General features: G+C 38.0%; 1 protein-coding gene across 1 annotated transcript; it reads left to right on the forward strand.

Annotated features, from left to right (window-relative positions):
* Positions 1-9,745: 9,745 nt before the first annotated feature.
* LOC143386535 (fibronectin-like) lies at positions 9,746-46,020 on the forward strand. Its single transcript, XM_076841570.1, is given in 29 exon segments — positions 9,746-9,752; positions 14,811-14,905; positions 16,384-16,552; positions 16,965-17,051; positions 19,200-19,391; positions 20,706-20,939; positions 20,942-20,977; positions 22,119-22,301; positions 24,312-24,401; positions 25,590-25,859; positions 26,634-26,750; positions 27,418-27,582; positions 28,225-28,380; positions 29,052-29,165; positions 29,981-30,250; positions 31,425-31,618; positions 32,411-32,498; positions 33,386-33,562; positions 34,445-34,534; positions 34,753-34,932; positions 35,099-35,197; positions 36,175-36,629; positions 37,726-37,864; positions 40,096-40,104; positions 40,319-40,474; positions 42,358-42,483; positions 42,983-43,089; positions 45,484-45,597; positions 45,949-46,020. Coding segments are annotated over 29 exon segments (4,191 nt in total).
* The last annotated feature ends 12,478 nt before the right edge of the window (positions 46,021-58,498 follow it).

The raw sequence follows: 58,498 nt of genomic DNA on the forward strand, positions 1-58,498 counted from the left end.
GAGTGGTAGAGTGTGCTAAATGCCCAACTTGTGAAGGAGCAGCACTTTGGGTTGTCAGAAGGTTGTAGCACTGGTGAAAGCAGTGAGGCCAGCTAGCATGCCACAGCTCCCTGAGGAAAAGGAGACAAGTAGAACTGACTGCACAAGGGTAGGGGAGGGGGAGGGCATCGTGATGTGGGGGGGCCTGGGCTGGGCCAGGTGATCTGTTTTGTCAAAGCATGAAGTTGGTCAAATTTGATCTTTTAATTTTTTCATAGAGGTTAATTTTATGAATAACTCTATACTTTCCTTTAGGAGAGTGTGTCTTGTGATGTTGATGCCTCAGAGCTGAAACCATGAGTGAATTTCGGATTCATCATGATGTCAATGAGCTGCTCAGCTTGTTGCATGTCCACAGTGGAGATGGAGCTGAGATCTATCTGCTGCAGAAGAACCAGACCCCGTATGTCACAACCACCGTCTCTGCCCACAATGCCAAGGTGAGCACTAGTCCTTGCTGCAGGGCCATGCACGTCAGGGTAGGTACTTGTTTCTGGCAGTTACAGCAGCTCCCATGAGGGAAGCCACAGTACTTGTTGAGTGCTTCCCATGGGCCAAGGACATGCTCCACTCTGCTGTTCTCCTGGCTCCTGGTAGCAGCTGCTGTCACTTCACATTGTGTAGATGAGTCACTGGAAGCCCAAGTGAGCTGGCTTTAACCCTGACGTAGGTGCTACCCTGCTGTTTCCCAGGGAGGGGCTCACAGAAGCTCGGACATTCCTACAGGTAAAAAGCTACCGCTGTTAAACACATTGAAATTTTTCAAGGTGTTTCCTCAGTCACATTACACATGATTTAAAAAGATTTTCAGTGAAAGATGGTTTTAAATTTGAAATCTGTTTCTAAAACACACTGTGAAGTTTCACTTATTTGGATAAAAGTCAGGACAGTTAGACAAGCTAATAGGGTAGGGTGGAGAGAGACACGCAAACTTCTGTAGTCATCGTCAGCATACACAAGTCACTGGGTTAAATGTGTCCTAGAGCCATACATGGTAATAAATCCTATGGGGACTAGAGTTCAGGGTGTGAAATGAAAGTGTGAGCTACCAGGAAAAGGTAAGTGCTTATTATTTGCTCTTGTCTAAGAAGCAAAAAGTGAGAGAAACTGCTGAAAACATTTATTCTAAATCATGAATGGCTAGTGAGACAAAGAGTTATCCCCCAGAATTACACCAACAGACATTAAAAAGTCTTCAGACTCTAGTCTATATAGCTCAAATCAAATGTTGTGTTTTGTTTTTTCTGTGCCATGTGGGAATTTAGACTCAACACTGAAATTATTCCTTTTTTCCCCCTCAGTCTGGATTTTAATGTCTTACTTCTTATTTTTATTTTTAAAATACTGTGTGGGAAAAAGTCAAATATCTGTGTGGGCCATTTTGCAGAGACTGCTATAATGGCTGAACTGAACTAAGGTTTAGTGAGCTATTTTGTTAAGTATATTATTCTGGTGGCATTTGGGGAAACGGGGGTGGGTGATCCTTGGTGCTCTCCAGCACCTCTGAAATCATACATTACGTGGCTGTGGCTCACTTTGCCAAAATACCAGGGCCAGCAGGGGGTCACCATTTTTAATGACCCACAAGAAACAATTTAGAGAACAGTCAATTTCTTTTATTGAACATCTGTGAAAGCCACAACTTTTTCACAAATTACATTCTCTCCAACAGTACTGGACTTTAGAACTGGGTATTTTCTATTGCTTGAGCTAGCCAGGGAAAATCTTCCCAAGTTTAAGATGATCCTCTCTGTCTGAGAAGACCATTACAGGAAAATCACCAAACCACAACCCCACAAACTGATGTCAAGCAACGGATGTGACTGTTAAGTATGAGTTACAGATTCTGGAAGGTCTTGTTAGGTGAAGAACTGCCTGGCTGTTAAAGAAATAAAATATGCCCTATCAATAAAGGAATGAGCCATATTTTCCCCAGAAATAGCTGCTTCTTCCCACTTTTCTCACATTTGCTCTTAAGAATTCAGCACAAGTTATAAAACTCAGGAAAGTTATTCCCAGAATTCAGCTTAGTAAGACAGTAAAAAAGCTACAGAAAGTTACAAGTAATTTCAAAAACAGCAAGCTCTGCGGATGTTTACAGCCACAGGAGTATTTGAGGTTTAAATGAAGTTGTATAACTCCTTGTTTACGTTGGTTTATTTAAATATAAGCTGGCCTGAGTGGTTCTCATTATCATTTCTTTCTCAATCAATCATCTCTTCAACAAATGTTTTTTGAAAGTATACTCTGCAATGTACTATTTTAACCTTTACATAATAAATATTAATTTTGGTATTAGCATTTTAATTCAAATATAATTATATTTTAAGTAAATATATATATATATATATATATATATATATATATATAGACATATTCAAGAGAGCAAAAAATAGCATTTCCAATAAGTATATCAAAGTTCCCCCCCAAAAAAAGTTCCTGTACTGATCCCCTCACTCCACTTAATTATTGTTATCTTCACTAAAAATCCTTTCATTTCATAGGCACTCTACTCTATCCAGCAAAAAAAGAAAAGTACATAAAATGTCTCATGCTAATGAAAAAGACAACTATATAATTCTACATTTCAGTAAAAAAAGGCTGTCTGCTGAGAGGAAGCAGGCACAGGACTTTCCATTCTAACTCAGTGAAGGCCTTTCTTAAGAAATACAAAGACAATTTCATGAGAGTAGATTTTAGGCTCTCTCAGAACCAGATGACATAAAAGAGTGAAATTTTAAGGTGAACTTTCTTTCAAATTAAAAGCAAATTTCATTTGCCTGTGATTAACAATCATTTAGGAAAAAGCCTTCATTGGCCAGACACCAAATTTAAACGGAAATAAGTTTTTGGTGAAGTAGGGATTCTTATGGGGAAACATTTATAGAGAGATTTTGTTGGGAAATAAATTCCAGAGTTATGCACAAACTAAGGGTTGTCTTGACTTTTTTTTGACTGCTTTTGAATGTCTATATTTTTAAATTAGTAAAAGAGGAAGATTTGTGGAAAGCTTTTGGGAAATTGAAAACTAGTACATGGTTGCAATATATGCTGAAAAAAGTGCTTATGTTAGATGTTTTCATAATTCAAAATGTCAAGTTGAAAATAACAAATAATATTCGGCTAGCAATAAGGAGTCTCATAATTCTTTGTAATGTAAATGGAATGTACTTAGTGGAAATCAGTTTCTGAATAGAGGCCTTTATTGTGATGTGTATATATAGAAGATTTAAGACCATTTACTCTAAAATGTTGAGCAAAAGTAGAAACATGACCAAAAATTATTAGAATTTTCACCCTCTGTGGAACTTCAAGAGTTTTTTAAGTAAAAGGAAAAAAACAAAAAAAAAGAAAGAAAGAAAAGAAAGTTCATTTCTGTGTGCTATAGAAGTACTTAACGCTTTGCTGTCAACAACACTTGGGAGAAAAAATTTCCTCAACTTCTTGCTCTATTGGTTGGTTTCCACTCAGTCCCTAGATATTTTTCATTCTGCTTATATGGCTATCATTTGATGCCCAATGTAATAAACTATAGGTAGAGATGCTGATTTATTTTGTCTTAACTATTTGGTAAATTTATTTTGTCTGATAGAATTCAATTTTTCTAATTGCAGGGTCATTATGCTACTCAAAGTGCTAGCCTAGGAGGAAATAAGGAACTTGGCAAATGTATGCAAAAAAATTTTTTTTTCATTTTTTTGAGCTACTATAGATCAAACCCAGGGCTTTGGGCATGCTAGGCACGTGTTTTGCTGATGCAGTCACATCACCAGCCCTCATAGAGAAGATCTTTCTTCAAAAATTATATCAGCTAAATGAAATAGCATGCTTTTGAATTACATTCTGGCACAAGCTCCTTGTCTTGTAGCAGATGAATAATAAACAATTTATGGCCCAGCAGCCAATCCATAGAGCACATTTTTAGTAGCATTGCTTTAAATGATGTACTAAGTTTTTAAAGTTAACCTTTAAAAATGGAAGAACAGAGACTGCAAAAATACAGTAAAGAACCTATGATGTGGCTGGGGATACAGCTCAGTTGGTACAGTGCTTGCCTTACATGCACAAGGCCTTAGGTTCAATCCCCAGCACCATTAAAAAAAAAAAGAACTAAATTTTGGCTTACATGTAGTGAAGACTCCAGTGGCTTTGGGGCTCTCTTGGTCGCCTTTGATACCTACGAGGGTGACAGTGTACTCAGACGCAGGCTGCAGGTTCCTCACGGGGTACTTGGAGACAGAGGGCCCCATGTTGTACTGCTTGGGCCGGCCCCCTCGGGTCAGGCCCAGTGTCAGTCGGTACCCTGAGATCCGGGCCCGAGGTGGGGTCCAAGTTACCAGGACAGTTGTGTCACTTTCATTGACAAATTGGAGGTTAGTGGGAGCATCTGGTTCTAGAAAAAAAGATGAAACATGTCAAGAAATATTTAGATCAGTAATTATCTCATTGGAATCTTAATGCTTGACTAAACAGTGTTGCATTTCTTCTACTCAAGGTAGAAACTAAAGGAAAAGTCAAAACTCTGGAGAAAATGAGCCTTTAAGAGACAGAGCACTTTGTACAACTGTGCCTAAACACTGTGTCAGCCATGAGAAATCCTTGATCTTTTCCCCTTGAGGGTTATCCTTTGGACAGTCTCATTTTCAGCAAGATCTCCCATCACACTCAGAAATTACAACTACATTAAAGTGATGGCATTTTCTTAAAAAAGCAAAACAAATACTTGTGAACCCCACAATTTGCTCAGAGCCAGAAAGGTTATGGGAAGAGAGATAAACTCAACAGAAAGGACAGCAAGACAGAAGTTCCCTATGGATCAAAGGAAGAGTCTATCCATTTATTAAATGAATAGTCCTTTGCTGGAGAAATAAATGTTATTTTCGCATGGTTCTGAGTAGACAATAATTATAGTTATTAGAATAGGCTCAGAACCTCAGATTCTCAGTAGGACATGGGTGACTTTGTACTATCTGAAAGAATAGTACATCCATTGGAATGGAAACATCCATTGTGGGTTTTCTTCTTAAGTATGACAACTAGTAGTTTCCCCTCAGAATTCTAGAACACATTTCAGATACAAGAAATCTTTAGGAGGTGGCTGGGTATAATTGAAAACAGGGAGTCCAGAATCAAAAAGTCAGGTTTTAGAACCAGTTCTATCTCTTCTTAGCTCTATGACCTTAAAACTTGCAGAACTTCAAAAATGTTTAAGTTTCTTTCTGAATCCAGTAGAGATAATAATATTTTCCTTTATAAGATTAAAATGAAGATTAAATATGAGTAGAGTGGTTCGCTAGAACTGAGCAGACAACTCAGTGTTCAAAATAGTAGACACTTATTCATTTCCACATTTTTTTTGCAGTGTTGGAAATTGAACATATTAGGTAAGTGTTCCACCACTGAGCTACATCCCTAGCCCAGCAACTACAATTCTAAAATTCTACTATAAAAGTGTTAGTAGTTTACAATTTAACTTAGATCTAGATATATTTATTAAATAAAAAATGCACTCAAATTACTTAACCATGTTTCCATTAGCAAAGGAAATTAGGTTCTCTTAGTGCCATTCCCCTGAGTATTGGAAATGGATTACCATTTACCATCCACAGAGCTTATCTGAATTTTCATTCCAAGTTTAGTGAGCTTTACATTCAATACACAGTCTCCCTGTTGGGCATTTTTCTACTGCTAAGCTGTAAACCCAGGAGGTTAATAGAAGAGCAAGGTTGCACTTCCACATAGGTCAGATGTGAGGGTGGAGAAGCTGGGGTGGGGCAGACACAGGTAGGAAGAGTACATACTGGTTGTCTGTTGTGCAGTCAGAGGCTTGCTCTCCCTCCCCTGGTTCACAGCAAAGACCTTGAAGTAATAGGTGGCCCTGGGGGGGAAAACCCCATGACTTCTACAAAAGTGTTCCTGTTAATAGGCAGCCTCTGCCCATAATAGGCAGCCTCTGCCCATGCTCCCCAGGCAAGTTGACGGGGATCACATCCACATGATAGCCGGTCACTGCACTGTCAGGGGGTGTCCACATGATGGTGACCTTCACGTCTGTCACTTTCACAAACTGCAGGTCTTTAGGAGGGGGAACTTTATCTAACAGAGAAGAAACAGCAAGTCATTCACAATTCCAACTTCTTTTTTGTACTGGGAATTTAAGCCAGGGAAACGTTACCATTTAGCCACATCCCCAGCCCTTTTAATTTTTTTTTATTTTGAGACAGGGTCTCACTATGTGGCTTAGGGCCTGGATAAGTTGCTGAGGCTGGCCTTGAATTTGAAATCCTGCCTCAGTCTCTCAGGTTGCTGGGATTACAGACGTGCACCACCATGGCCAGCTGAAAACTGTCTTTAAGGCCATTTTCCTGGACATGTTAGGCACTTCATGGGGCTACCCTCCAGAGCACTGCTAAATTTTGTCTCTTAACCAGATAATTGGCTTTTTTGCATAGATTTTCACAGTTCAGTCATACTGCTTACATTATGAAATTTGAAGTTTTGTGTCTAAAATACATAGGTAAATGTATGAGTTTACAGCATAAGAGGTATCAATTTGGAGAGAGAAGTTAAACATAAAAAAATACAGTACCTGCCCAAACGATAAGATGGTCTTATCTTACTGAACTATTTTATAATAATGAAGAGCAACAGATAAAATGACCCTAGGCTTATGAGGAAAAAAATAAGAAAAATTGATGGTAAAATTGTTTTTTGACTAGTAGTTCCAATAGCTGTCTTTGATAAGCTCCCTAACTTGTATTGTGCACACTTCAGCGGAATATCCTTAGTTTCAGATGATTTGAATGTAGGAACTTCTGACAGAGAGAAAACAACCCTCTCTCAGGGACAATCAACCCTTAGTCTGTGTACTCCAGTTCTCCCCAGAAGGCTAATGGAATGAACTTGATCCCAGGAGGTCTACCTGTTATCTAGTTGCCCCAGGGGAGCATTACCTGACCGTGGGGTGCCCGTGGTTTCTTGCTGGATGAAGAGAGGAGTACTCTCCTGGTTTTCTTCCACCGCATAGATGGTGATGTTGTTCTGAACTCCAGGCTGCAAGTCACTGAGGGTGACAGAGTTGGCAGTCTCGGGGAGGTTGAGCTCAGTGCTACCGCCCTCTTCTGATGGTGCATAACTATTCTGTACCCTGCAGGGTCCGGAGAAAAGTATGAGGGCTGTTTTATAAAACAGAGGCTAAGAAAATCATAAATCCTCCCCTCTCTAGTCACCCTTACACCTTGCTTGATTAGTTAAGAATCAGCAAGATTCTTTTTGATTCTTTCAATGCTACCACTTCTAATGACTATTCAGCACAAAGATAAAATAAGAAGAGCCATACAAACCTTTTTAATAATAAATATCATCCTTGAAGACATGAGATACTTAATAACTGTCAATTAGAAAAGCCAGTAGGTGGAAATATTCATGCTAGGCTGATTTCTCTTCTTTGAGCTCTGGATTATGGAAGCAATTAATGAACCAGCCTGAACACAGAGCTCTCAAGCCCTGTCTGGTCTTTGAGGAACCTCTATTATGAGGCTGAATAGGCAACTTAGTTCTTCTTTAAGTCTTAGTGTAAGGTTTTCAGAAATGCCACACCTTTGCAGCCCTGGAAATGCTTGCTGTAATGGCCAATGAGCTGCCTTTGCAGGGGTGTGTGTGTGTGTGTGTGTGTGTGTGTGTGTGTGTGTGTGTGTGTATGTGTGTGTAAGGAGTTAGTAAAATGGAATGTTACACTTATCCACAGTATGAATCTGCTCTTGCCACACTTAGCCATAAAGATTAACAAAGAAGCCAAAGAACAAGGCTAAACCCACCTGTGATTGGTGCCTGGGGTCTGCTCCAGCGAACAACAATGGAGGTGTCATCAACTTGGCCCACAGTAGGGTCAGGAGGGGCATCAGGAGCTAACAAAGAAAGGAAGGAGGAAGTGAGGCAGCTGGGCAACTTTGCTATAGCCCTGCTTGTACAAAAGGATTCCTTGAACACCACGTAGCACACAGGTACCTGTTGTCTGTGAGGTAGACAGGATCAAATTTTGCTCCCCGTCTTTGGCTATCTGATAGACATTTACAATGTACTTTCGGCCAGGAAGCAGGTCAGGGATGCTCACAGAAGTGGCCGTGCTCGGGAGTTCTTTGGAATAAAAAAGGAAAGGTCACTGATCAAAGCAAACCAATGCCTCCACAGCTGATACAAGAAGAACTACATATCACAGGGGGGAAAAGACTAGAAGGAGATGTAGTAAAAGATCATCAGTGATTATTAATGTACCATGGGATATTTCTTCTTTCATTTTTCCAAAATCTTCTCCTAAAGATGCATAGTCTTAATAATCCACCCCCAAATTTTTGAAAATAGCTCTGTGATTATAAGTCCTAGTAGCAGCAATGGGCAAAAAGTGATGGGATTCGGAGTGGGAGGGATATTCTTTGTCTTGACCTGGATGCTGGTCCCATGAATGAGTTCAACAAACTTTGTTTTTTTTTTTTTTTTTATTGGTTTGTAATTTTATTGCGTACATTAGTGGCACAAATACTGCATTCACATTAGCTATTTATATAAACTATTCCTAGTTTTGAGATGAGTAATGTAATTTGCTTATGTTTTTACTTTGATGAGAAGCTCTATATCATAAGCATTTTAATAGATTTTAAATGATTATAATCCACTTAATTTTACTACATTTTTTTGTAATTTTCATTTTCAGGTTAGGTCATTGTATTTGTCTATGTGCTTTAATGATTTCATGTTTCCTAACTGACGTGCTTTAGTGAATGAACACATTTGGTTTCTAGTCAACAATTAATATAGCTTTAAGAAAACAACTTTAGTTCCAAATGTTGTGAATTCAGATAAGTAATTTTGAAAGGTCTACTTTTTTTTGTTCTAATTAGTTATACATGACAGTAGAATGCATTTTGATACATCATACATAAATGGAGTTCAGCTTCTCATTCTTTTAGTTGTACATGATATAGAATCACTCTCAACAAACTTTGTAAAAGATCTCTAACCAGGGGAATCTGGATAGCATAAGCAAAGGACCTGAGCACTCTTCAAAGCTACCATCTTCAGAGGTAGTCCTCATATACAATCACTGCCATGAGAAAATAGCTTCTGTTGGGCAAACCTATGTCCAGGCAAATACTTGGTGCTCAGTGAAGCTCACATCAGGGACCAGGACAAAGTGTCTTTGCTCACAGGAACCCAGCCAGTTCTGTAAATGGTTAGCTCCTCCCTGACTTTTATCAGAGGGGAGAGTGTTCAGACCACGTGTGATGCCCTGTCCCCAGGGGGTCTACCCATCACCCCTCCAAACCTGTCCTGAGACAATGTGTTTAGCTTACCCAGGTACCGTGGCTCATCTCCCTCCTCACTCAGCTCATACTCCACCCGGAATCCAGACACAGTATCGGAAGCTGAGACCCATGAGACCACAACGCTGCTGGCAGTGATTTCAGTCACAGATTCAGACGTGGCCACTACCGGTGACAAAGGTGTCATCTCTCCTGTCACAGTGTTGCCTAGAGTGCCACAGAAAGGGGGAGAGCAGTCCTTGAGTTTTCTAGAATGTTCACCCTTCTTGTCTGAAGAATACTGTAATTTAAAAAATGTAGGTGCCATTCACAGAAGGAATTGAACTGAGAATGAAGCAGGTCCTGCAGGGAGCCCGAGTCTGGGATACCCAGATGTAGACACGAGGATGCTAGGTACGTACTGGTCCCTTTGGGAGTGCTGCTGCTGGTGGTGGTGAAGTCAAAGCATGTCACTTCTCTGTGGCCATACTGCTGAATACTGATGACCTGCCCCTCATATATCACTCCTGGGGTCAGGCCTTTAATGACGTAGGAGTTTAAGTGACCAGGAATGGTAGCTTCTTTCCAACGGCCCACAGAAATTTTCTGAAAATTTAAATGAAATTTAAAAAAAGAAAAAATCACACAAGAGTTTGCAAGGATGCACATTCAGAGATGAGGGTGAGCAATCTTCAAAGACAAATGAGGAGATTTTCAGCTCCACTCTAGAGGACGATTGTGGAAAACTGAATTCAGAACAGGGGCTAGTAGTAAAGTTTGTTGATGTTAATAATTGTATTATAAGTATTATTTATTGGGAGTTTATAGCTCTGTGCTGTTTTGCTTGTTTTCTCCCACTGATCTTCACCTCCCTGCATCCTACTCAGTAGTGTTGGTATTACTGCTCTCATTTTAGAGGTGGAAAAACCAAGAATTATGTGACATGCTGGAGGTTATGAATTTGCAAGCACTGAACACCTTTGCTTTGGTCAGAGCAATTACTTAATATTGGTGAATACAATTATGATATCCTAAATTTTCATCTTGCCCACTTTTTTTCCACTTTTACAATAAGCAGAGATAGCTTCCTTTCTAAAATGGAAAATATGTTCTATCATCTTTTAAGTTGATGGGATACAATTTAAGTTTCTTGCCCTGCAGAAGTGTCCAAAGGCACCATACTCTTTTTGTGATTCAGATTCTGGGGACAGCACAAACAAGATTCAACTGGTCTGGTTTTGTGACTCATTCTTGGATACAAACTATCCCATCAAAAGTGGTCAGCCAACTTTGGGCAAGACTATAGAAGAATGTAATTTCAGTTTATTTAATCTTTTGCTCCTGGTTTACATTTTCACATCCTGTTCAACTTCATTAATATGTCATAGATCACAAAGCTCAATGCAATAGAATGTGTGGAAAAGAAACACCCTAACTGCAAACAAGACGAAATCCTTTTAAATATAAATATTCAAAGTAGTATGAGTATCAAAATACATTTTGTATCCCCAGTGATTTTTCTTTTTAATTGCCCAATCAACCAGTTCACAGATTTAATTCAAATGCTCAAGTGCCCATTTACATTTTGGGGATAAATGAAAGTGATCCTAGTATCCTTTGAATTTAAATTTTAACTTAAATACACTGTGAAAAATTTTGAAATTAGTCATTAAAATTAGCTCCAAATTGGTAGTAAACTTGTATTCAATGTGAGCTTTTAAAATTAGGTATCAGAAGAAAAGATTAGAAAATATACTCATAAGGAAACAATCGAAAAGTTTTCATTTTAATAGTCATTTTCTCCTGTATTTAAAGTACTGTTCCTCAAATCATGTTATGAACTTAAAAGTTGTACTGGGGTAGGTTTGAGAGGGTAAGAAAAACTAAAGCTTAATGGACATTATCTTCCTTCGTATGGTTTCTTCAGTTTCTAGATGTTTAGAAAATCACAGGGCTCATTCTTTAAATAAACCAACTATCATCCCTCATCTGCACCTTCCTCTCATCATCTCTTTCTCTTCTATCTAAATAACCTTAGGAGATAAAATTAATGCTTGAAACAATGAATCAGGCTGGAGATGTGGTTCAGTGGTAGAGCACTTGCCTGGCATGCAGGATGCCTGGGGTTTGATCCTCAGTACCACACACAAAACAAACCAAAAAACAAAAATATGGTTTAAAAAGTGGATCAAAAAAGAAAGGAATTAATTTACAGGACGGATCCCAATAAGTTCTTCCTTTAATAGAGTTGAAAGACATGCAAAAAAATTAGATTATCTTCCCACATTGGGCAAGATTAAGTTTATGCTATCATTTCTAATTCCTTGCAAAGATCATTTGCAACATAAATTTCTAAATTCTAAATACAAAAAAAAAAAACAGTCAATTTGATTGACCACATATTCTTACTAAGAAAACATACTGACAGTTAATCAGATCTGTTGACTCAAAAGCTAGAAACAAACAAAAGAAACATATCAGAATTTGGTGAGGTCGGGATACTCAATGTTCAGGGTTTCTGGATGGATTCTCACAGGTCTCCACCTGAGAATGTACTTGGTGATGTGAGATGGTTCTGGTGCATTCCAATGGATGGGGTGAGAGTTGGGCTGACTGGGGGTCTCAGTGATAATTACTTGGACAGGACCACATGTACCTAAAAATTTTAAAAGTTGAGATTTGGTTATATAGAGTATTCACTCCAATTTAAAATTTAATGTTCATGGATGTCATCATTAAAAATGGATTGCTTATCAGCTAATATTACTATAATAAAAATGATCTGGGCTTGGTTAAGCCTTTCACCTCCTGACACTGGAAATCAATCTAACAAATTCTTTCTTAGATGATTATTATTGTTCTTCAAATGAGAAACACAAATGTTTATAATTAACATTTTTTTAAAAATCTCTTTAATCTGTTTTCTTCTTTATTTTCAAAGGAAAATTGTGAAACAATTGTGAAATTGCTTTAACACAGACAATGTAATTCAGAATACAAACTTCATTTACTGATTATATTGTTTCCTTTAAAGAAAATTCTAATTTGTGAAAGTTTCATTACCAAAGACTCTGCTATCTGAGAAGAAAACAACATTCCAAAGGCCATATGACATGACGTAAAACAAACACATTTCTAAATGGTGCCGAATCTTAGGCAAATAGACAAAGGTAATAATTAAATACCCAGTTTTATTTCTCATCAGCCTAAGCATTCTGTCAGTTTGGAAAAAGAAATCTAGCTTTATTTCTATTCAAAAAGTATACTCTAAAATCACACCACTGGCCAAATTATTAAAAGATCAAAATTTTTTTTCAAAAGGAGTTAACAACTAAAATGACATTATGAAGTACATAATAAATTCAATGTTTCCACATCTTGGCATGTGTGACTGTTATGGACTTGGTTCTTTTGTTTAAGGAAAAGGAAAAATAAGGAAAGAAAATCAATTTATTAATACAATAGACTCCACTTAGGATAAAACAAAACAGTCCTGAAATATTTAGGTTTATAGAACAGAAAACTATCTTTCTCTTAAACTCTGTATTCTCTATAATGTCAGCCAATGTTCAATTTTCTAGAAATAAAAAAAAAAGTTCTTTCTAATAAATAACCTTTCCAAGAATTTTGTATGTTTAATAAAGCACTTCACCAGATTATTAACAGAAAGGTCTCAGGGAAAAGTATATTTATTTTCGAATATATAGAAACTTATTTATAAATATATTTAGTATCTTAGCCATTAAATTATCTTTGAAAACAAAGTATTCTCTAGCAGAATAATTATCTAACTTGTAAATCTAGGTATACTTAAAAGTCCTAGAATAATACACTGACTCTCATGCGGGTAAAAATTCAAAGTTGGTTGGAAATCCAAATATTCTTTGAATCTTAATTTCATTGAGGGTACATATTTCCAGGCCACATGGCTATCAAAGTTCATGTATAAAATTCATAGTTTTCCATTCTAAAGTGACATATATTTCACAGAACATGCAGGATGTTTGCTTTAATCAATTGGCAAAAGTTACATGACCCTCTTTGAAACATGTTTTCAGTAGTTATTTTTCCCAGTGAGAACAGAGTTTGGTTGGGACATAAAATGGAAGGAACTGTGAAGGCATAACCCAGGGCTACTAATGTGCTCCAAACCCTTGAACTTAATTCACCCAACTCAAACTTCTTGGCTTCCAAAGCCTCATCTTTCTAAGTTTATAACAAAAATTAGCAAGGCTGTTGGGAGTGCGTGCCTTAACTGTGTACACATGCTCTTTCTCCTCCTCGCTTTTTTGAAGACATTTAAAAAATTTGTCCTTTTTATTTTTTTTTTTTAATTTTTATTTTTGAGAGAGAGAGAGAATTTTTTAATATTTATTTTCTAGTTTTCAGCGGACACAACATCTTTGTTTGTATGTGGTGCTGAGGATCGAACCCGGGCCGCACGCATGCCAGGAGAGCACACTACCGCTTGAGCCACATCCCCAGCCCTGTCCTTTTTAGATATACATGATATAGAGTGTATTTTGACAAATTATATACATATGGAGTATAACTTATTCTAATTCAATTCTGGTTTTTGAGGTTGTTCAGGATATGGAGTTTCACTGGTGGTATTCATATATGAACATAGAAAAGTTATGTCCAATTCATTCTGCTGTCTTTCCTATTCCCATTCCCACTCCCTTCCCTTCATTCCTCTTTGTCTAATCCCTTGCTTTAAAGAATATTTTCACTAAGGGAAATAACTGGTGCTAGGATGCTAGGAGATGCAAAATAAACCTTTGTTATGATTTCTAATTCTAGTGGTAGGATACTAAACTTCTATAGAATTCTTATGAATGAACAATCACATATTAAAAGGATGAATTTTTACAATTAAGATACATTCATGATTTCAGAATTTTTTTAACTTTTATATAGCATCAATTACCACAACCAAGAATATTGGTCACCATTGTGGAAAATTCAGCAAAAAGCTATTTTTAGATCACATCTGTAATTTTACCATTGTTCTTAATGTTTAAGAAACCAAATGATCCTCTGTTTGCAGTGACCAGTTACATATTTTATAAGGGACTTTATTCTGTTATAAGAAAATTTATTGTCACCAAACTCAAATCCCAACATTAATGAAAAGCCACAAGTCACAGAATCTAAGGAGTGTTGTCTAGCCACCTGTTATACTCAAGTGTGATTCACAGACCAGAGTTGGCATCATTGGCCGGTTTGAAAAGCTAGCTCCTCAACCCCATGCTGGACCTCCAGAATCAGCACCTGGATTTTCACCAGGTTATTTGTGTGGCACATTGATCATTGAGAAGCACTGCTCTTCCCACCTGATGAAGTAACTCCTTCTCCATCTACTGGTTCATTAAACTCAAGTTCTAGATAAAGATACTTGTTTTTTTTTACATTTTCTACCATCATTTACGAGTTGAAGGTGTTGAACACATGTGTTGGTTCATTTCACAGTGCAGCCATCGAGCTCCATTCCACCTTTCAACACAGAGGTCACTGAGACCACCATTGTGATCACATGGATCCCTGTTCCAAGGATTGGGTTTAAGGTAAACTGCAAATGTTCCTAAATTCTTGCAATGCAGGCTTGATAGAGCCATCCTATTTTTGCATGCAGTAGATAGAAGTGGTTCAGGAGAGGAGACCTGGGTGTTGTCACCTGCCTCTGTTCACACCTGGAGGATCCCCTTGCTTACCTTGTTCAGTTGCTGCAAGGATGGACTGAGGGTGTGTGTGTGCTTTGCAAAGGAGAAAACATTAGCATGGACCTGTTAGTTGTTGCTCTTTTTATTTTCTCTATCCTTTCCCCCAGGGAACTACATTTAAGAAAAATGTAGGAGAACTCCATTTGATATGTTGTTCTAAATGGGTGCCAAGCAGTTCACAAAAGCCAATTTGGGGAGGACAATTAAACTTGGAGTCATTTAAAAATCACACTTTCATCCAATCAGTTTCCTTTTGACTTGTTCAAAGCCCCATCGGTAAATCTCTTTAATAGAGTTTAAGATTGAGGTCTCCCCTGTAGATATCTGGATTCATGTTCTTTAAAGTAATGCTATTAGGGAAATGATGAATACAAATGAATATGCTTGAAAGAATTACTTTTGTTGTTTATGTAGAGAATGGAGGAAGAAATAATTCATCAAGACTGGAAATTAAGACTAAACCCCCAGGATTGTTTTAAAAATAAGCCAGAGGTCATTTCCTTTTTGAGTATGTAATGGCCATATTGATGATTAGGCCACTTATTGAGACTCCTTTTTGAAGTGTGCCAATGTACCTTGTGGATTTCCTTTAATGGCATCAATCTAACCTTCAGATGCTGTGTAGCATATGAAGGATTTTTCTGAGGTCTAACACCATTTCATAACACCATAACTATGGGCACATTTATTTTAATTCTTCTTTTGGAACATATCCTGCAGCTGGAACTATGAACATAATGTCTTCAACAGGAGGGTTTGTGTGTGTGTGTGTGTATGTGCGTGTGTGTGTGTGTGTGTGTGTGTGTGTGTGTGTTTTAATAAGAGGTACTACAGAGGCTGGTGCCCTGAAATGGCAACTGAAAAGTGAACTAGATGTAAATAACTCATTTAATAGAGTGCCTAGGGAATTTCCTCTCACACAAAAGAAAATAGAAGTGAACTATATCATGTGGCCCAAAGCCCCCTGTTTATACCAGAAGGTCCTTTATCAAGCAAATCAGCATTTTTAATAGAAGGTTCCAGGCATTTCTCTGGAACCTTCCATCACAAACTACCTTAGTGCCATTTGGAAGATACCTTAGTGCTATTTGGACGATACCTCTTCCACCCTGGGTCCAATCTAGGGAATTTCCAGCTGAGGTTGGAAATAGAGCTACGGCACGTCCCCAGTGCCTCCCCAGTGAAAGTACATTGTGTGTTTCTGAGGAGCCATGATATATAAAGTCTAACCACAACCTCTCAACATGTATCTAGATTATAATTTAACTATTATTTAACCAGAAATGCTTGTCCTTTGTGTTTATGTGCTCTCCTCCCTCTAGCTGGGTGTGCGACCAAGCCAGGGAGGTGAGGCCCCACGAGAAGTGACTTCAGACTCAGGAAGCATTGTCCTGTCTGGCTTGACTCCAGGAGTGGAATATGATTACAGCGTCCAAGTCCTGAGAGATGGGAAAGAAATCGAACAGCCGATTGTCAACAGAGTGGTGACACGTAGGGAGAGTTCTTGTGTTTTTTTCTTTTCTTTTAGCTTTTCAAACTGTTCTACTTTTAAAAATCTGTCAATAGCACTATTTATAAGAATAGTATGGGGGGAAAATCTTATCCCGACCTACTATTTAGAAATTTGGAAGAGCGGATCCAACCCATGCCAGGTATTTTGGGGCATAAGATATGTTCTTTCCATGTCAAGAGTATTTGCAAGCTGGAAAGTTGGAAATAATTCCATTAGTAGTACAAAATAATCGTGCACCATGTTTTCATACTATGACTTCTATAATTTCACCAATTCTGGAAGGAAGGCAGGGAGGGATAAAGGGAAAAGAAAGAAGGGGAAGAAACATTCCTCTGGCCAAGTCCTTTGTGTGAGCTCTCATTTTTAATTTAACATTTTCTTTTTGCATAGCACTGTCTCCACTGACCAACTTGCACCTGGAGGCCAACCCTGATACTGGCGAGCTTACTGTGTCCTGGGAGAGGATCACCACCCCAGGTAGGACTGGGACCAGTTGGAGGGTTTCCAAAACCAAGATTTTATACTAAACCAAAGTTTCAGCTAATGTTGGTTGCATCCATACCTGTTATACTTAACTTGAGGAATATATCTAGTTTATTACTTAACTCGTACTTATTTTACTGTTAAAATTTTTGTAAGAAGTAGCTGGGTGCAGTGGCACATGCCTGCAATCCCAGTGACTTAGGAGGCTGAGGCAGGAGGATGGTGAGTTCAAAGCCAGCTTCAGCAACTTGGTGAGGCCCTTAGCAATTCAATAATACCCTGTCTCTAAAATAAAATGTAATATTAAAAAAAAATAAAGAGGCTGGGATATAGCTCAATTGATAGAGTGCTTGCCTCACATGCATAAGGCCCTGGGTTCAATCCCAAGGATTTCAAATAAAAAAATAAAATAAAGGCTGCAGATGTGGCTCAGGGGTACATTGCCCCTAATTGCCCCTAGGTTCAATCCCTGGTACAAAAATAAAAACCTGTAAGAAGTATTTTTTGCACACCTCTACTGCTATGTGGGTATAAAACTGAGGTAATTATCTCTAAGTCTGATCAGTTTATACAATCACACAAGGTAAAAGTAGCTCAAAATATCCTTTCTAATCTCCCTCTGAAGTCTAGAATGATTTTGGTGTTTTTTTGTTTGTTTGTTTGTTTTTAAATATATGAACACATAGTTTAAGCCAAAGCTACCCAGTTTCCAACTGAGTTACTCTGGTTTTGAAACTTTCTGCTGGGGAGTTTCATGCTGGCTGGCAGCTAGTCATTAATCTCCAGTCTCAATGGCCTCATCAGATGATCACAAGCCAATACAATGACCTAAATATTTTTTCCCATCCAGCTGGATTTCCTTGTATAACACTTTAGTGTTCACCTTGTTCCTAATGATAAAATAGACCCTTGTTTCCTTGTCCTTTGGAAAGTTTAACATCATCACTCTTCCACCTCTTATCTTCGGGTCCTGAAGATCTCTAGTTGTCACCATCTACTTGAATCTCTCCCTTCTCTCCCTCAATTCTTTTACTGCCCAATTTCCATGATTCCTGAAGTCTTAAATAATTTATAGACTTTTTCTAGAATGAATGGCATCACCTTGGTTTCTCTTCCTGAAAATTCCATAGGTCGAGAGAGTGTTTTGTACCATGCAGGTAAAATGGGATGGCCCTCAACAGTCCTACTGAGACTTGATCATTAAGAGAAAGCTGGGGAGAGTGGTAGGAGGAGAGGAATTTGGTCATCATTTCCCCTTTTTCCAAGATTTCCTTTCTTTTCTGTTGTTACTGAAAGGTAGCTTTATTTTTTGTAGTTGACCCACAAAATTTGTACCTATTTTGGGTGTACAGTAAAATAATTTAATACATAGATACAGTCTGTAATGATCAAATAAGCTTCTCCATCTCCTCTTATTATTTCTGTGTGTTGGGCATCTTCAGTCTCTTCTAGTTAGTTCAAAATATATTATAAATCATTATAGACTATAGTCACCCTGCTGGGCTGTAGAACGCTAAAACGAATCCCTCCTATCTACCTGTATTCTGGCACCATTTTCTTACCTACCTACCTTTTTATTTTTCTTCCTTCCCTCCTTGTTTCTTCCTTCCTGCCTTTTTTCTTTCTGTTTTTGGTAACAGGAATTAAGCCCGGGGTGCTTAACCACTGAGCCACATCATCAGCCCCCTTTTTAAAAAATTTTTATCTTGAGACAGGGTCTCACTAAGCTGCTTAGGGCTTCATTTAATTGCTGAGGCTGGCCTCAAACTTAAGATCCTCCAGCCTCCCAAACTGGCTGTCACTGTGCCCGGCCCATTATCTAACCTTTCTGTATCTCCCTTCCTTGCTACTCTTCCTAGTCTTTAGTGATCTCCATTCTACTCTCTTCTTCTATAAGATCAACATTATAATTTCCACAAATGAATGAGAATACACAGTTTTGTCTTTCTGTTCTGAGCTTATTTTATTTAACACAAGATTTTCTTGACTGTACTCAAACTCTTGGTCAACCTCAAAGGGTTGAATAGCAGTAGAATCCTTAATAAACATTCAATCTCCTTCGTAGTTCACCATGGAGTCTTATTTAATCCTCTGTGGGTCATCAATGCTCTGTGGTAACTTCCTCCTTTCTGTTCTTTCCAGGTATCACTGGCTATAGAATCACCACCACCCCTACAAGCGGACAGCAGGGTAATGCTTTGGAAGAAATGGTTCATGCGGATCAGAGTTCTTGCACTTTTGAAAATCTGAGTCCCGGCCTGGAATACAATGTCAGTGTTTACACTGTCAAAGATGACAAGGAAAGTGTCCCTATCTCTGATACCATCATCCCAGGTAATAAAAAAATAAGCTGTTCTCCTCAGAGTGGCAGTTTCAATAAGAAGGGATTAGAATCTTAATCCCCAGATGGCTGAGTGTGTCAAGTGTGTTTGGGATTTAATGCCAACCTCCCAACCGCACTTTCCAAAACTACGCAGTCAAAATGACTGTTTGGACAAAGGCTTGCTGATAACACTACTTCACTGTCTATGCTTCACTGGGATGCTCTTTGTTGCTATGAGTATGTAATGGAGTGGCAACCGTGGCATGAACTCTCTACTGTTTGCTCACGTGGAAATTATTAAAATGTCATGTGTCTGTACTCAGTACTGACGGCCTAAAAGTAATATGGTAAATGCATCCCATCGGGACATCTGTGCCTGATTTTACAGTCAGTTTCTGCTTTTAGCAGCCATCTATAAAATATTTTTTTGTCTCCATGTGTGAGCACAGATATAATGTATGGTTGACAATATCCAGTTCCTTATCTTGCAACTTCAAAGTCTTTTTTAAAATTGGAGGAGGGAAAAGAGGATGAAGAAGGAAATCAAGGCCACACCCACAGGGCATTCCTTCTTATGAATTGAAAGAAAAGACCTATCTAGGGATACATTCATTGTTTGTCCAAAATTGGATGATGACAGAATGAAATTACTGCACAGACTGTTTCCCCTTTGGCACTGTTTGGTATGTGTTTACTAATGCTAATTAAATAACTTTGATTATGAATTAAAAGATTGGCAGTGGCCTTGGACGCAAGCCTGTCTGTCCTTGGCCCGAATGTGCTTTTTTGGGAAAGGCACTTTTCACACCATACATCCATAATGCATTAGTATTATCACCATGATGTTGACATGAGTTTTGTATGAGGCAAAAACCAATTCATCAGCCAGTTTTTTAAAACCTTCATGCAAGCTTTGATTTTCCTACTGAGACAGCTTGAGATTTTTTTTTTTTAAATCATTGCTGATACTTAATGTGGATATTGTGTCTGGGTTCATGGTTTTGACATCCTAAACTGGCCTATGATTTTTAGGAATCTGAGAAGTCAAACTTTACTGTTTAGAAGTCAAACTTTACTGTTTCCAAATGCAAGAAAATCCCTAAAAGAATATTGTAACCTGTTTTATTTTCCCAGGAAAGCAAACTATTCATGATACTTAGGACATCTTTTCAGATCATTTGAAATAGATTGCATATTACCATCATTGCTTTACCATTCTATCAGTTTGACTATAGATAACCTGATATACACTGCTTTATTTTTTCCTCTTTTTTTTTTTTGCTTCTCTTTTCCTGTTGCCCCCTCTTCGCTTTGTAACTAAATAGAGGTGCCCCAACTCACTGACCTAAGCTTTGTTGATATAACCGATTCAAGCATCGGCCTGAGGTGGACCCCGCTAAACTCTTCCACCATTATTGGGTACCGCATCACAGTAGTTGCAGCAGGAGAAGGGATCCCTATTTTTGAAGATTTTGTGGACTCCTCAGTAGGATACTACACAGTTACAGGGCTGGAACCCGGCATTGACTATGACATCAGCGTTATCACTCTCATTAATGGCAGAGAAGTGCCCCTACTACACTGACACAGCAAACGGGTGAATTTTAAAAACTTCTGTGTTTGACACATGGATGGTGTTGCATGCTGCCAACAGCCACTCTGGTTAAATATGAATGTTTCAAGGGAGAAGCCAGAAATTGGCCACAGAGATGAAGACGGGAGGGATTGAGCCTAAGGAATCTAAAGCATATGCCTGACTAATTGAAGTCGTATGCAAAGAGTCTTAAGTGCACTTTCATTTAAACTGCAAGTATGCATAAAACTAGAGGAATCTAGATGTCGGATCTAGTAAATACAAACCAGCAGAGGTGAGTTAAATTTGTAGACCTAGCATTTTTTAAAAAATTCCTAACATAAATACCAAATTTTAGGATGAACACCAGTTCATGCTGAAAGGTACTTCCAGAATATGCCATTACACTCTTCCTTCTACCTCTGGATAAACTCCACCATGTTCCTTTTTTGTAGCTGACTAAAAAGCCATCAAAATTTACAGTAGAACGGAAGGGGTTGTTTTGATGTACAAGAAAAATAAACTTCAGCATATGCTAGATTTTGTTGCTATCATAAGGTAAAGGAACTCCTTTTTAACCACAGTCTGGGGACCAGCATGCAACATCTTAAAGGTTCTCTGCCCTGCATTGGAAGAAACATGCTGAGAACCAATTTGCATGAACCCTTCTCACTTGTAAGTAGAATTCACGGAATGAAATTGTGGCTATGCCATTAGATCATAGATATTTCATTTCTGGGGGACATTTAGGACCTTCTTGTCTTTTGTCTGTGTGCATGTGTGTTTGTTTTTTTTGGAACATACCCGCTATGTTTCTTTTTGCTCTGTGGCAACTTAAGCCTCTTTGGCCTGGGATAAAAGAATCTTAAGTGGTATTCATCATGTATGTAAAAATCAACCTATTTAAAAGTAGATTAAAATGATTCTTTAGAACACATCGATGATGGCAGAAAGGTTAAAGGGGCCTAACATTACTGAATGTAGTGTTTGATTTTTTAACAGTAGTCTACCATGACTTAGATTAGATTTAGATTAGACTATTTGCATGATTATGACTCTGTTTCCTTTAGGCATGAAATATTGATTTTTTTACCTTTTCAGTGGATTTGTGAGCTTTGACTTTAAAAATCATATTAATATAATCTTCCTTTTTATTTGAAACCAGCTGTTCCTCCTCCCATGGACCTGAGATTCACCAATGTTGGTCCAGACACTATGCATGTCACCTGGGCACCCCCTTCATCTATTGAGCTGAGCAACCTGTTGATGCGCTACTCACCTGTGAAAAACGAGGACGATGTTGCAGAGTTGTCGATTTCTCCATCAGACAGTGCAGTGGTCTTAACAAGTAAGCAGTCGGGTACATCTGTTGAATAAACACTAGCCTGGAGCAGATGTATTAATTCTCAAAGAGAATTAACGCAGAAGATCTGCAGACGAGCTCCAAACTAAAGTCTTCTGTAAATTCTGAAAGACGTAATACTTATTGCTATCTCAATATACTGTTGATATCTACAACTTTAGTGGAAAACCCTAAAAGTAATGTTCCAAGACTTCAAACACATTCTGCTTTCAACTAAACACATAAAATAAGTGAATTTCAAGAGAAATTATTTGACTAAATCTAAGTGTTTAGAAGAGAAAAAAAAATGAAGATTGAAAATAGTGTCCCCATATCTGTTGTGTTGTCATTTTTTCTTGTTAAAGTATCAGCAGATAATCTACTTATCATTTGAAAACTTAAAAACAGTGACTGATTGCTTGGGATAGATCAGGATATTGTGAGGACAGAAGTTTAATTTGTACTTCAAAAAGCATCTGTTGGCAGGATTTCTCAGAAGGCTGAGGTCCTAGAAAACAACTGACATTAAACAAGTTATGGAAATTGTCTCTTTCTAGTCCCTGCCATTTTGAAACAGAATATTTTTTAAAGAAAATAAGAGTAGGCTGCAATGAGGTGCTGTGTTTCACATAAACATTTCTTATTATATTTCACTATTGTGGTACAATGTGTGAGAACATCAAAGATTCCACATAAGCAGAAATGGCTTACATTTAGGGACATTCCTCAATGATGGTCTGAAAACATCCTCTTCCTTTCCAACATGTTCTAGAAAGCAAAACACAAAGAAAGGCAGCTATGTGTGACCATGATCTTGATTTCTTACTTGCTGGCTGGTGAAAGAGAACATCCTTATATTTGCATGATAGCGTCCACAGCACTATTTTTGTTGTAGAGCATTCTGGAACCATTGGTGACCTCATCACCTGATATACACTAAACCCTGCATTGCATGTTGGTTCCTGCTCAACCAATACCTATTACATGTTCATGTGTTCTAAGACCTTCTGGTCCTAATGCTATGACCTCAAGGTAGCCATTTCCCCCTTAGAGAATTATTATTATCCTGTTTTAAAGATGAAACAACTGAGGTCCCCAGTTGTTAAGTTACATTGCCTCTGGCAACTAGGAAGGAAGATGTGAAGTTCCAGCATTTAGCCCTCCCTTCTGGTCCTTTTCCAAACCTTGTAGGACCCTCTGCAGAAAGACTGAAGAGTCAACAGTATATAGGGGAATGAGGGTATAGTGAGCAGAAGTTCAAAGGTTGGAAAGCTTCCTCTGTACCCTTTGGCTATATCAAAATGGGAGAAAGGGTTACTCATGGATGTAGGCTAAACTTTTAAAATATATTAATATGGCTCAATTGATTGTTATCCCTTTATCACGTTACCCTTTTCCAATAAAGCTTCATTATTAAGACCATTGGTCCTGACCTGGGTCAATCACTGAATGATCCTGGGCAAGTCATTTAAAAATGATCATTTCTGTTTGCCTCAGCTTTCTTCTTTGTAAAGTGGGGGGCGGTTGTCACCAACCAAACGTCCAGTGGTACTGGTTATATTTTTTTATGTTAAATGTAGTGAAGGTTCCATAAGTTAAATATATGTCAAAACTTGTCAAACTACATATATTAATATTTGCAGTATATTGTGTCATTATAAAACTGCTTTAGAAAATAGTGAACCACCATGTAGAGTCTTGGGGAGGGCTCGGTGATCACCCATGATACCATAGCAGTTGTCTCCTGTGCTCCCAGTGGTCACACTATCAGGTGCAGATAGAACTAAGTCATACAGAGGAAGAACTTAGGACAGGGCTTAGAGAAGACTCAGGGCAAGGTGACCCTTCATCATCACCTGCTTACAGACCGTCTCCAGGTATCCATGTTTACATAGTTGTAAGTAGTTTGCAGGACTAAAAGCTTGTATATGGTATCGGTTGAAATAGTCCCAGGAGTACTTTGGTTTTTCCTACCTTCAAGCACAAGTGTAAAATGAGTCTCACTTGCCTCTTCAGACCTCTTGCCTGGGACTGAATATTTAGTCAGTGTTTCCAGTGTCTACGAACACCACGAGAGCATACCTCTTAAAGGAAGACAGAAAACATGTGAGTCTTGGAGCAACATGCTTATCAAGTAGCTCTTGCCTACCGATTTTAAAAAAACAAAATGAAACACTACTTCTAAATATACACCTTGTCTTTTGTGGTGATTATGGTGTGGGCAGCCTTGTCATTACTTTTTCTTCAGTGGTCTTAAAAATTAAAAGACACCTCACTCAACAATTAGTAATTTATAATTAGCAATTCAGTCAGTGACATTCTACTCCTGCTTCCACAGTGGACTGAAATTAGTTCAGAAACTTTGCTGTCTATGCTTTAAAAAACAGAAAAACAAAAACAAAACAACAAAATGAAACTCCCAAGAAGAATATCTCATAAACTCTATTATTTTAGAGTTACTGGACATTTCTTTTCATTATACAGTATGTTCTTTCTTAAATATGAATGCTTTTAATTGTTTTCCCTTAAAAAAGCCTATTTTAGTGTGTTTAGTTCTTCATAGTCCAAAAAGGACTTCCCAAAAGGAAGTTGATATATCACAATTTTGTTTGAGTATAGTATTAAATAGAATTAGTGAATATTTCAACTCAAATAAAAATTTGCTGTAAGTCCCAGAAGGGTTAAATAATTTGAATATGGGTTAAATAAAATGAACACTGAATTCTTATTAATTTTCAAAAGTTCTCAATTCATAAAGGATTACCTGCATTGGATCTATCCAGGATAATGTCTTCAGTTTTAGAAAATTTATGTCCAGCTTCATCACCACTAACTCTGTTGACAAATTAGTCTCTTCTTGGGCACAGAAAGCTTCTTTGGTATCTTCTTTAACTTGACAGTGGGCAGATCTTGTCTTACTTTGAGAGATACAGGATGGAACTGGACTATTTGAACATTGAAACACTTGAAAATATTACTTCCCACAGTATTTTAAACACTGGTCTTCAAATGTGATACAGAGACTACTGTAATGATGTGTATACATAACAGGGATTGCTTAGAAAAAGAAAAATGCATGAATTGGCTATTTTGAACTGAGAATATATGATTTTGAAATTCATCTGTGGCTTTGAATCAGTGCCTCATAACCTAAGATTCAGGGCACTTCACTACATTGATGAGAAATGATAAAAAGTTGGGTGGATGTAACTCCCTCCCACCTTCCTCACATGTTAAGCTCATGGTATCTTGTCTTTTTTCTTCCCCTCTTCCTCTCATGGGTGGAAAATATAGGTCTTGATTCCCCATCTGGCATTGAATTTTCTGACATCACTCCCAAGTCTTTCACTGTCCACTGGATTGCTCCTCGAGCTGCCATCACTGGCTACTGGATTCGCCATCATCCTGAGCATAGTGCTGGGAGATCCCGAGAAGATAGAGTGCCCCCCTCTCGGAATTCCATCACCCTCACCAACCTCAATCCAGGCACAGAATATGTGGTCAGCATTGTTGCTCTTTATGGCAGAGAGGAGAGTTCCCCCTTGATTGGCCAACAGTCAACAGGTAACTTGTAGTCTGTTCTTCAGAGCAACCCAGGCTTTCCCATACAGTCGGTACAGTCTATGAAATAACTTAGCTTTATGTAGGCAGAGTCATCTTCTCCCCCCAAAATAGATCATGGTTAAAGACACAGAGAGGCCAGTGAGAGAATGTGTGGAGGAAAATCTCCCTCTTAGAATATAGTGAAGAAAATAATTTCTTTATCCCAAGAAATTTCTCACCTGATTTAGATATTTATATGTTTATAATTATAAAAGTTTTATTTAAAATACAGAAAACCATTTCAAAGTTCTCTTAAAAATATAATTTTAGTATAATAGTGTCATTATTCTTGGAAGATAGATGCTGAAGCACTTAGGGGAGAAGTGTCATCTTGATGTCTCTATCTTAGTCTGAAATGATGTTAATCATTTTAGGTTATTAATGTTAAGAGAGAAGCAAATGTTGCAAATGTTTCCAAATAGTAGACACTTAAGAGGAGGACAGGTGGCTATTCATTGTTATTATTTTTGTGACTTTTCTATGGTCTTACTAAAATAAAAAGTGGAAGGAACAAAATCCTTCAATAAACTTGAAACAATCATTTTATCACAATTTGAATAGTCTCTTAACCACTTTCCTTGAATTGTTCATAACTTTTAGTTCTACTAATTTCATACAGTATTTACATTTTTGTATGAAAGAAACCTAAAAATGATGACCTGGAAAATGAGCAACGAGAATCCAATTATCATTTGAAAGTTATGGATGTGAAGATTTGTCCCTCGTATTTTCTAGTTTCTGATGTCCCAAGGGACCTGGAAGTCATTGCCTCCACCCCCACCAGCGTACTGATCAGCTGGGAAGCCCCTGCTGTTACAGTGAGATATTATAGGATCACCTATGGAGAAACAGGTATGTTGGCTACTTGATGCTTCACATTCTTAAGCAGACCAAAATCTGCTGTGAAGAACCCAAAAGCTCAAAATGGACATAAAATTAAAGTAATTTTGGCAGCGCACTTGCAGACACTTGTCTATTCCATGAATACCTGGACTCTGCATATGATATAGTTGGTTATAAAATCAAGAGAAAAAGTTGATCCAATACAACTAGAAGAGGAATAGCAGAACTGAGGAAAAAAAGATTGTCAGTTCACAAATATATTATCACTGGTCAAATATGATTTTTAACTTTTTCTTCATTTTACTTTTCTGTATTCTCTAATTTTTAGCATAAAAACATTCCATGAAAAAACTTTAAAAGGATGAAGGACATAAAATACTAGTTTGAGTGAGGGCTTACCTCTCCTCCCTTTTAATATTAATCTACAGCTTAGTAACATTTCAAAGTTAGAATGTTAAAATAACATTAATTGCAATTTTCTCCCTATTTTATATACTTATGAAGGTTTAGTATGTGTATAAATACACCTTCCTGTCCAGGATTTATTAATAACACTCTTTAAAGGGGAATAAGTAATAAAATGTGATTTACATACTGCTTTCAATATGTTAATTAATCAGTAATGCCCAAGTAACTCTAAGCCCCTCACATTATGGACTAATCCCTTTTCACACAGGAGGAACGAGCCCTGTTCAGGAGTTCACTGTCCCTGGGAGCAAGTCCACAGCTACCATCAGTGACCTTAAACCTGGAGTAGATTACACCATCACAGTGTATTCTGTCACTGGCCGTGGGGACAGCCCAGCCAGCAGCAAGCCAATTTCCATTGACTATCGAACAGGTACAAAGTTCTTTTCTGGAACAACACAGGATTATTTATTCAGAAAACTTTTACAATGTTTTCCCAATATATTTTCCTCACTGTGAACTTGATTTCCTTTCTTTCTTCTTCTTTTTTTTTTCTATTCTTTTTTGCTGGGGATCAAAGTCAGTACCTTGTACATGCTAAAAAAGCACCCTACTACTGAGCTATAACCCCCAGCCCCGGTCTTTCTTTTTAATAAGACAAAATCGTTAGTTAACATTATAAGGCAAATATACAAGGAATGACTTCAAGAGCACAGATTTTTTAAAATGTGTTGTTAATTGATATATCTCATGTGCCTCCTGCAAGAAATAGGCAGAAAGATAATTATTCAATAAATATTTGTTGAGAAAGAAATGAATGTATTGATAATTATAGGAAGACAAACACCTACCTGGGGTGTAGCTTCTTTGTGAATGAAGCCATCATCTTGAAAACATTTGTAATGAACACCCCACCCCTCAAAGCTATCTCTTTATTCTTGCAAAAGAAATACCTGGGAAAGGTTAATAGGAATAAGAGATCTTTGAATATGTACCAGAACCAAAGATAAGGACTCTTCTAGTCTTGTCCCCCAGGACTGGGCCTGTACTGGTTTCTTTTTACTTTTATTTGTAGAAATTGACAAGCCATCCCAGATGCAAGTGACTGATGTTAAGGATAACAGCATTAGTGTCAGGTGGCTGCCTTCAAGTTCTCCAATTACTGGTTACAGAGTGACCACCATTCCCAAAACGGGCAAAGGACCATCACAAACTAGAACTGCAGGTCCAGGTAAGAATAACCCTCTTGTCACATACAGCAGGATGAACAGAGTAGGACAACATAATTTTCCTTCTTTACTAGATGGCCACCTTGTCATGGGGACCATACATTTCATGCCACATGTCATGGTTGCCCATTCATGAGCTCAGGACTCAAGATCATTTCCAACTTACTTCACAGTAGCAGTTTTAGGATACACACATTTCTGGTTTTACATGCATGGTTCTGTTTAGTGACATGGGCCTCTTAAATTACCAGATCCATCTTTGTGGTTTTGTTGGTATGCACACCAAGAAGAATAACTGACTTTTTCAGATTCTTGTAGATCTGTTGTTTTTATATTTATATAAAATATTTGTGAAAATAGGATCTCAAAGCAACCTCAAAATCAAGTTAATTTTCTTTCTTCCTTTTTCCAAGAGCACCATCATTCATTGTTGAGGGCATCATATTAAGTTTTTGACCTTCTCCTTGAATGTGATTTTATTCCAACATGGGAAATTGTATTAGCAATAAACAGGTGTGTCCAAGAGGAAATTGATATCTAACTCCTTGATATTTTCATGACAATTCTGCAACTAAAAATTCGAGACCACACATGCTTACTGTCAAACTCCAGAAGTCACTTGGATGACTTTATAGTGCATAGATGCTACATTTGCTTTTCACTCCCCTTGCAGATCAAACAGAAATGACCATTGAAGGCTTGCAGCCCACAGTGGAGTATGTGGTTAGTGTTTATGCTCAGAATGGAAAAGGAGAAAGTCAGCCCCTGTTTCAAACTGCAGTAACCAGTACGTAACAAATGTGTGGTTTCCTTTTCTAAAGTCAAATTTTATTCTTGGGTCTGAATGCCCTCTGCATGTCTTTTGCATTTTATACAGAGGTAGAACCAGCTTATTGTTTAGTTTGTATCTTGAGCTGAGTCCTTGGCAAACATTTTTCTTTCTTCCTGCCAAGTAGTGAACGTACAGGAAAGAAGTTGTGGAACTACCATAGTGAATTGCTGTGCTTTGAATTTCTTTTGCTCCAGTGGCCTCAGCAAAATCTTATTTGCCTATAGCAAATCTACAAAATATTTTGCTAGGACCTTTTTTTCTATGACTGGATGGTAAAGTTGAATAAAGTATACATTATGAAGTTACCATTTTTGGAGGACTGTGGCTGGAAAAACATTTCATATGAATACTTAATAAGAAAAAAAGAAGAGTTTAAGAAAGCTTATAGCGATCTGAATGTAACATTGAAAATCAATATTACCACTTCCAAGGCATAGAAAATCCAGGTCTATGAGACTAACATTACATTGCAAAACAAATCTTAGTGGAACATCTTTAAATCAATGCAAGTATATCCCCAACGTGGGGACATTTGCAGAGTGCCTAGGCATCTCATGTACACCTATTTTGATAAGTTATGCAACATCAAATATTTTCTAAACCAAAACAATTTTAGGCAAGTGTCAAGTAATTTTCCATTGACTAGTGGGTTAATTGCAGTGTAATTCATCAAAGAAAATGGTATCTGCAAAACTGCTTTGCATGTTATAAAAATGCTTATTTCACAACTTGCTTTTCACATGACCTCTTACCATTAATTTGCCTAACAGACATTGATCACCCTAAAGGACTGGCATTCACTGATGTGGATGTCGATTCCATCAAAATTGCTTGGGAAAGCCCACAGGGGCAAGTTTCCAGGTACAGGGTAACCTACTCGAGCCCTGAGGATGGAATCCATGAGTTATTCCTTGCACCTGATGGTGAAGAAGACACTGCAGAGCTGCAAGGCCTCAGGCCGGGTTCTGAGTACACAGTCAGTGTGGTTGCCTTGCACGATGATATGGAGAGCCAGCCCCTGATTGGAAACCAGTCCACAGGTATCTTGGTAATCGCACCACCAGGGTGCTCATGGGAGCAGTGACTTTAAGCCTTGCTGAAAGTCTACTTTATGGGGCTATTCATTCCCATTTAAGGGGTAAATAAATAAATAAAATAAACAACCCTCTTTAGAAAAGATCCTCTTTAAAGAGGAAAGAGGAAAAACAGTCAATTTTAGGTGGTATTAGGTAAATAAATCTGATGAAAAGAAATATTGGAGTAGCTTGGCTTATACATAAGGCCATGAAACCAGACATCTAAAGATGATACTAAAATTGTGGATATTTCCGATGCTATGACTCCCTGTGGTTACTCTCACACTATGTACAAAGGAAAGCAGTTTGGCATCCTAGAGTTTCCTCTAAGAAAAGATCCCAACTAGGACATTTTATAGCAGCATGATTCTGAGAGCACATGGGTAAGACCTTTCTCCCCTGGCAAGATAGCTTATGCTTGTGTATAATTTGCCTAAAGGATTCTGATTCAGACACACAGGAAACAGTCATTAAGGCAAATTCTTTCCATGATTCTTTATCCTCTTGTGCTTTATTGCTGAATCAGAGTGGAATGCTAAAAATTTGTCCTGGTGATGGTATAAACCTTAGCAGTGACAATCTGATTATTGCTCCTTGCTTCTCTTTTCTGCTTCTATTGTGATCTAATTTTCTTCTTATGTTGCACCACAGAAATACTTCAAATTTAGCAGTTACATCTGCCTTGGGGTCCGAATAAAAAGAGACAATAAAAACATAATTCTATCTTTTTTTGGATGGCATACTCTGAATGCCATAAGAACATAATTTATATAGAAAAAGGGCCATTGTTCTTTTCATACAAATACAAATGGAAAATCAATTGTAATGACCAATAAGCCAATATGACTCTTTTGTTTTTTTAAGGAAAAACAAATAACTTTGAAAACCCAAAGTTTCCTAGAGCTCAAGTATTTAAAGTGTTTTCAGGATTTGAGAATTGGCAGATATAGAATACACATTTCAGAAAACTTTCTTTCTTTTGTATCCCTTCTTGTTATGCTCTCCTACTGAATCTTTTCTGGACCAGGGAATCCTCTAATCCAACAAGAGCTATCCCTTCTACTTCCTGGAATTCATTCTATGTTCCCTTCTCCCCACTTCCTGTAAGATAACCTTTGACCAATGACCATCCCAACAGCCATCCCTGCCCCAACCAACCTGAGGTTTACTCAGATTACACCAACAAGCTTTAGTGCCCAGTGGACACCACCCAATGTCCAGCTCACTGTATACCGAGTACAAGTGACCCCCAAAGACAAGAAGACCGGACCAATGAAAGAAATCAACCTTGCTCCTGACAGCACCTCTGTGGTTGTATCAGGACTGACTTCTGTCATTGGAATAAAGTAGAGCCTCTCTTACATAGTTAATTAGGTGGTAGAACATAATCTCATGCTCGATCCAACTGATCTTTTCTTCTCCTGTCAAATAATTTTATTGTGATTTTTTGTATCAAGAGAATTGCTTTTTGTTGACCTAAGCTTTTCCAGATGACTATTGGAACAGAATTTTATAAATAGCTTTAGATTTTGTGCAGCTCTTCTGGAAGTATTCTATATATGTGGGGGCAATTTGCATATCAGTAGACATAAATTCATTTAGTTATACATTTTTTGAGTGATGTCATCTTGGCAAGAAATGTTCTCCAGATTGTACCAACCAACTTGACCCTACCCTCATTAAAAAATTTTTAAATCATTCTAGACTTATATATTAAGACCAGTTACAGGGAAACTACAGAAAAGGGTTTCAGAGACAGAAAAGAAAATTATCTTTGTCTGTGACCATAAAAATTCATGATTTACACCTGTCATATCATAAAAGAAAAAAAAAACAGGCTATTACCCATTTTTCTTATTTTTTCATCACCAGTTTTACATGAAAATGTGAGTTATAGCTTACTTGGGCATAAGCCCATAAGAGCTTTTTAAAATTCATTTAATTTCAGTCTGTTGCTGGTCATCTGTAGTGTAGAGATGAAATTAATCTAGGAATTGACAGTGTTGTGAGATTTGTTAGTTTATTTCTTTTTTACTAATAACCACTGAATTATCTAAGCCATGGTGAAACTCCCGGGGCTTCTTGCAATGACACTGCTAAAGCTCACCAAGCCCTTATTTCTAGGTGGCTACCAAATATGAAGTGAGTGTCTATGCTCTTAAGGACACACTGACCAGCAGACCAGCTCAGGGGATCATCACCACTCTCAAGAGTAAGTAATCCAATTTTCTAGTCTCAAAATTTTCTGTATAAACAAAGAATGATAAATGATCTCTCTGGTCACTAAGTTAAAAGTGGAATGAGTCCCAATGTGGAAATTGGTGGGATTCCCTATCTTTTTGACTGTTACCTTTTTTGCCCCTTCAGAAAGTATTCCACTAATACCTAAAATGAAATCCTTTCATAATGGTATAACATTGGTGTTAAAGATTAGGACTAACAGCTACTTTATGCTCCACTTGTTAGAATTTGTTTTACTGGAGTTAGGTCTGGGGAGGACATGTTGATTTCTACTGTATTTTAACAGCACCATAAGTATGGGATCAAATTTGGCCCAGATTTTAGTTTCTGCTCCATCAATAACTTGCTGTGCGCTCTTTCAGCTGTCACATAAAGTGTCAAAAGTTCCATCATCAATAAAATAGAGATAAAATAGGAATCTTTTCTGTTGAGAGAAAAGATATGAAGCCCTATAAAAACGACGAAATACTAGCAATAATACTGGCTATTATACATATAATTGCTAGCTGGCCATGCTATTATAATTCCTACCACACACTTTTACAGTACAGTAAATTAATCATTTTAATACTTACTGAAGATTTGTATGTACTATAAAGTCAGACCTGGGAACCACTGGTAGTATTTATAAAGCTTTTCAGTTCTTCAAAGAAAAAGGCACACAATGTAACTATTTCCATATTTCCTAATTACTGTTGAACATTCTTTGAATGCCAAGGGAGATAATCTACAAATTATTTAATCAATGTATTTTCTGAAGAGGATGTATTTTTAAAACATAAAGAAATGTTTTAAAAGATCGAAATCTCACCTATATGAGCCAGGCAGGCACTAATCTCTAGCTATAATCCCATGCAGATGTCAGCCCTCCCAGAAGGGCTCGTGTAACAGATGCTACTGAGACCACCATCACCATTAACTGGCGAACCAAGACCGAGACGATCACTGGTTTCCAAGTTGATGCCTTCCCAGCCAATGGCCAGACCCCAGTTCAGAGAACCATCGGCCCAGATGTCAGAAGCTATACCATCACAGGTGAGGGGACCCACCACCTTTACCACAAGTGACAGTCAATCAACATTCACAATGTAAACCAGCTTCTTAGTTATTCTATGTCTTATATGATTCAATTTATTTCCAATTTTTTATGATAACACAGCTTGAAACAGTTATTCTCATACCATAATCAAAAATAGTTTTGTCCTTTGAATCTTTTATTTTGGTCTACTGTGTGGTCTCAGAGAAATGGCTTTTTATCAGATTTGTTCCTTCATCCCTATGCCCTTTCTTATTTAAAAAAAAGTAAAATAATGTAAAACCAAAAGAAATAGGGTCTGAGGATGCGGTTCAATGGTAAAGCACTTGGTGAAGCTCTGGCTTCCATCCCCAGAAGCACAAAAAAATGAAAATAGAAAAGAAAAAAATGAAATGGTGGTGTATAGTTCTTAGCATTAATATAGATTTTAAAAAGACATAATTAATAAAGACAAACAACATTACTTAATAAAGGTCAAAGTTCAGAGGGAATTTGATAAAATAGATCAATTTAGGTCTTTTTGTGCTGTACAATTCTGATTCCAGGTACCAAATAATGACCACCTAATTACCCTATAGAGAAAGTACACTCAGTGGGCCACCCCTCATTCTCCAAGAGGACTGCTTCTAAAGTAGCATTTTTGCATTTAAAAATTTATTTTAGTCGGAGGTCCTTCTCTGCATTAGTGATTTGCTTTTAAGTATGCTCCACAATAACAGTTAATATCCACATCATGTTCTACTTTATTGTTCAAAGGTAGACTACTTCCATGATCTGTATAAACATGGGTGGGTAGATGAGCCAAGAAAATTGCAGGTGTGGGCTTGAAAACTTTCCTAGTAAAGAAGAACACATAGAAACCATCTCCTCTCACATCCCAGGTTTGGAACCCGGCACGGACTACAAGATCTACCTGTATACCCTGAACGACAATGCCCACAGCTCCCCCGTGGTCATCGATGCCTCCACTGGTAACTGCTTTGTGCTGACAGACACCACTGGCTTGTAGTATAATCAGACACATGAACTTAAGAAACAAATGAAGGGTCTTTGTAATATGACTCCCTGTGAACCATGGGAAGAGCTTACAGAATTTCACTCTCTTAAGTCTGATTAAAAGGGCTGGGGGGGAATATGGGACCATTTTCTTGGCTTTTATTTTCTGAGACTTAGTTTTGCTTTCTTTTAGCCATTGATGCACCATCCAACCTGTGCTTCCTGACTACCACCCCCAACTCCTTGCTGGTAGCATGGCAACCGCCCCGTGCCAAGATCACTGGCTACATCATCAATTATGAGAAGCCTGGGTCCCCTCCCAGAGAAGTGGTCCCTCGGCCCCAACCTGGTGTCACAGAGGCCACTATTACTGGTATTGTGTTCCCTCCCTTTCCTCTTTACTCCCTCTGACAGTCTAAGTCTTGAAACTCCATCTGTATCTTTGATGCTATATCATGAGAAAGGGAAGCCCTGCACTTCAAAAGACATTCTCCACACAGTACCCTCCATATGACATGACGTTCTATTCTGCCCATCAGCCCTAGAACCTGGAACCAAGGACACAATCTACATCAGAAGAACCGAGTACACAATCTACAACCAGAAGAATGAGCCCCTGATTGGGAGGAAAAAGACAGGTAAAAAGCACTTTCCGGGTAATGAGAAGAACGTTAAGACTAAACTAATGAATGATGGATTTTGCATTGTAAAAAGGGTCTCTCCATGTTTTGACGCATATATCATGGATGCTTTTTCTAATGGCCCAGTGTATATTTTGTACTCTCTGACAGGAGGAATAACTGAACATCCTCTGTAGAGTTCCATTTTATTTATTTATTTATTAAAAGGCCAGTCAATATAAAACCTTGTTATTACCTTTCAAAAATTCAAATCCGATATGAAATATAAAACCAAGTTGTTATTGCTATTCTTCTATACTTTGTGTTGACTGTTTTTTTTAAAAAAAAAGGAGGGATAGAAACCCCTCCCATTGTCTTATTATTTGATTTCTGAAACTTGGAACTAAATAATGTTTTACTTTGTCATTCGGTCTTAGTTCAATTTGGAGAAAATGCTGTACATATGGCAATAGGAAAGCTTTCAAAACAAATATGTGTTCTTACCTCTTTTTACCATTTCCAACCATGAAAACTATTGATTTAAACCTCTGTAATGCTCATACTTCTGATTTAAACCTCTGTAATTCTCATACTTCTTATACTGACATGATCGCTGTGGATTCTAGTTCCTATGATTTGTTTCTCAGGTTTAAAGAGAGAAGACAATGGCCTGGGGAGGCACTACACATTGCAGTTTCATTAGGCTTAATTTGAACAGAGGCAGCTTCTGTGGTGCTCAATGGTTCAAAGCTTTGTGTCTCTAATAAATTCATGCTAACACTTTTTTTCTTTCTAAACTATAAAGAAACCTTTGAGAAAAATCATAAAGTTTTCTTTCTGGGAAAAAGTGGGTTTTTTTGTAATCTGAGAACCGCTGGTTTTCCAGGGGCTTTGATCAGGTTGATATACAATCTTCATTGCCTGAATTGATAATGGTTGCTACTTGCTGAAACTTAACGCCCTTTGCTTTTTTTGCTCTAACCTCTCTTGGCTAGATGAGCTTCCCCAACTGGTAACCCTTCCTCACCCCAATCTTCAAGGACCAGAGATCTTGGATGTTCCCTCCACAGTTCCAAAGACCCCATTCATCACCAGCCCTGGGGTTGACAATGGAAACGGTTTTCAGCTTCCTGGCACAAGCCATCGGCAGCCCAGTTTGGGGCAACAAATGGTCATTGAGGAACATGGTTTTAGGAGGACCACACCACCCACAGCGGTCACCCCCGTAAGGCATAGGCCAAGACCATACTCGCCGACTATAGATGAGATTCATGTCCCCAGGGGAGAAGTAGACTACCACCTCTACCCTCACAATAGGGAGCTCAATCCAAATGCCTCTACAGGACAAGAAGTTCTCTCTCAGACAACCATCTCTTGGACTCCATTCCAGGACAGTTCTGAGTATATCATTTCATGTCAGCCCATTGGCATGACAGAAGAACCCTTACAGGTAATCATCTCCCTCCCTGCCTGTGGCTGGGAAGCTCAGAAAGGAATAAATTAGAGGAAAGAAGTGACAAAGTTTTCCTTCTGGGAAAGTGTTTTGTAATCTGAGAATTGCTGATTTCCCCAGGGGCTTTGATCAGGTTGATAAATAGTCTTCATTGCCTGAATTGATAATGGTTATTAATTGGTAATGGTTATCAATTCCCATGGGCTTCTTACTAGTAGGATTAAGAGGCTCTGATGTAAAATGGCTACTTCTAGAACTTTTAGAGAGATGGCACATTTAAGCACTGATCATTTATTAAAAGTCCATATGGCTCTACTTGGGAGGATGTACGAGAGAGCGTCATTAGCTTTTATTCAGTAGAGAATGAAATCATTTTTATTATCTTCACACATTGGAGGCTCCATAGTAAGATGAACAAAGACATGATCTTAGAAAAGAAGAAAGATACTCCACTGAATTTACATTTGTGCACCATTCTTAGTTTGTCCTTGAAGAATCCCATTATCTGTAGTATATACAAGGAAAAAGAATGTAAGAGGAGCTGTGCATGTCAGCTGTTAGAAGTAACGGATTCTCTTACTAAAACCCCATCCTTTAATTTGTCCCACTGGCACAGTTTTTAAAAATGACTATGTTGTGGGAGATTACTGAGCTTAGAAACCTGAGTTTGAGGATGTGCCATTGTTTTAAGGACTCTGTATTGTGTTGTGGTCTACTGCCCACTGTGCATGGCCTGCCTGTCTCCACAGAGAGCAGTGTCTGTGCTTGATGTGAAAGGATCATGCAGGGCTTCCATGGGCTTCTACAGAGCCACATCTAGTAGGATTAAGAGGCGGCTAGTGTCATTGAGGGCTCCTGCTAACTATGGAGCACATAGGCAGACTTTGGGTAGGAAAATCTGAGAGAAGTGACTATTCCTTGCTCATTCCATTTCTCTCCTTGGCCAGTTGGGACTCCTATATACCCCTGGTCTTTATTAGTTTCCCTTTGATTTGTTTAAACAGTGAGGGTTAATGATAAGGGACCAGGGGAGCCCGCATCTGTTCTTTACTATAATGCTCTCTCCCCATTTTGGCTGTACCAATAATTGCAGTTCCGAGTTCCTGGAACTTCCACCAGTGCCACTCTGACAGACCTTACCCGAGGGGCCACCTACATCATCCTAGTGGAGGCAATGAAAAACCTGAAGAGGCACAAGGTTCTGGAGGAGGTTGTGACTGTGGGCAACCCTGGTATGTAAATTCACATGTGGTTTAGGCACATGCTCCTTGTTGGACTGCACCAGAGAAGGCTTTTCCTAGTGACTGTTCCTTTGTTGCTTGTTGCCTTGCAACTGTGGAAAGTATGCCTACCATCAATATGAAGTACATGAGCAACCTTAAGTTCCTTTAACTTTAAGTGTCCTCACCAACACACATGCAGTGTTAGGATGACAGGCCAGGCTTCAGTTATTTAGCGCAAAAGTATTGAATCCTTCCCAGTGTCTTGAGTTGATATGAGGCACTGGTTTCCTGGTATACTTTCCCGTACCCCTTCCTTCTCACCATGCTGTGGTCCCCTAGAGTGATTCTTAGTACCAATACTAATGGGAAGTTCTCCTCTGCAACACATTTTTATCCAAAGAGCTTCCTAATTCTAAAGTTATTTCACTTTTTTTCTCCTGATGATATAGGTGTAAAACCATCATAAAGGTTAAATGGCCATTGACTTTATTGTGGGGTGGGGAATGGGTATTGGGGATTGAGTTACATCCCCTGCCCTTTTTATTTTTTATTTTGAGATAGGAGCTTGCTAAGTTGCTTAGGGCCTTGCTAAATTGCTGAAGCTGGCCTACCTTAGCCTCCTAAGTAGCTTGAGTTTCCAGGCATGTGCCACTGTGCCCAGCAACCACTCACTCTTCTTTGTAGCACTTTGCAAGTCCTTTAAAGCCAGTAGCATGCCACCTGGCTTTTACTTTGCAGCAGCTGATGTTATTCACCCAGGAACATGAGATAGGAAATAATCAAAATCGTGAATCCTGAATCTTCCCATTGGAAGGGTCTCTCTCCACACCAACAAGGAGTGGTAACTCCTGTCTATGCCATGTAACAGAATCTCATCCTAGGGTCCAGTTATATAATTTCAGCCTTATTCTTCATCTGACAAAAGACTACTATTTTATATGTGTAAACTTTGGTGAATTATAGCAGCTAACTGCTGGCAGGCTGGGGGGAGGTTCTTTTGTGTTTGTTATTAGGTATTGCATTTTGTGGCTTTAATGGCAAAATTGTTGTGTGAAAGGAATTTTTGAGAGCATAAAGGTTTTTGTGCTTTTCCACATCTTTTTATTTTCTTTAAAAGAGTCCAACTCCATAACATTAGTTACAATAGAATTTTAACTCCTGAATATTTTTGGAATAATGAATCCCCATTTAACAGTCTTAAGTTCTTTCTGTTTTTCTTTCCTACTCCTTATTCCTGGCAGCAGTGTTCTTCATGATAGCCAGGGTCTCTTGACTTTGAAACATTTCAGACTTTTTAGCTCTCTAAAATATATTTCTTTCCAGAGTGATGCCTTTTGAAATATTAGGCACTTCCAGTATCTACTGGATTTGATTTTACACTGTTAAAAAAAAAAAAAAACCACACAGTGAGATTTAAAGTCACAGTAAGTTATCATATTCAGTTTTCAGAGAATAACTTGAGGCATGCTTTATTTGCAGATTGTTTATCTATCTATCTATCTATCTATCTATCTATCTATCTATCTATCCATCCATTGGTATCAGGGACTGAACTCAGGGGCATTCAACCACTGAGCCACATCCCCAGTCCTTTTTAAAAGTTTTTATTTTGAGACAGGGCCTTGCTATTTTTCTGAGGCTGGCCATAAACTTTCAATCCTTCTACCTCGGACTCTTGAGTCGCTGGGATTCCAGGTGTGTACCCAGCATGCCTGGCTTACACAAATTATTTTAAAACAAGTTTTTCTAAAACATAAAGAGACAAGATCTTTGGTCACATGATGAGACTGTTACTTATTCCTAACTCATGTACTTCCCATTTGATTTCTCCTATTTGAAACAGTTGGTTTTATTAATAAAATCAGTTTTACTATCATAATAACTATTTTGCAAAATCTAGGATTTCCAAACTATTATGCAAAAAAATGCAATAATAAAAGTGAAGACTGCATTATAACAGTATATAAAAATGCTAAGACCTTTGCATCATAAGCAGAAGGTAGCCTCTGATAATATTTCTTAGTTTAGTGAGCACTTTCTACAGGTTGTCAAAGGGACAATACATTGGCTTCTTGGCCTTGTGAGAGAGATGTTAAATAATTAACTCAAGGTCACTCAGGTCCTGATGGAGAGGCATTGCTACCCTTGTTCTTACCTGGCTTAAATTGCCTCAAAGTTGATTCCATGTTCTATAAAGTAGATTTACCAGATTTGATCATTTTTACAATTGAAGACAAAAGTGAAAGATGGTCTCCTTTTCAGATGCTGGTGGCAAGTGTCCATTGGCTACACCTTTACATCATTTATGAGAGTGGCTGATACATCCATGGAGCATATGGAATTTTAGAGCTACCGGAATTTTTCTGTTAGATTAAGTCATTGTATATAATGTTCTGGTTTCTTCTTCTTCTTCCAAACCACCAATAATAGGTCTCTTTTGCTTTTTCTTCCTGTTGCTCATAGGCCCAAACCAACCTATTGATGACACCTGCTTTGACCCCTACTCGGCTTCCCATTATGACATTGGAGACTAATGGGAGCGAATATCTAAAACTGGTTTTAAACTCACGTGCCAGTGCTTGGGCTTTGGCAGTGGGCATTTCAGATGTGATTCATCTAGTGAGTAGCTTGCTCTGACCATCCACTCTTCCTCCATCTCCTCCAGTTCCATACATTCGCATTAACGTACCAAGGAGTCATGTTTGGTAGACGCAAGCTCTTCCAAACATTTGAGAAAACTGTTGGACTCAAAGTAACATTTTGTATCATTGAAAAATGATGGGAAATTTTACTTGTTGAATATCGCTTCATTTCAAGTCGTATGCTAATACAACTACTGATTAAAGCAAGTTGTTGGTGATGCTTTTGAAATTTTCTGTTAAGTCAAACTCAGTGGAGTCAGTTCTCATTGAGAGTGCCAGTCAGAGAAACCCCAATTCTCTTTTAATGTTTAGTGTTGAATGTGGTTCAAGGTGATGATTCATACTCATACTCATTTAACACAAATCAAACATACATATGTACACACACACTCTCACATTATACACACACATCACAAATACACACATTGAATATGTGCACACACACACACACACACACACACACACACACACACACCAGCCACATAGTTTGAATATTGCTAGTAATGTAAAGGAAAATGTACAGATATTCTACTTGTCCATAATTTAAAAGCCACTTCACCAAAAAATATTTGATTTTCAAATTATAGAGATTTTAATGTTTCAAATTACAGTGATCCTAGGATTATCTATTGTGCTTTGAGAGTTACTATTAGAATTTATAACCTTTCACTTATCCTTCGATTTTAGGAGATATAATCATTATTGACCATTGGTTCATTTTTACAGGTGTTAACCATTATACCATATAAACAATCCTTTCATCAACTTTTACAGAAATCATATTCATGGAAGTAAAACAGAACAGATTTTTAAAGATTTCTTAAAAGTATATTAGTTGACTTATATACATGAAATGGCTTAATCCAGATTGAAATTCAAAAGCCAACTGATTTTTACAGTGTAGACTTCTGAGCTTGGCCACCTGAAAATGGTATATAAAATTGGGAGGCTGAGCAGAAGTATGGGCGTGCACTGCGGTAGAGTTGGGTGTGTTAACATGTGGCAGCAATGAGGTGGTTGGTTTTTAACTTCTGAAAATGAACTACTTTTTAAAACTTTGCCTGTTTTTTTGCCTGCATAAGTATTAGGTGCAATTGTGGGAGCAGAAGTCTAAGGTTGTTTATGAGTGTCTTTAGATCAACTTACATATTCTTTGCTTGAATGTCATAGTTATTTAATGCCTTTTCTTCCAATTTGAGAAGACTGAATTGTTGATTTTAAAAATTAGAAGAAAAAATGCATTCTGATGTAAACTTCCTAAGTGTGTTCTATTTAGTATAAATCTCAGAGACTAAAAGTCATCTTTTACATATGGTAAAGGCATAGGACTTGTGGATTCTCTTCAGCACCAGGTCTCTATTTGTAGGGATGATAGCCAGGGTTTATCATTGTTTTGTCATCTATGTTTATTCTTTCTTTCAACTTACATGCAAGAGGTCATGGCAGAAAGAAAATGCTGATCTGTTTCATTGCACTTCTTTGTATCTAAGGTCTCTGCAAATCCAAAACTGACTTTAAAAAAATATATATATAAATAATATATATATATTCCTAAAAGACTACTCTGATCCTGCTTTCATTCACCACAATTTTAAACCTTAATGAAAATTTAAATGGAAATCATTGGCCAAGTCCTATGACATGATTACTGCGGAGTGCCTTAAAATGGCCTAGAAAATAATAAATAGTAGAAACTATATTTTTAAGTCCAACTGAAGAATCAGTTCACAGTAGGGATTGTGACCTTTAACTTGTCATTCTTTCCAGATATGTGGATTTTAAAATCCTATATCCCAGTGTGCTTTTCTCTTGAGAGTCAGAACACAAATAACTCTGCCTGTGATTTTCCCACCCACACAGAATGGTGCTACGACAATGGTGTGAACTACAAGATTGGGGAGAAGTGGACTCGCAGGGCAGACAACGGCGAGATGCTGAGCTGCACGTGGCTGGGCAAAGGGAAAGGAGAATTCAAGTGCGATCCTGGTACGTCATTGAGAATGGTTTCTGGAGCTCTATTGGCACACCCACTTCCATTAGGGGCTGTAACTCCCATTCACAGGATGGACTGGAGACTTTAGGTCCCCTTGAGGTTTGAACAGAGGCTTTGTTCATCTTTTGATTTGGAAAAGTGGAGGTGAGCCTCAAAAAGGAGTCATGATGGAATGTTATTACAGGCCACTTTAGCACTTTTCTGAGTATTTTGATCATTATCTACAGTGAAAATGGTGGAAGAAGTCTCTATTGGTCTGTCAATTCAACTTTTAAAATATGATTTCCATTGAACCTATTAGATCTAGTTTGTGGAAATGCTGCCTTAAGATCTGAGGAGTAGTACCTCTCTTATGATGATTCATATAAATTTGAGTAATTTGGACTTTGATGATACAAATTTAGGATAAAATAGAACCCACCCTTGTATCAAGCTGAGTCTGCATTGCTGTTCTTGGTCTTACATGTGCTTCTGATTTGTGCCTACATGTAGATGGGACAACATGCTACGATGATGGGAAGGTTTACCAGGTGGGAGAACGGTGGCAGAACGAATTTTTAGGTGCCATTTGTTCCTGCACATGCTTTGGAGGCCAGCAGGTAAGATGGGATGTGCCAGGTTCCCTGCAATTTAGATGACACAGGGGAGGCTCCTGTATTTACATGCTGTGTGCAAGGTGCCTCCATGCCTCTTATGAAGAGTTGATAAGACTCTGGAGCATCCTCCCTGAGAATGGCAGACAGCCCCTCCCCATGCCTGCTCTTCTCAGGCTGTTCTGTTCTTCAGCACTGGAAGTGTTACCTGCTATGGAGCACTGAGTAGCCAGCTCTATGCTGATGGACAATTTTCCTGTGGCCTTGTTGTGAAATATTTCAAATAATACTTTGGGTCTAAGAAAATTCCACTTTGTGCCCTCTCTTAGTCCAAATATATATCCTTGTACTAGCTCTACTAATATGCTAAGTAAATGGGACAAACAGGAAATGAGAAGTGGTCATGGCTCTTACTTAATGATATAGTCAGAAATTAAATTAGTATGTATTTAAAATCAAGCTAATTAAGGAAGGTTTTTGAGTTGAGTCTGACAAATACAGTTCTGACTAGACTGGAGTCAGCAAGAAAGGGTTTATGGAAAAGAGAAGAATAAACTGGCTGGACTTGGGGTGTCTCAGATTTGGTTGAGGGAGCAGAAAGACAGTAAGCACACCCCCAGGGACAGGGTGAACTGGCCCAGGTAGGCTCCATGAACCAAACCTCTGCCTAAGTGTCTTGTTGTCAGAAATTAGATGGCAAAAAAATTCACTATTTAAGCCAGTACTCCTCAGCTATTTCTAATATATGCCCTCCTTCATTGTAACAACAGAATGCTGTGCCTTTCCCAAATAAGTAAAATTTCAAAGGGAAATGACTCTTGTAACTGGAAAGTAATGGAAGGTCATCGTCCTTCGTTTTCAATGGAGACATGCCTTTCCTAACAACACTCCAAATTCTGATCCATGGGAAGGAAACATGCTTCCACCCCAGGCGAGGTCCACAGTATGATATATTTGGCATTAACCAGTTACAGATGCACAAGAAGAAAATGAGCGTGATGGAAAATGTACTTTGGGGAGATTCATCTGGCATCAGGGAAGCTTCTTCAGGGTTCTCTCTGCATCACCTTACCAAGGGACACAGTCCAAGGAAACTGATCTGATTCCATCCCTAGTGTGTGAAGTTGGTCTCTTTCTTTCAAACCCCCCCCCCTCTTTCTCTCATAAAGACCGATCATAGAACTCAGTCATTTTGGTATAAAAATGTGTAAAGGAGAATTTATTGGGAAGTAGACATTGGTCACACTTCAGTCTCTTTGTTACTTAATGAACGTGAAACCTTTCCCCTGTGACTCCTTTTCTGTTGCAAAGTGCTCAATGAACCACTTATGACAGGAGTAGGAACATTCCTGATTCTGTAGGTAGGCATTGACCTGTATTATGTTAGGTGTTATGGGAAGTAGGCTACAAAGTGGAAAATGTCTAGAATATATAAAAGATATGAAAGAATGTATAAAATATATTTAAAAAATAAGAAAGAATATATTAGTGTTCTTTGGGTTGCAAGAGGAAAGTCCTGTTCAAGTTAAGTGGGCAAAAATGTCTCCCATAACTGAGAAGTTCTGTATCTACCAGCTTGAGGGGCAGCTCCCACCATGGCATATGGAGTCTGTTGCTCTTGGGCTACCATTTCTTTTCTAGTAGATTCCCTGCTTATGGTAACATCCAAGATCAGCTTCAAATTTACCGTCTCCCAATTTAGGAACAGAGAAAGAGAACTCTCATTTCCCCTCACTTCAGGCAAAAATCTGAGAGAGTTTTACTGGTGTTGCGTGGTCTGTTCCTATGCTCCACTCCATTGCTGGCCAGAGACAAGACTTCCATGTTACTGGCCAGGGTGGTTTAGGAAGGGAGTTGCCATATGATGCTGGAAAGACCATGGCTAGTGTCAGCCCAACTCCATGTTGGCAGCCCCAAACTATGGCCCATTGTGTGACTTCCCTCTCCCTCCCAGCAAGCCACTCCTCTCCCCTGGATCTCTATTTCCTTTGCTGTATAATGAAGGTATGTGTCTATGTGGTCTCAAGTCTCTTTTAAAAGCTCTAAGATTCTTTGAAACAATCTCTTCCATCATCTAGTATTAAAAAAAAAAAAAACATTGCTGAGGATGTTGGGACTGCAATCAAACTTAGCAGACTGAGTGGGATTTAGATAGGAAGAGAAGAGAGGAAATTCCAGGAGAAAGACAAAGTGTATGCAGAGGCCAGTGTGAGCTTTGGTGATAAACCAAAATGTATTCCAAGAGTTGCAAATACATGAGATTCTCATCAGTGCTTCTTTAGTGATTTACTGCTTATATTTGACCAATGCACAAGAGCTGAAATTCTTAACTCAAGCACTAATTATGATGCCCTTGGGATGTCTGTCCTAAGCTCCATTTGTTTCATCTCTCTCCTCCAGGGTTGGCTCTGTGACAACTGTTACAGACCAGGTGGTTCAACTGTTCCTGAAGGCCCCTCCTCAGGTCACTCCCCCAACCAGTATACACCGAGATATCATCAGACAACAAACACTGTAAGTCCATTTGCCCCTGTAGACTCTCCCTAAATGTAATTGGGTGCATGACAGGGAATCTCTTTCTGCAGATTCCTTTCTTCTGAATGAACCAAATATTTGTTGTTGTTGTTGTTGTTGTTGTTGTTGTTGTTGTTTTGAAGATCTCTTAAGTGACTTGTGTGGAATACTGTATCCTAAAGCATCATTGAATTTTTGAATATCTCTCATTGCTCAGTATATGGCTGGGCTCTTCAAACTAGAAAGTTTCTTTTCTATGAACAGTTGTCACAAGTCTCCCCTTCCAACCCACACCCCCATATACGTTATAGAGTATTTGCTATACTGATTCTCTTCTTCTTCCATTAACAGAATGTTGATTGCCCAATCGAAAGCTTCATGCCTTTAGATGTGCAGGCTGACAAAGAAGATTCCAGAGAGTAATATTTGCAACCCAACGGAACAAGCATCTGTGTCTGCTATGGTCTATCCGAAGTCGAGTGATGTTAGCAGATCCCATCTTTGAATGTTTGTTTCTTTCTTAGCCTTTTGCTCTGGAGACTCCAGCTTCAGCTAAACTCACGGCTTCTCCAAGCATCACACTGGGAAGTGTTTTGAGACTTTTCTCATAAATGAGGGCAGTATGTTGTCTATTCTGCTTTAGAATAGTCAGTACTGCTCAGTATTTTAAATGAAATGATTCTCGGTGTGATTTGGTTTGCATAATGTATTGAATTATGTTACCAAAATTTTAAATAGGAAAGTTGCCCAAACACTTCTGTTTTCATTTAATTGTCTAGCCCACAATACTATAGGAATGGCGTGTCCTTGCTACTGTGATATTTAACATATCCACAGTATTCACTTCTCCAAATGATTCTAACAGTTGCTTAGAAGTGTCTTTCTCTTACCTGTTATTTATCAATTTTTCTCAGTATTTTTATACAGAAAAAAAATTGTATTGAAGACACTTGGTATGCGGTTGACAAGAGAAATTTGGTATAATTATGGTTGGTAATTATTTTTTATACTGTATGTGCCCAAGCTTTACTACTGTGGAAAGACAACTGTTTTAATAAAAGATTTACATTCCACAACTTGGAAGCCACTTCTTTTTATATCAGATATTTGGGGAGGAAATAATAATCACCATGAATGTTCTTTTTCTTTTCAATTCATCAAACATTTAGATAGCTCTGACATGCAAGGCTCCTTAATTCTTGGGTTACTTCTGTACAAGGCTTTCTGCTTTTTGCTGCAAAAACAGCTTCACTTTTGTCATTTCTCCACTCTTCAAGAGCAGAGAGATTTATGTTTTTTCCTTAACAGATTTAAGTAGCCTCTCATCTTTATGAAACATGCCAGCTAGCACTTCAGAAGCATAATTGAAACAATCTTTAGTTGCTTTTTTCTAGGCATTATTATTCTTCCCTCCCTCCCTCCCTCCTCCTCCTTTCCTTCCTTCATTGAATAAACATCTTTTCAAATAGATTACTTGTGAGGAAAATAAAAGGATAGCTGAGCTGTTAGTACTTCCCTGTACTATACTATTCAAGTAGCTTTGTCTTAGGGAATCCCCACGGTATAATAACCTCATCCAATCTGTCTTAATTCATGTCGACTGACACTTTAGCATGACTAATAAACTACCATCTCAACAGTTGCCTTACTCATGGTCTGCAAAGATCATTTCCTTTTCAATTTCACCTTGGGGAAGCAACAAAACTCTGAGATTAAATATGACATTCAGGGGTGGGGGTATAGCTCAGCGGCAGAATGCTTGCCTAGATTGCATGAGGCCCTGAGTTTGATGCTTAGTACCATGAAAAAAAAAAAAGAAAGAAAAGAAAAGAAGCTGGGCATGCCTCCAATCCCAGTGGATTCAGAATCTGAGGCACAAAGATCAAGTTCAAGTCCAGCTTCAGCAATTTATTGAGATTCTCTCTCAAAACAAAAGTGCTAGGTACTAGGGATGTAAAGTTTCATGGTAAAGCACCTCTGGGTTAAATCTCCAGGAGAGAGAGAGCGAGAGAGAGAGAGGGAAGGAAGGAGGGAGGGAGGAAGGGAGGAAGGGAGGGAGGGAGGGAGGGAGAAACCCTTTAAAAATCAATCTCACTTTCAGAATAGTAAATCATGGCATAGGAAATAGTTGATTAATAATTAATAAAAATTCAGGAAGCATGTTTTTATATACACATTTGAATTGATTTAGTTTATAAAATGCTTTGACATTTAGTATCTCATTTGGCGGAGATTTTATAGAGACTACAGGTCAGATGAGTTTTCCTTAGCAATATACAGACCCAGACTCCAGATATCTATTTAATATCACTAATCTTTCAGCTTCACCAGTCTATCAGTTACAGCCTAGGTGTTCCATGTCTATTAAAACAACACAAAAAACACAGATCAAAGTGATATTAAATGACTCTCAGACATAAGTGAGTCACCCCTGCTCATGGAAGAGAAGACTAGGACCTAGGACCAACCTACACAGTATAACAGTAGGTAATTCTATCAAAGACGCCTGCCCAAGAGAAAGCAAACCCTCATAGGTGAGGGACCAAGCAGCACCTCAGCTTAAGCTTAAAAGGTATTTATATCTGAAAACAAAGTCTACTGGATCTTCTCTGACATAACTTTCCTATGTTCACATTTGAATACACCATCAGTGAAACTCCACATCATGTACAACCACAAGAATGGGATCCTAATTAAAACAAGTAATACTCCATGTATGTATAATATGTCAAAATACACTCTACTGTCATGTATCTAAAAAGAATAAACAAATATAAATTATTTTAAAAACAATCTACTGGATTTTCAAAAGCAGTATAGTAAACTTATGAATTAAACTCAGAACAAATCAAGTAAATATAAATGCTCTGTTCTGTCTGGGAATTACAATGCAAGACATGTATAATAGTCTTTTTTTATTAACCATTTCTCGGCAAAATCATTCAAAATAAAAACTAAGTATTTCCAAAGATCTATTACAGTTTTTAATTGACTCATGTGACTGTTCCCACTGAGAATTCTCTAAGCAAGGCAGATCAAAAAGACGTAATTAAAAGACCGATCTAGATTTAGGCAACAAATGGGAAGAAAAACCAGTGAAAGTAAACGTAATAAATATTATCAGGCTTTAGAAAGAAAAATAAAGGTTTTTAAGTTTTATGGTGCCTTACTGTGCTTGATTTGTAGTAAAATTTGTTCTGTATTAATATTGTTTTCAGATCTAATGACCTAAAAGAATTATGCAAATTACCTATAATAATATCACTGTGTATGTAAGGCACACTTTCTGGGGAGGTGAATAGAGAAATAATCAGGTGGATACTACAAGTTTAGGAAATGACTTTTTCTATTTAATTATATTTCCATTGAAAATTCTATTCCATTTCTAGTTGTATGAAACTCATTAACGTGATTAAGAAACATCACATCAGCACATTTAAGTGTTGAAATTGCTTCCTATTCAGTAAGTTCCCATTACTGTGTTAGGGAAAGTGGCAGGCTACAATTTTAAAAGTCTCATTTTCAGGGAATACAATGCTTATTTTTTTTTAAAGTTTCCTGTTGGGACTCCTCATGTTTGGGGATATTTTAAGATTGTCACCAGGACGGCAAAGCAGAAGCACATACAGATGACCTTAGACTAAGAAAGTTCTTTTCAAGAGTGAAGGCACTTAGGTTTGCAATGCGAATTGTTTTCATGATCATGTTGTCCCATTCCATAATCTCATTAAAATAAGATTCAATTTGAATTGCAAACAAAAATCTATATAAATTACAAATAAGGAGAAGAAAATACCGTGTGTAATAAAAAGGGAAGAGAAATGGTGCTTCAGAAGCTAAAAGCCCCAAATGGAAAATTCCTTTTTTAACATTCCTCAGTAGAGCCGGATGTAGATATTAAAGTGTGTTTTACATTACCTTGAATTCTTTTTTTTACTTATTCTTTAGAGACATAGGCTTTTAAAAATTCTAGAAGCTAAGTTTATCTCTAAAACAGTTTTTATGTGGAGTCTCCCAAAGACTTTGAAATTAGCATTGGTTGGGGATGGCAGGAAGTCACAGGAAGCACTCTGCACTCCAGGGTTGGAGTCACCCGTCCTGTGTGCTGTGCACCACAGTGTGCTCCCTTAGGTCAAACAAATTGAAGATCAGGAATTCTTCCAAGGAGCTCATTGTATGACAGTACTTTGGAAATTGCCATTTCCTTCCAGAAAGGAGGCACTACCTTTGCCAGGTGACCACTAGTCAGGACTTTAAATGTAAACTGCCAGTCTCTGTCTCAGCGTTGGTTGCAAAATGCTCAACAACCAAATACTGTGTTATGGCTTGGCTAGGTGGTGTCCACCAAGGGCTCCTGTATCAATGCAGGGATCTTCAGATAAAACGATTATAGACTGTGAGAGCTGAAACCTAATCAGTGGATTAATCCATTTGGTGGATTAGTAATTTGAGAGGAATACTGTCCTGGGTGGTAACTGTGGGCAGGTGGGACATGGCTGGAGAAGTGGATCTCTATGGTGTGCCATTGAAGAGTTAATCTTCTCTGTGGCCCCTTGCCCCTTCTCCCTCTGCTTCCTGGCTGCCATGAACCAAGCAGGGCTGTTCTACCGTACCCTTCCACCATGACATCCTGCCTCACCTTGGGCCCAGAGAAATGGAGTCAGCCCTGGATGGACTGAATTCTTTGAAACCATGAACCAAAATAAACTTTTCCTCCCCTATCTGTTTAGGATAAAATATTGCTTTTTCTCCCCCCAAAATAAAAATCCTATTAGTCTCACCTCTTGCTCTTGCATATGCAGTTGATATGGGTGTAAGGGTTTTATACATGTCATAGACCATGCAGACTTTGGCCTCATCTTCACTGAGTGGAATTCCAACCGCAGCTCCTATAGCAAAAACGACAAAATAATCAATAAACTTAAAGCCTCAAGTTGCTAGTAGTCAACTGCTAAATCAAGACTCTTTTAAACGTCTAGTCTATGCAGCACATTTTTTACCACCTGTGCCAAATAAAATCCTACTTATCCACAAAATTGAACACCAAAAATAGAGTTGCTGAGGGAACCAAGGCAGCAGGAGGGTAGGGTTGGGACTTTAATCTCCTCTCTAGCTTCTGCAAACAGAGTCACTGAAACTTGATAGCACCCAGTGTGTAGGAAGCTGGGCTACTTCCTTATTGACTCTTTCTGTTTTGCTTGGTAACACACACCAATTATTTCTTCCCTGCTCCTATTGCTTTAACAAGTAATAAATACTGAGAAATAATTATATGTTGCACTGTCAGCAAAGCTGGTGATATGTGTGTGTATCCATATGTATATTCTTAATTCTATAACATGTGTGTGTGTGTATGTATATATATATATATATATATATATATATATATATATATATATATATACATATATATATATGAATTAGGGTTTAAATTCAGAAGCAAAAGGGTATCTCATACATGGCTATAAAAAGTTGTAGTAGTGCAGGCCTGTAATCCCAGCAATTTGTGAGACTAAGGCAGGAGGACTGCAAGTTCCAGGACAGCCTTAGCATCTTAGTGAGACTCTGTCTCAAAATAACATTTAAGTATAAGGGTTGGGGATGTAGCCCAGTGGTAGAGTGCCCCTGGGTTCAATCCCCAGTATTGGGGCAGGGGGGCGGGGGGAGCAACAGATGAAGTGTCATAAGAACAACTTCTTCATCTTTTATTAAGATTCATTTTTAAACATAGAAAAACATTTGACTGATAAAATCATGCTTACACAGCAAAAAAGGCCTGATTTTCCTATCTCATAATACAGTCAAATAATTATATGTGTTATCGTATTTTATGATATTATTATATTGATACTATTATCACTAGACTCACTGAAACCTTCACAGAACACCTAGATTCACATTACAGCGTGTCAAGTATACAAAAGTATATTAAAGGATTTTAAAGGAAACACATGGTGAGCAGCTCCAGAGCATTCAGGAACACAGTGCTTTACCTGCTGGGCTAACGTGTTTGAAAGAGGCCGCAGCTGGAATGTCTAAAGCTTCTCTGAGTTCCTTCCCCAGCTGCCATGCATTCAAAGCATCACACAGGTTTATGAATCCAGGCACTCCATTGAGCACTGTATACAAACACACACACACACACACTTTACAGTCCTTAAAAAATAAAACTTATCAAGTCTACACAAATGTTTCAAGTAAAGTACAATTAAGAGCAAGGAGACACTAACATATAGGAACGTGACAAAGAAAAACAAAGCAGCTGAGCGTGAACTCATACACAGGTGCTAGACACACACACTGCTGGAGGACCAGATCCAGCCAGACTAGACATCAATCAACAATAGAGTTTCAGGTACAGGAGGAATCGGGACAAGACTGGAAATCAGTCAGAGATCCATGTAAATTCAGAATTGAGATAATTGTTGTAATTATAGATAAAGAGTACATATTGACAATTTTACAATTTGTCAATTGAAAAAATTATACTACAAGCTAAAGCAAGAGGTGCGGGTGGGAGGAAAGGAGAATTAGGAAGAGCCTGCAACTTCAGAGTCTAGCATTAACTATTTTCCTATTTTTTGGCATGAGCTAGTATCTCTCATGAATAAACATAAGATGTGCATATAAGCAAACAGTGAGCCAGCACTAACTAAAAACAAATCTGCATGATTTCATTTCCCACATGTTATCTTGAATAGTAAAGACTTTTTGAAAAAAGTAAAAACCTTGCACAAAATGTTTGCTAACTGCCTACCACATTAGTGGCTACTCAGGCACTTGGGATACATCAGTGAATAAAGGACTCCTTCTTACCTCTCCCCCATATCATTGTCTTCAGTAAGCTTATGAGGGAGGCAAAAAAACTAAGCAATGAAAGGAAACAAGCTATTAAGCCATGAAAAGACATGGATGAACTTAAATGCCCATGGCTGAGGGTGGTATTGGGGTTTAAAGTCAAGGGTCCTCCACCACTGAGTTACATCCTCAGCACTTTGAATTTTTGTTGACATCCTCCTGCCTCAGCCTCCTGAGTAGCTGACATTACAGGTGTGTACCACCTGTGTTTTATCTCAGATACTTGTTCCCTGTAATTTATAGTCCTCATTTAGGTTCTGAGGCAAAAAATATCTCCATGTACTTTCAGTTCTAGTACTTTCCATTATCAAAAGCATTTTCACTAGTACGATATAAAAGTCTTGATTTATTGTTTCCTTATTTTAGTGTGTGGGGGTATGAATGTTTTTTTTTTTCTTATGTTTTCTGGTAAATATGGCAGAGGTGGCTCTGGGCAAATAAACAATGATTTACTGTAAGAGACTCATTGAATTTCTCCCAAATATATGCTTATTTTCACAACAGAGGGGGCATCTTGCTTTATCATATGGTTTGAATGTTTTTGACAGTGATTTAATTACAAGGTAAATGCTTGTTTGTGTGTCTGGAAACAAAACTGAAGCAAGAGTAAAGATGGAATTGTGTGTATGATTGTAATGACTAGTTTCTTACAACTAGAAATGAGACGATTTCTATTTATTTAGCTATTTACTAGATTCAGAACTTCTCTGCAGAACTTTCTGGCTGATCAATTATTAGTGTCTTTAAATATCTTGAAGGGTAACTGGTACTCAACTCTTGAGATGTTTCAAAAACCAATCATTCTCTCACTCACGACACAGCTACTTTGTCTATGAAGCAAGGGAGATGAGGAGCTATACACAGGATGCCTCACTTTATTATGAATTATTGTATGTCTTGTGAAATATTTTACTTTTACAATTCATTATTGTCTAATTTGTTTCTTCTGTCACTCACCTAAGTTCAAAGAGTACTATATATATAAATGTATACTGTTATATATATATATATATATATATATATATATATATATATATTTTTTTTTTTTTTTAAGAGAGAGAGAGAGCGAGAGAGAGAGAATTTTTAATATTTATTTTTTGGCAGACACAACATCTTTGTTTGTATGTGGTGTTGAAGATCGAGCCCAGGCTGCACGTATGCCAGGCGAGCACGCTACCACTTGAGCCACATCCCCAGCCCCTATATATTAATATATGTAAACATACCAATACATATATATGTAGAATAAATATACATAAATATATAAATATGTATTCATTTATTATATATTTGTAATATATAAAATACATATTTATATACATATATTTACTATATATACTTATTGTATATGTAAGTATATATACACATATCTTTTAGGGAGGGAGGCTGGGGAGACTTTTAAGTATTTTTTAGGGAGCGGGGTGAGGGTGCTGCAGAGGAAATAGATCTGGGCAGGTGCTTGAAGAGGAAAGGCTGAAAGGGGTTTCAAGCAGGTGTGACATCATCTGCTGCACATTTTTAAGATTCTCTGTTGTTGAAACAAGAAGGCCAAGAAAGAAAGCAGAGATTAGTTAAGACAGTCGTGTCTGTTATGGAGTTAATGGGGACATGAGTATTGTTAGACACAAAATGTACCTGAGGTAGAATAAAAACAGATAGTGAAAGAATGTGAAGGTGAAGGAGAAGAGCATTTTAAGTTAACAGACATCTTATCCTGCTCCCCTTCACCTCTCCCCAAGCTGTTGAGGACAACAAAGAAAGCTGACAGGAAGGCCTGCTCCATCCCACCAGCAAAGATGCCAGCCTGTGGGCTCTGGGCGTGCCCTTGTATTGTGAACAAGGCTGCTCTTGCTCTATCAGTGCTTGGTCTCCGAAGCTGCCACACTTATAATTCTCTCTTCCTATTCTCTACTCTCCCTAACCAAGGACTTGTTCCAACAGTCCACATCAAGAACAAACACTGAAAACCCTCTTTTCACTCTAGAAACCAATGGAAATCCTAATTTGTTTGAAGAATTATGTATCATTATTTCCGAACCTCAAATATGTGTTCTGGCCCACTTCAAATGGATTCTAAAGCTATCATTCCAAGGAAACTGCTCCTTGAATCACTCCCCAAAAGTCCTTCCTCTATTCTAAAGCATTCCACCTCATCGAAATGTGTAGGTTTTCCTCCACTGGTCCCTCCACTGCTTTGCTACCAAGTGGAGAAGCACCCCAAGGCTTGGTCTTGATCCTCCCCTGTGAAACCCAGGCATCCCATTCTATCCCACATCTTTACAAATATCCATCCACATACGAAGGACATTCTAATCTGCATCTCCAACTTGACCTCTTTGCCACTCCAGATTTCTTCAACATTTCACAAGTCCAACTGGTATCCCAATTTTGGATAGTTGCAAGAGGTATTATGTAATTTATCTTATTTTCTAAATGTGACTCATATCAGTACAATGCAGAGAAAACCACACAAGTATCCATACACAGCACAGTCACACAACACTAGGCTTTACCTGTGATGGGAAGCCGGGGCTTCAGTGTGTAGAGCTGGGCAGGAGTCTGATGAGGGTTCATTCCATACCTCAAGGGCATCTGAGACACTCCTTTACTGTACTGCTTCCTGAAGCAATCTGAAATTGCTTCATCATATTGTGCTGTGTGAGTAAATGCCTACAAAAGGTGTAAGCTTTGTGAGACACTAGCAGCAGGGATAAGAGAGTTTTAGGCACACAGCAAACTGCATACCTGGTTCCTGTGCATGAGACAAACATGACACAAACAACAAATAACTCTACAAATGATCCCTTCCTGTTGTCTGTCATTTTTTTGGTAGATTCTATTTTTAACAAAAGGATAGCAGTTCCAAACAAAGCCTTGTTAGGTGATATATCTAAGCAAGAACTGAATACATTTGGTTGGCAAACAATGCACTCGATAAACATCACTTTTTTTTGGAGTACCAGAGATTGAACCAAGGGGTCTTAACCACTAAGTCATATCCTTAGCCCTGTTTATTTTCCATTTTGAGACAGGGTCTCACTAAGTTGCTTAGGGCCTCATTAAATTATTGAGGCTACCCTGGAACTTGCCATCAATCCTCCTGACTTAGCCTCCCAAGTCACTGGGATCACAGGCTTGCACCACCATGCCTGGCTCAGATGTAACTTTAGTGCATCCCCCACCTTCAAGGCCAACTTGCGTCTCGTCTCCAAAGAGGTGTCCTTACTATCGGAGCTCTGCATCTCTGTGGACACTGTCACATAGTCCTCTGGTTCACACACAACTGTCACTCGAGCATGATTTTTGGCTGCGGCCCTCAGTAAGGTCACTCCACCTTTCAAGAACAACAACAAAAAAAATCTTTATGTCACTGTACACAAAGTTCTCTTTAATTCTTGACTTAAAAAGGAAAACAAATAAGGAAAAAATACCTAAATAAAACTCCATACCACAAATAGATAATAAAACAGAAAAGTTATAATTATCCCAGAAGATAATCTTGGAGAAGTAACTATCTTTGTTTCACTAATAATGGAAAGAAAATCTCATTAGAATTCAAATAATCCCCTCCTCAGTCAGTCCTCAAAATGGTTTCTCTAACTTACCAATATCAATTTGCTCAACAGCCTCCTCAACAGTTACATCTGGAGAAGCCACTGTCTTCACAAAGGGGTACAGATTACAGGCAACAACTCTAGAAAGGAGAGAAGTGAGCATCACCGAAGAATCAGCTTATGTGGTTTACAGCTTATCTAGGAAGAGGTCAGTACTAGAAACGTGATCAAAGCCAAAAAGATCCAAATTACAAACTGTGAGCCTGACATTCAGAGTTCTAAAAAGTTCTAAAAAGTTGTGCTAAAAGGTCTACTTGTCCAGCTGGTCACACAGTGGTCCCTCCAAGGAACCACTTGGGTAACCTCATCAGGCCATCAGAAACTTAAAACACTTCAACAGAAATGGAAAACACCAAACTACAAATAATACCCTCATTTTAGACTGTGATCACTTTTATCTAGGATGTTCAAATTTAGATTTACTTACCAATGGACTGTGCACGATGATGAAAAACAGTAGAACATTCTAACGGTGAAATACTTGTTTTGCCTTCAGAGTGGTCACAAAAATGATGTTAACAGGAAGGCCAAAAGAATAACTTAAAATGCAGAAATAATTTTAAAATGACTAATGAAGTAGACTTCCACTCTCTGGACTTCAAATTCCTGTTGGCAGGCTCCTGAGTCAAACATGTTTAAGTAGTGAAAATGATCAAAAACTCTGGGAAAATAGGAGATTGAATCCCCCAGTTCATTCTATTAAGTCTATTTTCTGATACCAAACCAGATAAACGTGTCCCAAGAAAACTACAGACCACTACCTCTTATGTATGTTGACACAAAAAAATCCTAACAAACTGAATCCACAAAAATAGAAAAAAAATTATACATCATGGCAAGTTGAGTTTATCCCAATAATGTGGAGTTGGGGTAAGTATCAAAAAAAAAAAAAAAAAGAGTTAAGGGCTGGCACTGTAGCTCAGTGGTAGAGCACTTGCCTTACACTGTGAGGTACTGGGTTTGATCTTCAGCATCACATAAAAATAAATAAAGATATTTTGTCCAGCTACAACTAAAAAATATTCTTAAAACAGAAAAAAACAGTTAATATAATGCTAACAGAATAAAGAACAAAAAAAATCTGATCATCTCAATAGATGCACAAAAAAGCACCTGGCAAGCCAGGAGCAGTGCGCATACCTGTAATCCCAGAAGCTCAGGAGGATGAGGCAGGAGAATTTAGAGTTCAAAGCCAATCTCAACAACTTAGCCAGAACTGTCTCAAAAAAAAAAAAAAAATGACAAGGGGATGTGGCTCATTGGTTAAGTGCTCCTGAGCTCGAGCCCCAATACTTAAAAAGAAAAGCCTTTCTTATCACTAATATTCAACATTGTGCTAGAGGTTTCCGTCAGGAAAACTCACCAAAAAATAAAAGGCATCCTCAGGATTAGAAAAAAAAAAAGTGAAGTTATGCCCACACACAGATGCTATGATGTTTTATATATACAGAAAATCCCAAGAAACTCACAAGAAAACCTACTAGCACCAATAAAAAAATGCATGGAGGTTGCAGGATATATGATTGATAGACAAAAAGCAACTGTATACATTAGCAAGGACCAATCAGAAAATGAAATTCAAAAAACAAACCTACTTACAATAGCATCAAAAAGAATAAAAATACTTAAGAATAAATTTAACATATAAAACTTGCATACTGAAAGGTACAAAATAATGATGGAACAAAGTGAAGAAAAACTGAAATGAATGAAAAGACATCCCATGTTTATGGGTTGGAAGACTTAATACTCCTGAAATGGCAACATTTCCCAAATCACCTATTGATTGATTGAACACAATCCCATTACAACTACCTTTTTTTTGTAGAAATGAACAAGTGTTCCTAAAAACTATGTGGAAATTCAAGTGTCCCTGAATTGGCAATCATTTTTTTCTTTCTAGAACTGGGGATTGAATCTGCAAGTGCTCTAAACTGTATCTCTAGCCTGGTTTTATTTATTTATTTATTTATTTATTTATTTGAGACAGGAACTGGCTGAATTGCCCAAGGCTGGAGTGGAACTTGCAATCCTCTTCCCTTAGCATCTTGAGTCTCTGGGATTACAGGTGTGGGCCACTACACCGAGCCCAAAATAATCTTGAGAAAAAAAAACAAAGTTGGAAAACTCAGCTGCTGATTTCAAAACATAAGACAGAGCTACAGTAGTGAAGTAGTGTTGGCATAATGGAACATAGAAACACAGCAGACCAAGCCCACCCAATGACGATTTAATAAATCTATTAAACAAATAATGCAGGACAACTGGACAGTCACATGCAAAAAAGTAAAGCTGAACCCCTACCTCACACCTATATATAAAAATTAATTTAAAATGAATCAATGACCTAAGTTTATACCTAAATTAAAAACCCTGTAAAGAAAATATACAGGGGCTGAAATGTGAAAAGTCAAAGGTTGAGTGAAGGG

This window comes from Callospermophilus lateralis, unplaced genomic scaffold, assembly GCF_048772815.1.
Source record: "Callospermophilus lateralis isolate mCalLat2 unplaced genomic scaffold, mCalLat2.hap1 Scaffold_116, whole genome shotgun sequence".
Lineage (NCBI taxonomy): Eukaryota > Metazoa > Chordata > Mammalia > Rodentia > Sciuridae > Callospermophilus > Callospermophilus lateralis.